We start from the raw sequence: 72089 nt of genomic DNA on the forward strand, positions 1-72089 counted from the left end.
AACCTGCTTGACACAAGCGTGACACAAACTGATTGGGAGACACCCACCAAGCCCTGGATGGAGCCAGATGCATAAAAGTTGAGGGCAACTGTGAGCTTCAGAGCCGCTGGCATGGGGTGTCCACCCACACAGTTAGCGGAGATCTCAGGCCCAATCATCTGACAGGTGCAATTGACTGTCTCCTTTGAGAGACGGAGCCTCCTTCGGCACTGCACCTCAGACATATTGAGGTAGCTGCTTCGCCACCTATATACCCTGGCAGCAGGATAGTGGCATCTTCTGCGGCCCCTTCCACCTTGGACAACCTCTTGGCCATGCACCCCTTGTGCCTGCGCCTGTACTCCCAAAGGTGGCTCCCCTGGAGGCTGATTGTTGAGTCCTGGCCTCCTCCCTATTCTAGCCCTCCCTTCCTCCTCAAAGGAGCTGCCTCCAGTGGACATGTCAGGACCCATACCCAGGCTAAAGGGAGACCTCAGGAACGCTGCAGGCCCAGTAAAGATTACTGACTGCAGACTGCTGAGCTGAAGGTTCAAAGTACACAGAAAGCTGCTGGAATTCGTTCTGAACGGCTACAGACCACAGAGGCACGTTTAAAAACTTTTTGCAATAAATACTCACAGACCAAATTGACGACCCCACTGAGCCCTCTTATGCCGCCCATGGATGCGTTTTATTAAGTAGTCTCTTACCTGCCTGCCCGTTGCTCCCGTGCGCCGACCCGAAGATTGCACAAGAGCCTGAAAATTGCCATCGATTGATGATTTAAGGGCTTTAACTAGCCCGTTAATTAATGGCAGGTGCGCGCCCGCCCAGTGAAATATCGCGATGGCGCGCGGTGACGTCGGGACGCTCGTCCGACATCACCGCGCGTCATTTTATGCACTAATGTGCGGGGCCCACCCTCCCGGGCCCACCCTCCCGGGCCCACCCTCCCGGGCCCACCCTCCCCATGTCAAGCAGAAAATTCTGCCCATGGACTGCAGTAGTTCAAGAAGGTGGCTCATCATTGTCTTCTCAAGGTCAATGAGGGATGGGTAATAAATGCTGGCCTTGCCAGCAACAATCACATCCCATGAGCAAACGGAAAAGAAGAGCTGGGTAGCATGTTATTATAAAGCTGAGGTCGGGGTTAATCTTTACTGGAACTAAAATCAAATGTTGTAGCAAGATTGTCCCTGGGTTAAATTAACCAGCACATCAGATCTATACACAATAGTATTCAGAGCACCTCTGAGAAAATCCAATTATCATATGTTTATTGAATTTGGAGAAAAAGCTACTTCAACACTTGCTTGTCCAAAGTCAGAATTTTTACAATAATTTCCAAAAAAAGCCAATTGAAACTATTCATTTTACAGGGAATGTACTGTTCCCTCAGCACAACTCGCTTAGATTTTTTTTTTGTCTGTTTGCTGTTTTCAGCATCTCTTGATAAATTTGATTTGCGCTTTGTTGCTCTTTTTCAATTTGTTTATTTTCTACTTGTCCAGGAACCTAGCAGAATTCTATTGATGGGATTGTAAGGATATGTAAAGTTCCTGTGATTTTTTTTTCATAACTTATTCTGTGATCAATTGTGATATGAAGTTACAAAGTGAGGAAACCAGTACTTCGGCCTCTAACCAAAACTTTTTGAATTAACTTAACCTTTTCTGGAACTTGTTTTGGGCATTTACATTGTGTACTATTTTTAAAGTTTAATAAATTCTGCCCAAGTAGCTATGGGGAAAAACCATAATTGCATGAATGAAAATTTATAATACACTTTCACACTATTCCAATCAAAATATAGAAGATGCCAGAAAAAATGTTAGGGGCTAGGCAAATCTGCTAATTGTATCATTAATATAAATTATTTGATTGTATGCCTTATGCCATAGGCTTTTCTTGGCCAATATTCTCCCCTCCTAGAAATATTGGCTTTTTACTGGGATTCTGTTTGACTTGTGAGAATCATTCTTTAGTACTTTGCCTGAATGACTATTAGTCACATGTGAACATTTTCAGTGAGCGTTGAGCGCAGCCAAGCTTTCACCTTGTGTCTTCAGCAGAAATAATTGAACAATGACTGAGAGCAGGAATCTCAGTTGATTTGCTCCTGACTAATACACAGGCATTAAAGCCAATTGAAATATCGTTAACTGCTGCCAATAGTGAGATCAGGTACTTAACACAGATCAAAAATGGTCACTTTTCTGGTCCGTATGGATCAGATGTTTACTAGTTAAACTTATCTGAATCATCGGAGAGTTATTCTATTAAAATATTATATATAATTTCATCAAAAAATTTCAAACCTGGTTACACATCAAGAGGTCTATTCTTGATCAACAAAGAACAAGTATCATATAGGCAAATGTTGATAAAGTCCTCTCCTCGTATTATATGAATGACAAAGATAAATACATTACCAGGAATTATATAGGTACCGAGTTAGTCAAGTTGCCATTGTATTCAAGATGGTAATGAATGGTTTCATGATGCAGTTAGAAAACAGATACAGAATGAACACTAGCAGAGAGAGATTAATAGTTTGTTAATTCATTCCTTATTGTGTTAGATTCTCACAACACTCATTACACCTTATACTGAGCATAATGCCATGAGGGTCTCTGAACAATGATGAAAAATTATGGTCAATTGTTTTTACTTTCATGTCTCCACTGCAATAAAACTGACCATATTTGAAGTAACTTTGTTTCGTACTAGTTAGAAAACAATACAACAAATTTCTTTTTCATAGTTCACAATTTAATTGAGAATTAAGTTGTTTCTGCAGAAAATTAAATATTTCAGACCCAGACTTGGTGCTGCGTGACCAAAACATACCCGGAGAGGCCCAAATATCAGTGGAAATTGTTCATCAGGCCTTATCACCGTACTCGGCATGATTTGCCAGCATTGGTCGTGCCTCCACAGGCAACTCAGCCATATGAAGGCTTCAACATCGGGCTTCCTGATTTGCCAGCTTAGCTGTCAGGTAAGTCCTTGGAGGGGAGCTTTAGACTGGGCTAAGGAATGGGGTGTGGCCATGATGCTGATTCCTGTGGTGTCAGGGAGCACTCCTGCAAGTTCTGATTCCACAGGATTTTTTAAAAATAGAAGCATCTTTCCTAAACTTAGCTGAAGTTCACAGCAGCAAGAACCACTGCAGAAAGCTGAGTGGGGAAGGCCTGAGGTCTGCCCTATTCAGCACTTCATTTTTCAATGGGATTTTAACAGTCATTGTGCTCCTAATTGACATATTTAAGAGGCGGCACCTTCTTTGAGCATCCTTTCGGTATTCCTAAAAAATGGCCTCACCAATATAGCAGAGCAGGGACGTCTGCGCAAATTGCAGGCTGTGCCACTATCTAGATCGGTAAAAATTACACCTTTTCACAGGAGTAATACATACCAATTTCTACACTTCTGAAGCTCAATGGAAACTTGAGGTCCAGTACCTCATCTTCGATTATAAGTGTTGAGTCCAATCATTTCCGATCATAACAACTGCTCCCATTTGTTTTAGACAGTAATTGTTGCTAAGGCTTCTACTTTAGTAATTTACAGTTTCTCTGGACCCACCTTTTGTTTCTTTTATTGCTCATTACCATCCTATTTTTGCCATGCACCATTATCCCATTTGCCATTTCATCTCTCCTTCCTTCTACCATCATGGATCTTTCCTTTTGTTCTATTCTCCCTCACCCGCTTCCTTTCCCCTGCACTTGGTTAAAACCTGTTGCGTCTCTAGCTTTTTCTATTTCTGACGAAAGGTCACTGGACTGAAAACTCTGTTTTTCTCTTCACAGATGCTGCCAGACCTGCTGAGCATTTCCAGCATTTTTTTGTTTTTATTTTCAATTTCTACACTATAATGTTTGAATTAATATATGTTCTTTTACACCAGGGCCAGGATTTTATGGCCCTTCCACCCGGTGGGATATGAATGGAGATTTAAATGGCTCACTGCATCCGTCGGGGGGAGACACACCGCAGTGGGGCCATAAAATCCTGGCATAGGCATACATCCGAAGGAATGTTATTGGCAGGTATTATGTTTAAACAGTAAATAGTGAATGTTGACATCAGACTCAGGTCTACGCTAAGTTATGTAAATACTGTTTCCTCTACTGGAGCACAACACAAACTGTCCTATTTTCCCTTAACTAAAGTACAGTATTAAATTATTATTAAATATGTTTTAGATTATTAAAATTCATGTTCTAAATACATTTCTCACATTGCTGTCAGACATCTCCATGCATTGCAAGCACCTTATTTTAGAACATAGTTTTAACCTGTTTGTATCATTACAACTATTTTCAAATCAATAGCCGTCATTGATTTTCAGATTTTAAAAAAATCTATGCTGTTGCAAACAGATTAAGCTTGCTGTTGGTTTCTACTAAACCCTGCCGTATTCCTTCAGGTTCCTAGATTTTTTGCAATCCTTGGTGGTCAGCTGTGTCAAGTTCATTTCCTCATCTAATTCTCTTTAAATTTGGAGAACATCCTGCTTGTCTGCCCACAAGTGTCATTCAACTCTAATAGAGTTTTACAAATACTTTGCTCCTTTAGCCACTGATCAACCGCAGACATCACTCTCCCTGTAATACCACCACAAATATTACTCTCCCTGTAATACCACCACAAATGTTACTCTCCCTGTAATACCACCACAGACATTACTCTCCCTGTAATACCACCACAGACATTACTCTCCCTGTAATACCACCACAGGCATTACTTTCCCTGCAATACCACCACAAATATTACTCTCCCTGTAATACCACCACAGGCATTACTCTCCCTCCCGCCTACATCTGCAGGAAATTCTACTTTAGTATATGAGGTACATTTTAATTTTGTGCAATACTGTAAAACAGGTGATAATAGGTCGGCTATAAATGACTTCAATGGAAATAAAAATCTGGAGAGATATAAAACAGTCTGCCCATTCGCTATCATTTGGGAGTCTCATTTGTTAATCAAACAATGCTTCTGACACATTTTCATGCTACCTCGGTTATTGCCCCTAGAGAAATAGACCTGGGGCTTAAATGTAGCGCCAGTAATCTGAAGTTGCTAGATTGCACATGACTAAAAGTGAACTATCCTCTGAAATATATTTTTAATATAATGTTTAATTGAATATATCAGCAGCCTCCCTCTGCAGCCAAGCATGATTATATAAAAGAAAGGCCGGTGATAGTGAATCTGAAGCCCATTCTACGTTGTGACTCAATTTATTTTCCATTAACTTCCATAGAAAAGAAAATTGGATGAGGTATAAAACAATCATCATCACATGATTCTCTGGCCAATGATAAACATTTAAATTATCCCATTTTGTTTCGCTTTGATTGTAATATTAAGGTTTACTCAAATAGTCACCAGCTAGTAAATGATGAATAGTACAAAATAAAGTAGGATTATATCAAATTGAAAACCCAGAACTTCACATATATAACCTTTATATAAAATCAATTGGTGTTTACTGTTCTTTCAAAATAACTTTTGCCATTTTAATGTTCAGCAATTCCCAGAACTTAACTGCTATTTATCTTTGAGAAACAATTTTGACACTAAAATCATTCCTTTTTAAGAAGTAAGAGTCCCTCAAGAAAAAAAAATCTCTTACCAATTAATTGGAAACAAATCTGTCAGTTGCACTAACTTTGAATGAAAGGTCAGATAATTTAATAAATACTAGCAATTCTCCTATTGTATTCCTTGTGTAAATTGTTGCACTGTTTTATAATGAGAGGAGCATTACACCATATAACAGACAATCTTTTCTGCTTCTGAGGCGCATCTCTTAAAATGGCTTATATACTTAGGCTCACTAGGCCAATACACAGAGGACAGAATCTTAGGAAGGTGACAGTGGTCTAGGCCACCCGCTACAGAGCCAGTAAGAGCACCGCGTCACCTCTTTTTGAGAGGGCCCGCTGCATCTTGTGGCATTCAGGTACTTGACGGGCTAGTGGCAGGCCTTCTCCCGAGATCAAGGACCACGGGGGAAGAAGTCTTGCCTGCCCAGAGCTGCCGACAAATCAGAGGCAGGTAGCTCTTCCGTACTCAGCAGCACTGCTGGGGAGGCGGTGGCTGCCACTGGTACTACACCCATCCAAGGCCTCAGATCGAGGAGGGTCCCAGGCATAATTGAGTGATGGTGGGAGGGGAACTCAAGGACCAGGTTCCTTTGAACAAGGGATTCCCACTGTTAAGTGCAGTTATTACTGGATCAGCTGAGACAGGCAGAAATGAGGAGCTTGTGAGCCTGAAGAATGTGGATCATTTCAGTAGCGATTTTTGCTGCTGGAATTCTTTGTTTTTTGACATTCTGCAGACACAGAGCTGGATCTGCCTCTAACTGTTCTTTAATGTGCAAGGCCACTGGCGGATGTTTAACCACCACCCTCCACCACCCCCCCCCCCCCCCCCCCCTCCACCAACTTTATCTTACTGAGGGCTACTTAGAAACAGGTATGCCATTATTATGGGGAAGTGGCAAAGAAGAGTAAGACAGCAGTGAAGATGGTCCCCACCAGATATTACCTACCTTCTTGAGAGTACAAATGCAATGCAGGCCATAGATGAACCTCAGTGAAGAAGTGTGTATAAAAAGAATGCAGTTCGACAAACAGGCAGTAAAGCAGCTCTGTTAGCTACCAGATGAGAACCTGCACCTAAGGTCATTCACTCACACTGCTCTCTCTGCTGCTATGAAGCTGTTGACTGCACCCAACTTTTATCATACAGGGAGTCATGGGAGAAGCTCTGTAGAGGCACGGATTTGACAGCTGACTGATACACTTTGTAGGATGCTTGGGGAATTCATTATCTTTGACATCACAGCAAGGCAACAAGAAGCTAAGGCCACCAGTTATATGGGTTTCCTCACTTTCTATCATTTCAGGGTGCAAGAACTATCCCCACCCCGCCATACAGCAGGTGTGACCTTTCAAACAGGTTTCTTGCCATGGACACCCAGAATTCTGTTGCTCCTCTGTTGTACTTCATCGGCAAGGTTTGAAGATTTGACAGCATAAAATTGTGGCATGCTTTCCTCTGCCTCTGTGTCATCGCCATGACCCTTCCTTTGACTGCACCTGCCAGGTTCTTCTGTATTAAACAATTTTGTGAAGTGATAAACAAACAATCATATGAGTCAAGCAATCTGACAATCAACTCACTGAGCTAAGCTCTGTTGACCAAATGCCCCAATTTTAAAACTATCAACCTCATGCTCAAATTCCTCCATTTACTCACTGCTCCCTATTTTTATAATCTCCTCTGTTACCTCCCAAGGATTTTGTATTCCTCCAATTAATCTGTTTTGATAATATAGGTTGAGGGAGAATTGTTGATTAGAATAGCTGCTCTTCTTTGACAAAGGCTGGGTCTTGGTTTAATGGTTCATCCAAAAGATGGCACCTCTGACAATGCAGTACTGCATTTAGTTAAGTCCTCAAGTGCTGCAGTGGAGTTTAATGCCATGACCCTGCAGACACAGAGATGAGAGTGTTACCATTGAACCGAATGATGCTTACTAAAGACAGATATATGCATTTTTTGAAATTATGCTCTTCGTTAAGAATTAAAAATGTCAAAGTTTGAACCATAATGCCTGTAATGTGTTTATTTTGACTCTGTTCCATTATGTGTGAGAGATGACTTTGAGCAGAGTCCCATTGCAACTCTCAAACCATTTCAGAATGACTTATGTAAATATAGATAATAAATAATAATTAAACAAAAATAAACATTACACACTTGAGTTCTGTAATACCAATTCTACTCTTTGGAATTCATACCCAGTTTAAGAACCTTGTCATCAACAAAGAGTTTTTTTAACACTTGAACCTTACATGAACTCTTTGAAATGATACACACCATTATTTCAGATGTGCATACATACATTCGGACAGCCGTTCTCAAACTTTCTTGTCCGCAGACCATTTCAGTGGGGAGAAAGACTCCGCAGACCACCTACCACTCCTACCCCACTCTTTTTCTATTTCCACTACCAAAAAACACATCAGATAAAAAGGGAAGAATGCCACTGCTTTTGGTAAGACACTAATGAGGCTCAGAGGGAAATTGAAAAAGCAAATAAGAGAAGTGAATATGGAGTATGAAAAGAGACTGGCAGTTAACATAAAATGGAACCCCAAAGTCTTCTATAGGCATATAAATAGTAAAAGTGTGGTAAGAGGCAGAATGGTGCTGATAAAAGGATCAAGAGGAGATTTACAGATGGAGGCAGGGGAATTCGCATCTGTCTTTACCAAGAAAGATGCTACCCAAGTCTTGGTGAAAGGAGAGGTAACTCAGATACTTGAATGGTTTAAAATTGATAAGGAGGAATTATTGGATAGACTTTCTGTACTTAAAGTTAACAAAGCACCAGGACCGGATGAGATCCATCCAAGGATACTGCAGGAAGTATGAATCTTTCTTAGACTCAGGGGTGGTCCCAGAAAGCTAGAAAATTGCAAATATTACACCCTTGTTCAAAAAAAGGAGTTAAGATAAGCCCAACAACTAGGGGCCAGTCAGTTTAACCTCAGAAGTGGGGAAGCTTTTAGAAACAATAATTCAGAACAAAATTAATAATCACATGGCAAATATGGGTTATTTAAGGAAAACTAGCATGGATTTCTTAAGGGCAAAAAATGTTTAGCTAACTTGTTTGAGCTTTTTGATAAGGTAACGGAAAGGTTTGATGGGGTAATGCTGTTGATCTGGTGTACGTGGGCTTCCAAAAGCTGTTCAATAAAGGGCTGCACAACAGACCTCTAAGCAAATTTAGGGCTCATGGAATAAAAGCAACATGGATACAAAATTGGATGAGTGATAGGAAACAAAAAGTGGTATTGAAGAACGGTTGTTTCTCAAACTGGAGCAAGGTTTATAGTGGAGCTCCCCAGTGATCAATTTTTGGGCCCCTGTTCTTCCTGATACATATTGATGACATAAACTTTGGTATACGGGGCACAATTTCAAAATCTGTAAATGATAAGTGTCATGAAGAGATACTAATGTATATAATGTTATTGGAATTTTTTTTAAAATAAAGGTTTAGTCTGTGCCTGTGTCTGTGAGTGTGTGTGCGTTAATTGGATTAAAGCCAACTAGCCTGGGTGCTTTGATGTATAGTAGTTTTGAGATGTAAACAGTAAGGTAAAGAGTACATTTGCATTTTGTTGAATAATCCATTCAAAGACTGGGGGTGAAATCTTGCACCCAGCTAGGAGACACCAAGCAATGTTTATATTATTAATAAAATTGGTACTATGAAAGGTGTTCAAAGAGCCTGGTGGTACAATGAGAATTTACATTCAAAGGGGAAGGCTGGGTATAACAGAAAGGAGTTTGTTTGAGCAGGTCAGAGGCATGTAAGATCAAAACCTGTAAGCCTACAACTGCCTGCAAAGGAATTAAATTGAAAGGAACCTCATTTTGAATTCATAAGGTGAAAATGTTTTGCCTGATGCTTGCTTAAGCCTATTGGTTATTGTTGCCTTAGTGGAGATTAATTAGGGAGTTTGTTGAAAGGTTATGATAGCAGTAATTTGTAGACATGTATGTATGTTTAATACCTTGTAAATTAATAAATGTTTCATTTAGTTTGATATAAACCTCTGGAGGCTTGGTGGGTTCATTTATGAATTCAGAGCTGCATCTCAAACATACCAATTGAAAATATAGATTATGACAGTTGTTTAAAGTTTCCTTCTGGGATTTTTAATAACAGCCTTTACCAACTGCTGTGTCATAACATAAGAAACTTAGAAATATTGTGAACAATGAATTGGATAGTGTAGAACTTCAAAAGGACGTAGGCAGGTTGATGGAATGGGCAGAAAAGTGGCAATTGAAATTATTGCACAGAAAGTGTGAAGTGATTTATTTTGGCAGGAAGAATGCAGAGAGACAATATAAAATACAGGGTACAATTCTAAAGGGGGCTCATAAACAGAGGGACCTGGGTGTATGTGTGAAAAGAACATTGAAGATGGCTGGTCAGGTTGAGAAAGTGGTTAATAAAGCATATAGCATCCTGGGCATTATCAATAGGGGCAAAGAGTACAAAAGCAAGGAAGTTAAATTAAACCTGTATAAAACACTGGTTTGGCCTCAACTGGAGCATTGCATCCAGTTCTGGGCACCACACTTTAGGAAGGATTGTGAAGGCATTAGAAAGGGTACAGAAAAGATTTACGAGAATGGTTCCAAGAATTAGGAACTTCGGTTACATAGAAAGATTGGAGAAATTGGGGCTGTTCTTCTTGGAGAAGAGAAGGCTGAGAAGAGATTTGATAGAGGTATTCACTATCATGAGGGGTCTGGACAGAGTATATAGGAAGAAACTGCTCCCATTGGTGAATGGATTGAGAACCAAAGGGTACAGATTCGGTAACTGGCAAAAGAGGCAATGATAACATGAGGAGAAGTATTTTCATGCAGTGAGTGATTAGGAACTGGAATGCACTGCCTCAGAGTGTGGTGGAACTGAGGTCAAATGAGGCTTCCAAAAAGGATCATTATCTGAAAAAGAAAGATTTGCAAGGCCACGAGGAAAAGGCAGTGGAGTGGCACTAGGTCAATTGCTCCTTCACACATTTAGCACAGGCATGATGGGACAAATGGCCTACATCTGTGCTGTAATTCTGTGATGTCTGGCTCCAGGCTGGAGAGCTTCAGTCTCATGTTAGGTTCCATGTTTAGCCAGTTCCTCCTCTTTGTTTTCTGCCTCGCAAGTGTTGAGAATCCAATCTCTCAGTTGTATAATATAACAGGAACATAAGTCTTGCTTATAAAACTACATTGTTGTTATTCGTGCTTATGACGACTCATGCTGTGCATACGGGAGCTGGTCTGGTTATGTGATGTCACGCATGTGGTGGAGATGAGGCTTCAAGCCTGTTCTCTCATATGGCCTCGACTGTGGTGTTGCATGTCAGTGGCTTGCATTTTGGGCCAGCCTGCAGACTATCTGGGGAACCCCCGCGGGCCACCAGTGGTCCATGCATCACACTTTGAGAGCCACTACATTAAGAGAGCAAAGTATTTGAAAGTAGTTGTGCTGAGAAATTGCTGTTATTTGACTAATCAGGATAAATTGAACATCATTTCAAGTTTCTGGGAGAATCTACTGCTGCTCATTAATCCTTAATATTGCTTTTTTAGCTGGAGGAGTAAATGTAGAACAGATGCACATATATCTAACCAGTGGGGTATTATAACTCATCAGTAGACACAGCAGATCCTAAATGGCTTAAGGAGACAATTAGCCTGGTCCAGGGCCTGGTAAGCAATATAACTGGTGTCAAAGGTTTACATTATCTGTTTTACTGACCAACAACTAGAATCAATCTTTGGTGAAGTAAGTAACAGCAATGCTGTATTGTGTAGTGTAGAAGGGTGTTTTCCCTAGAAGCAGCTACTATAGCACACCTGAGAACAAATTCAGGGAAAATAAACACGGCCTCCATAACCAAAGGGTCCTAGGCCCAGCAGGTCCAGAGAAACGTGGCTATAAAGAAAGCTACTAGGATAATCTTAACAGGCAGATTCAAATGTCAAGTACCTGCCCCATGCAGGCATGCCAGAAAATTTGTTATCACAAGCTATGAATCCTGTGCTGAACAAGCCTTTAATGTTCATCTGTACAGTTCTGCATGAAACAAGAGCACTACTGAGTGCATTCCATGCACGGATACGCTGTAAACAGAGAGTTGTAACTCAAAACTATGGGTATCCTGAAACCTTAGGGGCTACACAGGAAGTTATTGTAAGCCAACCTAGCAACATGAAGAAAATTCAGTGATTCCACAGTGATGTAGCCTTAACTCGAATTTGTGCTGTCTTAAGAATTCAGTTTTCTACTGATGTTGTGTGATTTCTGAATTTGGTGTCAGTCAGAATGAGCAGCTTACCTGATTGGAGGACAAAATGGAAGTAGAACAGAATCGAATATGATCCCAGGCATAATGGGCTTCTGATTCCATGGGCAGAAATTTTCTGTTGGCGTGTGGGGGGGTAGGGCCTGCACACCGACACGTAAAATGACGTGGGGTGATGTCGGGTGGGACTCCTAACGTCACCCCGCATCATTTACATTTTCAGGCCAGCAGGCACACAGCCGACTCAGCTGCGCGTCTGCCGACCTGTCAATGGCCTATTAAGGCCAGTAAGAAACTAATTCAGCTCATTAATGGACCTGCCCATCCAACCTTAAGGTTGGCGGGCACGCCGGGAGCCCAGGCAGGCTTGTGAGAAAACACAAAACCTCATCCACTGGAGGGATGAAGCTTCATGAGGGTTTTTAAATTTTAATGAAAGGTTGGGACATGTCCATAACTTTTAAGTTATGGACATGTCTCAACTCATGTGACAGTGTCACATGAGGGCACATGGCAGAGAAAATTTTTAAACTCCTTTATTAAAAGTTTCAAAATGGAGCCGATCTCCCTGAGGCAGCACTTAGGCTCAGGGAGATCTGTGTGCTCTTTCATGCACCCGCCCAGGTAAAATGACAGCATGCCCCCAACTGGGGACGCCGATCGGGAGCCCACCTGCTCCCTCTCTTCCCTCCCGACGGGGGAAAATTTTTCCCCATGAGCAGCTTTTAATGTAGGTGACAGGGCCTTGCCTACATTTCCTACTTTCAGGAAGCCCACCGTATCATGTGGCAATCAGACACTCAACTGGACAGCAGTGGGCCTTCCCCAGGACCAAATACCCCAGGGTTGAAAATCCCAACATCCGAGAGCTGCAGGCCAATCAGAAGTCAGCAGCTGACAATGCAGGCAATGCAACTGGAAAGGATGTGGCTGCTGCTGGTACTGCACCCAAGACACAGGACCACCAAGAGACCCAGGTGAGTGATGGCAGGAAAGGGGTCACAGGATTGGGGTCTTAAGGGAGGGGCTGTTGACAGCAAGGAAAATGGGTTTGGCTTTCAGTGGTCCCCCACTTACCTGACGCCAGGTCTCTTGATCAGGCCTTCAGTGCTTGACAAGGAAGGATGCCCCCACCCCTACCTCCCACCCCCCACCCCCCACCGAAGGTGGGTATTAAATTCAGGCCAATCGAGGCAACATTGGAATCATAAGATCTCACAGAATTAAAGAAGTATGGGAAGTTGAAATGCAGGGCTCATACTTTCATGTTCTTGTTACATCTTGCCCCCTGCTTAGTCACTAACCATGCAGACATACTCTCAAAAGATCTCACACACACACAAACTGCTGTGCTACAAGGATTAATTGAAGATGCTTCTTTGAAAAAGCATTAGAATATGCTCCTTTTCTGTTTTCTTTAGGCAAAGAAGAATTTTTAAAAATAGTCAGATTCTCCAAACTGACATCTCACTGTACCCTGTATCACTCTCACCACCTTTGTCAGCAGCATCACAGCTTCACACCCTCTGGACATTATGAATAGTGATCCTGAGAAGGTGTGATTGATAGGGCATAGGTGAAGAGGAACTAGTGCAGATGACAAATAGGTGCCAGTTGGTGACTTGTGCCCAGAGGGCCAACATGGTTCCTGCTTTGCTGTAAGGCTAAGGATTCTGATATCACTGGGCAAGGGAGAGACTGTTTATATGAGTCATTGGTATTCATGCAAATATCCTTCACTATTTGGCGAAGAATATGGAGAAGTCATCAAGGCAAATGTATACGATCATGGATGAACAGTTGTTTGCACTACAATTTGCCATGGGGCCCATGGTGCCTTCAGTGATGCTGGCCTAAAGCACAGTGTAAGTATCTCCCTGGAATGCTCATGCTGCAGTGGCATTGCTGTTGTAGATTTTTGAGAAACAGAGAGGAATTTCAAATACCAACTTGTTTTTTGTTAAATCTGAAGTTTGCATTCAACATCCGTTTTATGGTGCAGGCAGTGGCTTGTAAAGAATGAAAAGCTTGTATTTGTATGATGACTTTCATGACCTCAAGACAAAACGTTTTACAGTCAATTAAGTCATCTTTGAAGTGAAGTCACTTTTTTAATGTAACATGGCATATAGTCAGGTCCCACAAACAGCAATGGTGTGATGACCAGATAGTCTGGTTCCGGTGTTCACTAAGGGATAAAGATTGGCCAGGACAGCAGGGCGAGCTCTGCTGCTCTCCTTTGAATAGTATCATGGGAATCCTTACATCCACCTGATTGGCTAGATGGGAACTTGGTTTAACGTCTCATCCAAAAGACCACACCTCCGGCAATGCAGTACTCCCTCAAAACTGCACTGAAGTGTGAGTGAGCCTCGATTGTGTGCTCACTCTCTAGAGTAGGGCTTAAACTTTTAATCGTCTAATTTAGAGATGGGAATCTGACCACTAAAACAAAGCTGAGGTATAGCATTTGAATTAAAGCAGGAAATCTAGCTCACCTCAGTTGTGAGGGTTGAGACATCTGAATAAATACACTTAGAACAAATTCAGAAGCAACTGAACAGCTCAGAATGGACACTAAATTGAAATGCCAGTAATATGCAGCCCATCCAAATTGTTAATTTATTTCTCTCTTTCAGGTGCCCTATTGTGTATTTCTTGCGTTTGACCTTTTATCTTAACACTATACTTAGTCGGAAACAACTTCAGAACCAGGTTGTTCTATCTATACGTTAATATTTGTGGGTGTTCTTGGGACTGAAACTTGCTTTCATGGCAGAAAATGTTGGTAAAACTGAGACTTAAGTAATTACAAGGATTTTGTAATTCAGTCCAGCTAGGTCAATTTGAGATCAAACAAATATTCGGGAAGTAAAAACAGAAAATGCTGGAAAAACTCAGCAGGTCTGGCAGCATCTATGGAGAGATAAACAGAGTTAATGTTTCTTGTCCGTATGCCTCTTTTTCACAGCTGGGAAGATTTTATACTGACCTATAGCTCGGGTCAAAAGCAACATGGGGGTAATTTTCACATTTAACATGACTGAGTGGATCTCCCCTCACCACTTCCCTCCCACTCCACCGCTTCCTCATTATGGAACTTGATTGATTTTTATCCTGCATTAACATCTGAGTGGTGAAGATAGAAATTCCCCCCATTATATGCCACGGAGTACTGGGATACAAGTTTAACTATGGGACAAAATTCTCTTAAAGATGTACACATGACTGAAATAATAAAAGAGCAGATTAATTAGTTAGATCAAGAGGTCCCGTGATGAATACATAAGGGAAGCATTTCTAACAAATAGTGGGAGAGAGAAGCAGCCATCAATGCAGCATGCAAGGAGTGACCCTGCACTGGCAGTGTGCATGACCCATAGAATCAGGTGGGTGGACAACAACATACTCATACTGAACTACTGATTCCTCGGGAGCAAAGGTTTATCAAGTTTCTAGCGTGGGCTGGCCTGAGTACTACATACAAATTCTGTAAATATATTATAATCGCTCCTTTGATGAATTTACCAGGCTGCTCTGCATTTTAATCCCTGACATAAACATTCATATATATAATTTGTACCAAAGGTCATCAAACATTTTAAAGAAGGTTTTAATTTCTTGTTCAAATGCAAGAAAACTGATTCTGGGAAGCCTAAAAGGGTTGCCTTTTCATCCCTATTTTTTATTTATTAAACAGAACTTTGATCATTAAAATAAGACTACTGATAAATATCTTGCTGCTTGCTGTTAATTTTCTGCATTTCAGCAGTTTAATGCTGACATCTTTCACAGCTGCCATCAATTTGATGCTGCAAATATAAATCTCCTCTCCTCAGTAACAAGAATGTCTTATCTTCCTTCAAATCCAGGAAAACCACTGACAAGACAGCTTGATAAGATATTCCTGTTAGAGCAAGGAGAGATTTATTGGTACCTCAGGTGCCTGGCACTCACCTACTAGGAGCCTGCTAGGAAATTATATCATATGACCCAGATACACTAACTGGACATATTGGAAGAGATCTATGGCTTGATTAAAACCCTGTTGTGAAAACCCTGCCCACAGCTGTCAAAGTCATCTCTGAATTGGCCTTCTATGCTTTTGGCTCATTTCAAACCACTAATTCTGACATTCACTAAACCATTCAATCATCCATACACTAATGCACCAATACATCAAGAAGCTCATTGCAGCCTTGTCTGACAGGAATAATATATTTGTGCCTTTCCAAATAGAAACAACTAACAAAAAAAAACAGTGATAGATGTGAATCACAAAGAACTTCATTAAAGCAACTTAGAGATAGTCCTGAACCATTGGTGTGTGCAAACTGCTTACTGTACTTCACTACATAACAGCAGCGACCCCACTTCGAAAATACTTCATTAATTGTGGGTACCTTGGGTACTCCCGAATATGTAATAAGATACTATATAAGATACTATAATATGTTCTTTCTTGTCTTCCCACATTTCCTGTCTTACAAATTTCTGCGTTTAGATTCTGGATTTGTGGGCAATTTATATCCTGCTTATGGTGGGCTAAACATTAAACGGTTTTCAACCAATACTATACTTCAATTATGTTGTTGACTTAATCAGCATGGCTTAATTAATACGTAGAACAATTGAAGAACCAAATTAGACACTAAGATATTTATCTTACAAATAGGAATATCGACACATCTTTTCGTAATCTGGGTTACGACCCCCGCGGAGACTAATAACGTAATGGAACCAAACTTCCCAAATGACTCCAATGAAAGAAACCAATGGGCAAGATTTTACTTTTTAAAACTTTTATTGTAACAAAATCTACATAAATTCAACATGAATTGATCGGCAAATTGTATTCAGTAGAGACTATGGCTCAATTGAATGCGATTTTTCGTGGCCCGTCCAACCTTACAGTTGGCAGACAGGCCAGTTGGCCAGGCAGCCTTTACATTTTTCATGAAACCTCATCCAAGAGCGGGATGAAATCTCAGTTAGGAGGTAAAATACAAAGAAATATCTGGGGAAAGCATTTTAATGAGGTATGCTTTCAGGTGCTTGATTCTGCTGCATGGACATTTTTCACAGCTTTTTTATGCTATATTTGATGATTTGCAGATCTGCAGCTCCCTGATACAGCTGTCTGCCTTCAGGGAGCTCTCTTGAAGCACTCACCCGCACCTGCGGGGACATTGTCACCCGCTCCCACCCTAGCAGAGCTGAGCTTCTCAGTGCGCATTTCACGCTGGATCGCTGTTAATTGGCCAGCCAGCGTGAATCACCAGGGGCCTGTTTCCTGACCGCTCCTGGGCCCACCGATCGCACGTACCCGACGAGGGAAAAATTCAGGCCTATAAATTACACTTTAAATAGCTGTCACAATAAAGGTAGATTATGAAGATTTACTGGCAGCTTCTGTGGCATATACAGGATTAATTGCAGCCAGAGTCCCTCAAAATTTGATCTCTCCCAGCTAGAGGTTCAGTTCCTTTATTCATGCAGGAGTTAGGCATGAAATCTCGGCCAACAGCAGCTTCATTACACCCGAGTTCCACCAAATGGCACACTTTTCCAAACCTTTCTCATCTCTGTTCACAGAACCAGCATTTATGGCCTTATTTGCCAGCTGTGCCACGACTTTCTACCTCAGCTTTCTTACACACATAGCTTCACTACAGCCACTGTACTGTTTTCCTCTCACTGGAAAACTGAACTCTAAGTTCTAATCACTGGCTGAAATTTGACCCCTCAACTTGGTACTTTTTTTCTTCCCAATAAGCTCCCATTCCCCAAGCAACCTAAACCAGAGGTTGATTTTTCAGAAGTCTGATGTCACAGCCAAGAATTCCAATTTACAAACCCCCACCCAGAAACCTAAGGTGGAATTTTCCATGCCCGCTGGTGATGGGCCTGTTCAGCGGCATGAGCAGACAATATGTTGGGAAAGCCAGAAATCGGCCCCTTGCAATGTCATCATTCCGGTTTGGACCAGTCTCCCCCAAGGTTCAAGCTAACAGTGTAGCCTTGCAGCGTGGGTTAGGAGAATGCCTGAGCTGAGAGCACAGTATGCAGTCCAATGGACAAAGCTGTCGCCAATCGATCAGGTGGAGTAGGGCAGAGGAGGATGTGATTTTGGGCAGCCATGCAGCGCACTAATCTCTGGCCATCCAAGTGGTGGCCAGCACTCTCCAGGATGCGTTAGGGGCCCTCAGGCTTAACCAAGTGATGTTCTTAGTACACCCATGCTAACCCACGCATCTCTCCCTTTTATCCTGCAGGAGGCGTACATCAGGAGCATGGAGCCCAGTGAACTAGTTGTATGCTTTGTGGCATACAGAGAGCGAAAACAACAGAAGTGCCTGTCTGCGCAGAGGGAGGAGCAGCACCCTCAGGAAGAAGGGACGGCTGGGGCTCCCGCACACACCACTGAAGAGCCACAGTGAGCTGTTGATGGTCATCGCCTAGGTAGACCCAGGGTCTATAGACGCTGCCTTTCATTCCTGCAGATGAACAACCAGAGTCACTGAAGGCTGCGCATGTCTGGGGAACTGATTGGTTACCTTTGCCAGCTACTGCAGGATTTGACACCACGGGGACATGGAGGGCACACACTGCCAGTGGCCATGACAGTGACTGTGGCACTCAATTTTTACATCTGTGGCACCTTTCAGGGCTCCACAGGTGACCTCTCTGGGATAGCACAAGCCGTCACCCACAAATGCATCCATGGGGTCACGAATGCCATCTTCATAGGGGCACACAACTTTGTGCATTTCGCCCAGGACCAGAAGAGCCAGGATGCAAGAGCGATTGGACTTGACCAGATCTCAGGTTTCCCGCAGGTGCAGGGTGCGATTGGCTGCACTCATGTGACGCTCAGGTCTCCATCTCAACAAGAGGTCAACTTTTTCAACCGCAAGGGCTTCCATTCATTAAATGTGCAACTGGTGTGCCATCACCACTAATGCATCCTGCAGGTCTGTGCACGGTTTCCAGGGATTGTCCACGACTCCTACATTTTCAGTCAGTCAGAGATCCCTGATGTCTTCCAGGGCCTACAGAAGTTGTAGGGTGGCTCCTAGGGAATAAGGGCTACCCACAAAGGACCTGACTGATGACGCCCGTGCAGCGGTCTCAGACTGAGAGCTGCAGAGTGAAGGTATAATGATGTTCATTCTGCAACTCACAACTTGGTAGAACAAACCTTCGGATGCTGAAAATGAGGTTCTGGTGCCTGGACCAGTCTGGTGAATCCCTGCAATATAATCCTCAGAGGGTGCCACACATCGTCATCGCCTGCTGCGCCCCTTACAATTTGGCGCTGCAATTGGGAGAGGTGCTGGCCGAGGAGGAGATGCAAGAGCTGGAGGTCTCCTCCGATGAGGAGGTTGTCGATGGTGATGAGGGTGAGGAGGTCCTCAAAGGCGACAGCTTGGAAACTATAGATTTCATCACAACTGTGAAGTGGAAAGAGATTCACTGAATTCACTTCATACTAAAATAGGAGCATCACATTTTCTACTCATTGAGTTGTCAAATAGCTGGGATTTGAATTTAATAATCCTACTTCTTACGTACAATATTTTTGAGATATCCAAATTAGATAAACAGACAGTAATGCTCATTAACGCCTTCAATAGCAAAGTTTTTATTAGCTGCAGAAGCTGACTAAGGTGACATATATGGTGCTCAATCAACTGGGCCATGCATTTTTAATTATCGTAAAAAAAAACAGCAGGGTAAATTTAGAAGAAAACCTGCCCATTTACTGTCTGTTTGTATGTTGCAGTCATTAGCGAATTGCAGGACAAACATTTTTCATGAAGGATTAATAGCAGACAAATGATTGTGCAGAGGAATGGCTCATATCCAGGCCAAAATCTTGACTGCCTAAGAAATTGTACAAAAACGATTTATAGAAAATACACGTCAAGAACAGAAGTCAATGAACAGAAGCCCAAAAGTCTTGCATTTATGTCATAGGGCTAGATTGGACAACATTGTAGAATAGGTGACTGAAAAACTCTTGGAAAGAAATCCAACTTATAATTACTCATCAACAGACATGGCTATAGTTTCTGTGTCAACATCACATGCTTGTTGTGTAGGATTGACATATGGAACAGTGTATAAATCTAGTCTGAAATACTGATCTGAGTATAAATCAGAATGTTGGTAAGTTGTATGGGACAACAGTCACTGTAAACCATCTTCAACATTTGTCAGCGTTTAATGAACAAAAAGAAGAGTTATGTGCACTTGTATAGGGATGGAATTCTAAAGTTGTGCAACCCTGTGACATGACAGTACATAGAGACAAGCTTGCACAGTTCTCAAAGTCTTACCCCTGATCAGACAAGATCTCTCCTGAAAATCCAGTTGGCCATCAGCCACAATGTTCATGTCAATGGGTTAATTTTTACCATTTTCCTACAGACTCATACGAAGCATGAGACCTAATAATAGGGCATACTAGCCAGAGACATCCACATCCCATGAATGAATAAAAATTAACTCTGGTGTCCTACAAAATGATATCATGGGTTACCTTATAGTAGCACTACTGATTTGGAGGGAAAAGAAACTTGCCTAAGCTTGACAATGCCCTCTGCCTTTGCCAGCTTTGTCAAGGATATTTCACTGTGTTTCTTGTATACAGTATCTATGGATTTCTCTCAGGCCATTCCATTATATTTGCAGTTTGCTAAGAAGAGGATCAGCCAGGCAGGTGTAATGTCTTCTTTGGAGAAGCCACCTTACTTGTACACATGTTGCTAGATAGTTTCAGATTAAAAATTGTCTGACCCCTAAGATAGCATGAGCTGTTGCTTTAAGGAACAATTGCGATCTCTTTGTGAGCTCAGAGTGTGGAAGTGTTTATACAATAAGGGTTGGGTGCTTTTTTTTATGGGATGTGGACCTCGTTGGCTAAGCCAGCATTTATTGCCCATCCCAAATTACCCTTGAGAAAGCTGTGATGAGTTGCTTTTGTGACCCAATGCAGGAAGGGAGATCCAGGATTTCAACCCTACAACAATGAAGGAACAGTGATTATAGTTCCAAGTCAGGATGGTGAGTGGCTTGGAGGGGAACTTGCAGGTGGTGGTGTTCCATGCATCTGCTGCCCTTGCATTTCTTGGTGCTAGAGGTCGTGGTTTTGGAAGGTGCTGTTGAAGGAGCCTTGGCGAGTTGCTGCAGTGCATCCTGTAGATGGTATACACTGCTGCTACTGTGCGTTGGTGTTGGAGGGAGTGAATGTTGAAGATGGTGGGTGGGTGCCAATCATGTGGGCTGCTTAAACCTGGATGGTATTGAGCTTTCTGAGTGTTGTTGGAACTACACTCATCCAGGCAAGTGGAGAGTATTCCATCACACTCCTGACTTGTGCCTTGAAGATGGTGGACAGGCTTTAGGGAGTCAGGTGGTGAGTTACTCACTGCAGAATTCCCAGCCTCTGACCTATACTTCTCTTAAATCAAAACTATTTAATTTATATTACCTGATAATTTAAAAGTTTTGGTGGTAAATTCCCATGTTGCTGTGTCATTTACATCGCTTAATTTAATTTAATTAGAAAATTCACCATTTTCAGCACAATAAAGGTTCGAATTATCATTCGATTGCAATTACAGCATTATGCATGCAATGGGTAAAATTTTAGCATGCTAGATACTTCTGGGTAAAACTTCATCAATCTTGTTCAATCAAAGAACAGGAATTTCCATGCGTGGTGTCAGAAGAATGATTTTTGAAAAAGTCGGAAGAATTTTCAATGCAAAACTTTTAAGGCTGAAAATCAGAAAATGTTCATAGGGAAGGAAATTTAACTTGAGGAAGTAGTTTAAGGTTAAGGGGTGGCCAGCTGGTTAAAAGAATGAAATTGAAAGTGCTTCAGAAAGCCAGCAGCAACTTGCTGACTTAATAATTAACTTCAGCATGATAATAATTGCAACTTCTTCTACATCTGGCCACATCCAAGAATTCAGCTAACCTAAATTGGTCACAGCATTTAAAATCTACTCCTCAAGGACAATCAAAGGACACTGAATCATCTATTCTTTTACCTTTTTTTATTCGACTCTAGCTCCCCTTATTTTTGATATGCACGCGTGTGTGTGTGTGTGTCTGAATCACTGCATGAGGGCCAAATGCTTGATGCCGTGTTTTTATTATTTTCCTCTAGTTTAGTTGTTGATAACTTTGACTCAAGAAAGCCTTGTTTGACTGGCTCCTTATTGCTCACAGCTTAATTAGTTAAATACATTCTGCTTTGGTAAAGGTATATCCTCATAAAAAAGAAACTTAAACCTTCGTTGTGACCAGCCTAGAAGGTTGAATAGAGGGTAGCTAATTTATCCCTTCTCACCTGGTTATAACACAGCTCACATATTTGGAGAGATCCTGATTCATTAGTATAAGGCGTTAATTCTAACTGTGCAATATGCTAATCAGATACAGTATACACCATCACAGCGATGCAACATCAGATGGTTTGCTCTCTCTCATGCAGCCTTGTGTAAGGTGTAGCAAGCACATTAAGATGTGTCTCAATAAAGTTCCTGCTTTATATACCTCTGTAGACTCAGTAAATATTCTGTATTAGTCTAACAATGCCAAGAATATTATATAGTAGCAGCGAGTGTAAAAATGATTATGGAAAAGTTTTTCTTTACCAGGGATCTTCAAGAAAGAAATCACAGAAACATTGTATGTGATTCAGAATTAGTGTTGCTCACTCTTGAGCATGAAGGCCTGTACCATCTTGCCATCCAATTTACAGAGTAGAGGAACTGGAAAGTCAAGAAGATCAGCCCAAATACTTCAGAGCTGACTTTCCTCAGCTGCTCACAGGACTAGGAAAGCTGAAGACAGCATACCACTTGACACTATATCCAGAAAAAAAGCCAGTGTGCCTGTTTACATGTAGAAAATTCTTCTGAACACATTCAGAAACTCTCTGCCTTTTACACTATTACTATCCCAGTCTATATGAGGATAACTAAAGACCCCATTTATAATTACTCTATAATGCTTGTACACCTCTGCAATTTCATTGCAAATATGCTCCTCGAGATCTTTCCCACTAGTTGTTGGCCTATAGAATACACTGGACAATGCAATGGTTTTTCTATTGTTTCTTCACTTGAACCAAATAGATTTTTGACAGAATAATATGCTCCCAAATTGGGAGTGTTCCCTGCATTCGGTGATGAATTATTGGGCATGATGATGTCAGGTGGCATTCCTGATGTTATCATGCCAGTTTTGTATAATGCAGCAGGTGGGCGGGCTTAAGAGTTGTGTAAATGTAAATTAATAGTGTTTTTAAGGTCAGTAGTGGCCAATTGACTGCCATAATATGGTGTGAACGCTATAATATGACTTTAGAGTCAGATTCATGCCATGCCTTTTTTTTAAGGAGCAGCTTGTTAGGCCAGGTTTAAAGGCTATAGCTGAGCCCTGAGTCTCAGATTAGTAGGTAATAGATCTGTGGAGAGTGCTTATTTCAATGAACAGACTATCCAGTTTAAAATCATATGAGTTAGAGGCCTTTTCTCAGCTGCTGAGTGTTCTGCTGAGTGCTATATTTTGTCCCTGGTCATCTCCTACAGCTATAAAGTACCTAGGAGAGATTGGCATTGTGTTCTCATTTCTCCTGAAAAGATATGTAAGAGTGCACTCATGAACAATTTGAGGTTAGGCATGCTGCCTGCCCATTATTAATCGTGTGCCAGCTTGGATGCTGTGCTCATCCGCCATATGCTCATTCTGCCAACCACCCACCCTACAACTGGACCAAATGCACAATGACATCATCAGAGACAGCTATGTACTTGTTGAATCATGCTGCCTTTGAGGTCCAGCCAAACTGATTTTCCTCCTGCATTTGCGAGTGTGCCTTGTAGCACACTGACACAAGATTGCACATACTGAGGTCTTACTCACCCTGCTTGCCCTCATTAGCTCACTGGGACCATTTCCTTTTGACCAGCCCAGCACTACTAAGTTTCTTGGCCACTTCCTCCCAGGCTTTTTGTGTTTGGCTTGGCTTCCTCCTCTTACCAGGGGTTGGCATCAGCTGCTCATGTTGGTCAGAGACTACAGGCTATAGGGCTCTGAGGGAGTCCTCATTGAATCTAAAGGCTGGTTTGGCCCTTCTCCACTGCCTCAACACACAGTCCAATGGTGCAGATGTCTCTGGAGAGGAAAATGCAACAACTAGACAACTCATCCATATAAAAAGGTTGTTAACTTAATCAGGTTAAAAAATAATGCCACTTCTGATCAGTGCCAAGGTTTGGAGACAGCAGAACTCAAAATAAAATTTGCTCCCCTTAGAAGCCTGCAAACTGCTCAATGGTAAATTATCCTGTAGAGTTTGAAGCACATTATTAATTCCCATTATTAATTCCCCAGTCTCATCCTGTAAGGGACCAATTCTAATTTTAGTAATTCTTTTCATTCTGATATATTAGTAGATGCTTTTATTGCTTGTTTGTATATTTATTGCTAGTTTACTTTAATACTCTAATTTCTCCCTCTTTATTTTTTTAGTCAGCCTTTGTCATTTTATAAATTGTTCCCAATCTTCTATCCTACCATTAATCTTCACACCATTCTATGCCTTTTCTTTCAATTTGATACCATCCTTAACTTTTTTAGTTAGCTGCATCCTTCTCATAGAAGCTTTCTTTCTCAATGAAATATATTTTTGTTGAGAGTTATGGAATATCTCCCTAAATGTCTGCCATAGATTTTCTACAGTCTTAACTTTAATCCTATCCTTTACCCAAGTACTTTTACCAACTCCGTCATCATACACTCATAATTGCCTTTATTTAAGTTTAGGACACTAGTTTCAGACCCACATTTCTCACACTCAAACTAAATATGAAATTTTACCATGTTAAAACACTTCTGCCTAGAAGATCCTTCACTATGAGGTCATTATTTACTCCTGTCTCATTATTCTTTACCAGGTCTAAAACAGCCTGCTCTCTGGTGGCTCCAGAACGTATCGTTTTAAGAAACTGCCCTAAATAGAGCCCAGGAGGTCATTCTGCAGGCTACCTTTATCAATTTGGTTTACCTAATCTATATGAAGATTCAAATTGCCCACAATTATTGCAGTGTCTGTTTTATGAGCCCTCATCTTTTCTTGATTTATAATACTTCCTACAGTGTAGTTACTGTTGGGGGGGGGCTATAAACAACTCCTATCAGTAACTTATTTCCCTTGCTTTTTTCTTATCTCCACCAAAACTGATTCTACATCTTGATCTTCCAAACCTAGCTCAAGCTTTACTGATCTCAGCTTTTATTAACAGAGCTACCTCACCTCCCTTTCCTTTTTTCTTATTCTTTCAAAATGTCAAAGACCCTTGAATATTCAGTTCCCAGCCTTGGTCACCTTGCAACCACATCTCTGTAATGCATTTCCTCATCCTCTTGGAAGAGATGGTGATCAGCATTATTGGCATGACCATCACTGGGGGCCATGCCAAGTAGCATTGCTGAAGCCATCCAGGATGAAGGTATGTTCCTGCCTTATGCACCTTCTCAAATCTCGCTTCACCCTCATCCCACAATCCAGTATGATGTGCAAGCTGGAGACAGTGTGACCTAGCACTTCTTGCTTTCCACCCAAACCTCGTCCCTTACTCCAACCCTCCACTTGTGTATTTATACTTTCAGAGGTCACCTGATCAGCTAGTGGTACCTCAGTATGAAAGCCCAGAAGAAGAACAGACCTCTGTGGAAGAAACGCATCACTTGGTCTGACGTTCACAGCCACCAACTCAGCTAATACCACTGCACATACTCAGAGGGTAGTATAGAGTTGGGATTGGCATGTGATGAGCCATTGGCCAAAATTGGTCTGCAGTCACGCCAAAGGGTGAGGATAACATAGCTGTCAGCTCACCAGAGAGCGATGTCACGGACGTGTTCTGCTCTAAAGGACTCAGAAGAGGACTTTGAAGGAACGAGATACAGGGAAAGCTTATTGAGCATCCAAATCAAAATGCTTGTTGCATTGAAATGCCCGCCAGAGAGCCTATTGTCACTGTTAAGCAGTTCAGTTCCAACTTGGCACAGGGCTTTATGCAGTCCTTGGAGCCCATTATTTCCAACATTTTAACAAGCATTTTAAAAGATCCCACATAGCAGACTGGTCAGAAAAGTAAAAGTTCATGGGACCCAATGGAAAGTAGCAAATTTGGATACAAAATTGGCTCAGTGACAGGAAGCAATGGATTATGGCCGACAGGTGTTTCTGTGACTACAATGTTGTGTTCAGTGGGCTTCCAATGGTATTAGATCCTTCGCTGGTTTTGGTATCAATCAAAGGTTTAAATGTAGGGGGCATGATTAAGCAGCTTGCAGATGATACAACAATTGGCCATGTTGTTGATAGTGAAGAAAGCTGTAGACTGCAGGAAAATATCAATGGACTCGAAAGGTTAGCAGAAGAATGGCAAATTTTTTCAATCTGGAGAACTGTGTCGAAAAGCATTTGAGGAAGCAAGCAAGTCAAGGGAATACACAATAAGTAGCAGGATTTTGAGATGCCTAGAGGAGCAGAGGAAATTTGGAGGGCATGCCCACAGATTCCTGAAGGTAACAGGACAGGTGGATAAAGGTGGCCAGGAAGGCATATAGGTACATTCCACTTTGGCCAAGGTCTAAAGTATAAGAGCAGCAAGGATATACTAAAATTTTATAAAACACTGGTTAGACCGTGGCTAGAGGGCTCTGTACAGTTCTGTTCTCTGCATTACAGGAAGGGTGTGATCACACTGGAGAGCATCAAAGGAGTTTCACAAGGATGTTGTCAGGCATGGAGAATTTTAGCTTTCTGGAAAGATTGGATAGACTAGAGGTTTTTTTTGGAACAGAGGACGCTGAGGGAAGATTTAATTGAAGTGTATAAACTCAAGACAGGCCTAAGATAGAGTGGATAGGAAGGACCTATTCCATCAGCAGAGGTTAATAACCAGGGGGTATAGATTTAAAGAATTAGTAGAAGGATTAGACGGGAGTTGAGGAGTGATGTTTTCACCCAGTGGGTGGTGAGGATCTGGAAATCACTGCCTGTGAGAGTGAAAGAGGCAGAAACACATTATATTTATAAAGTACTTGGATATGAACTTGAGGTGCCGTAACCTCCAGAGCTACAGACCAAGAGTTGAAAGGAGGGATCAAGTTGGGTAGTTCTTTTTTGGCCTGCACTGAAACGATGGTCCAAATGGCCTCCTTCTCTGCTGTAAATCTTTCTACATTTCTTGGTTTCTATTTAATGTTTATACCTTTTCAAACAAGACAGGATTAGCTGAGTTGCAGGTATAACCTTCACTTATCTGATTGTAGCTGGGATAACTCCAGCAATGATTTCTTTTCACACTTTTCACAATTACTCTTGGAGTCCTCGGAGAAATTAACCTGTCCCCTTCCTTTTCTACAGCTACATATTCCCCTTGGCAAATTCATCCACAGACATGAAGCAGGATTTTTAAATTAGTGCAATTGGGTGCTGCCAGCCTCCATGCTAGTTGGCCATGATCCTGACCCTAAGCGATTTTCACTTAGAGCAGCTTGGGGTTGGCTTGGTTGCAGACACCTTCCTGGCGGGCAGCCAATTGAGGCCAATTATTGATAATTATGGACTATTAAGGCCCTGTTCCCACATCAGATTTATTTTCATTTAGCAATGTGGGTGATGCACCCCAGCCTTGTACCATGTCCAAGCCAACATGGTGGGCTCAGGGCAGGAAGTGAGGAGGGTTGGGCAATGGATCACGTGAGGGACACCCCTGATCCATAGCTGCTAGAGTGCAGCTGCTGACTCTCCCCTAGAGGGGTTGTCCCTTTAGGACCGTAGCCAGGCAGCTGTGGTTTTTTTAAATAGTGGAAAAGACTTACCCGGCCTCCTCCTTCTGCCTCTCTAGCTTCAGAGTGGCAGCTCCCATTTTGGCTGGTGCGGCAGCCAATCTCTGAGTACTGGAGGGCTTTTCATTGCCCCTTAGGTGTCAGGAGCTGCTCGCTGTCCCTGATTGGATGGCGAGCCCGCTCTCAGGTTTTTAATTGGCTGCAGGTTTGAAAATCACAGTGGGCCTGTCTAAAGCATACTGTGTGGGGGTCAGGATCCGGAACTAGCTCCTATTTCCAGTTCCCAATCCCTGATTTAACATGTAGCCCATGGAGTCAGCTTTCATAGGTATGCTAATGACAAACAGGACTTTCAGCCTCTCCACTATATTTTCACTATGTTTGGTCTTAGACCAGCTGCAATTTGCCCCACCTAAACACTGGCAAGACCAAAGGCATCATCTCTGACCCCTTCTACAAAGCTGTTCCCTTATCACCAAATCTATTCTCCTCCTCAGCCACCTCCTTTGGTTCAGCCAGACTGTTCAGAAATTGTTATCCTATTGACCCAAGAGCTAAGCTTCCAAAACCATGATCCCCCCTTCATAAAGATTGCCTACCCCTGCCTTTCCCTTAGCCCACCTCTTATTGAAGCCCTCACCCATGCTTTTATCACCTCCAATCTTTACTCTTCAGTGCTCTCCAAGGCATTCTCCCATTCTTCATAAGCTTCCACTCATCCAAAACTCCTCTGCCTGTATCCTCTCCTACAGTAAGTTCCATCACTTACTACCCCTGTCCTCATTGACCAATATTGACTACCAGACCTCCAATACTTCCAAATTAAAATTCTCAACCTTGTGTTCAAATCTCTTTGTGGCCTCACCCCTCCCTAGTACTACAACCTCCAGCCTTATAATCCCTCCCCCTAAACTATCCATTTCCCAAAACTCATGTGCATCATCCCTCCCTCCCTTCACCTCACCATTGGTGGTTATACCTTTATCTGCTAAGGCCCCATGTTCTCAAATTCCCACCCTAAGCTCCTGCATCTCTCCACCTGCATCTCAGCTTTTAAGACACTCCTTAAAACCCACATCTGGAAAGGATTTCCATCACTCCTATTACATCCTCTGGCTCAGCATCCATTTGTTGATTATGCCTTGTGAAATGTTGCTTTAGGATATTTTTCTCTGTTAAAGGCACTATATAAATGCAAGTTGTAGAAAATCTCTACATTGTAATGAAGTCATTTGGGGATTTGGCTACTAGATTTAAGTTTGTATTTGGTATGTTGAAGATCTAATCAAATTATGACATTCACAAGAATGGTTAAAAACAAAATTATTGGAGGAAAGTCTTTCTATATTTTTAATACAGTAGAACCACTGAGTCATTCACGTGTTTCATTTTCTTTAATCCTGGATCAGTACACAAGGTATCACTGACTTATTTCAAATTGATAGATCTTAAAGAGGGACAAAGATAAGCCTGAGTATATTGGAAAACATGTGAAAGTATTGTGTATCACTGCTTTTCACAGTATTGAAAATTCATCTTTGCCTTTCCTTATGACTGATAACATTTAATTAGAAAACACTTCTAATATCCACTCTGCTGTGCTTATCATGTAAAGAATTAGATGTTGGTTACAGGTAGGTTACTCAGTTAACCCTTTGCATACTACAATAATACAGAATTTAATTAAAACAACAGAAAACATGAAATTGTGGCATTTCACACTTGAATTAAACAAACACTTTATCAAGGACAGTATAACCACTCAGTGCTTTTATATGGATGCAAAAGAATTTGAGGGCAACAATGACTTATTTCTGTGGTTTAAAAATGCAACCAAATCTTGAAGTGCTTTTAGATCTTAAAAAGTGATCCCACCTGTTTAAGTTCAATCATTTACATTGCATGTATTGTATGTACTTAAGATTTTGGACACAAAGCATATAGCACATTTGCCAATGTAATAGTTTAGAACTTTGATTTAATAATAGCTTGAAATATAGAATTAATTAGGCTTAGTGTAACTTTACAATTACAACTTTCCTTTCCTCTTTTCTCATCCCGCCAAGGATAAATATGCACATTAAATCCTGTTTGAGCCACTTAATGAAGATAAAAAGCTCTCAGCCCATTAGAATCACTAACTAGCAACTGTAAAATCTATCTGACAGCTTTCAAGAGTTTAATTAACAGCATTTATGAGCACCCTTAAAACTCATACTACAATTCTTTCAAATATTTTCATTGACTAGACCCGAGCACAAAGGGAGGAGGTAAACTAAAATTATATAACTGTTGGGAGGAAAATATTAACTACCGGTTTATTAATTTTGTTTCTGTTCTATTAAATAAGCTGAAATTGGAAAGTGCACTTGAGAACCAGAACTTATCTACTTTGTTTTATTTGTAGGTGTTGTTGAAACAATGGATGAGAAGCTTCTGTTGTCAATATTGCTAGTTCCACATAGAATATTTATCTAAATGTTAGAGACTTGTTAAACATTTTACTTACCTCCTTTGAGTGACTCTCAGAAGAATTATCTTCTAGTGAGGGTTTTTACATTCAACTTACAGAACCATGGACCATAACTCTTGTGACGAGCTTTTAGGAAGTTAAAGGCAACAACCCGCCAAGTGCTTGCCTTCCAGTTTTACAACAACCACCCCCAAATAATAACTCCCCGGCTGTTGGGGCATGATGAACCTCCATTTCCTCATGAAGCAAGGAAACTATGGAGTGGGGAAATAAACTTCTACCCCTCCACTTGGTTTGCTTTGTGCTGTTGCTTCAATGAAATTTGACATTGTGATTCCCCACAACAAAAGGTTCCTAAGTAAAGACATTGCGGAAGCTATGCACCGTAGTCATTAAATGTTTTGTACAATGTGACGCTGGACCACATAGAGCAAGAAAAACCTAAATTCATTGCTCATCTGGTCTGGTCTAATTTAGCTGGCCTCAGCTAGGAAGATGGTAGGGGAGTAACATTGATCTCCCTTTCCTCTCCTCCCATGTGCGAGGGGAGAAAAAACAGCCAGCGCTATTCCTGATTTGTATTGCCTACAGGAAGATTGTTGGAAGTCAATCATCTCAGTTCCAGGACATCGCTGTATGAGTTTCTCAGGGTAGTGTCCTCAGCCCAATCATCTTCAGCTGCTTCATCAATGACCTTCCTTCCATCATAAGGTCAGAATTGGGATGTTCACTGATGTTTGCACAATATTCAGCACCATTTGCGACTCTTCAGGTGTTGAAGCAGTCCGTGCCCATACCCAGCAAGTCCTGGACAACATTCAGGCTTGGGTTGATAAGTGGCATATAACATGTGTGTCACACAAGTGCCAGGCAATGACGATCTCCAACAAGAGAGAATCTAACCATCTCCCTTTGACACCCAATGGCATTACCATCCCTGAATCCCTACTAACAACATCATGGGTGCTACCATTGACCAGAAACTGAACTAGACTAACCATATAAACACTGTGACTACAAGAACAGGCCAGAGGCTGGGAATTCTGTGGTGATTAATTCACCACCTGACTCCTCAAAGCCAGTCCACCATCTACAAGTTACAAGTCAAGAGTGTGATGGAATACTCTCCACTTGCCTAGATGAGTACAGCTCCAACAATATTCAAGAACCTCGACACCATGGAGGACAAAACAGCCCGCTTGATTGGGACCCCATTCACCAGCCTAAACATTCACTTCCTCCACCACCAATGCACCATGACAGCAGCGTGTACCATCCACAAGATGCACTGCAGCAGCTCACCAAGGCTGCTTCCACAGCACTTTCCAAACCCGTGAGTGACCTCTACCATCTAGAAGGACAAGGGCAGCAGATGCATGGGAACACCACCACTGGAAGTTCCCCTCCAAGCCACACACCATCCTGACTTGGAAATATGTCGCTGTTCCTTCACTGTTGCTGGGTAAAAATCCTGTAACTCCCTTCTTAATAACACTGTGGGTGTACCTACAGCACTTGGACTGCAGTGATTCAAGAAGGCAGCTCGCCACCACCTTCTCAAGGGCAACTAGGGATGGGCAATAAATGCTGGCCTAGCCAGCGATGCCCACATCCCATGAATCAATTAAAAAAAGTATGTTTGGGCATGTCAGTTGTGGTCTGTTGCATTGACTATGATATTTCCAATAATTAAATATCTCGCTGAGATGGAAACCCACAAAGGTATACAAACAATATCAGGACACTTCGTTCATTTTATTCTCCTCAAGAATTGGTAGTACTCATTCCAAACTTTATTGCTTATGAATGCTGATGTTAGTTTCATTCTGTAATATCCTCTAGATGTATATCTGACAAAATGCCTGTCTATACAACTATAATAATGAACTCCCAGTTATTACCTGACACAGCATATTAAAAATGATTATTTTTTTGAATTAATTCATTTTAATACTATTGAACAATTGCTAGAAGACTAGAAAGACATTGATGTTTGCCACTGTTCAGTGAACAGCTGTTTATGCTAATGACAGAGTGACAAAAATGTGTGTGAGGTGAAGATTACATTTTCCAATTTAGGCAGTAAATTCTATTTATTCTGCATATTCTGAATAGAGATTGTAAGCAGTCTTTGTAATGTATGGAAATGGATGGCTACTGACAATTGTAATTTTCAATTCAAACCAGTGAAGGAATAAACAGAATAGCTTGTGATTGTGATAAACTCTCTCGGACACAGGGTTCTGTGACTTGCAGTTTCATAATTGGCTTTATTCTGTCAGAATGTAAGTTGTATGGTAGGCAAAGGGAAATATTTTTGTTGTGTACTCATGCTAATGATATTGTAAGTGAACTCCTTATGAACCAGTGTATGATTTTGTAATGTGCAGTGTTTTATTCATTCGTGGGATGTGAGCATCACTGGGAAGGCCAAATGTTATTGCCCCTCCTTAACTGCCTTGAGAAAGTGAGGTAAGCTGTCTCCTTGAAAAATTGCAGTCCATATGATGTAGGTATACCCATAGTGCCTTTAGAGAGGGAGTGCCTGAGATGAAACATTTAAGTTATGAAGGGAGGTTGGATAGACTTGGGTTGTTTTCGTTGGAACAGAGAAGACTGAGGGGCGACCTGATCACGGTGTACAAGATTATGAGGGGCATGGACAGGGTGGATAGGGAGCAGCTGTTCCCCTTAGTTGAAGGGTCAGTTACGAGGGGACATAGGTTCAAGGTGAGGGGCAGGAGGTTTATGGGGGATGTGAGGAAAAACTTTTTTACCCAGAGATGGTGACGGTCTGGAATGCACTGCCTGGGAGGGTGGTGGGGGCGGGTTCTCTCACGTCCTTTAAAAAGTACCTGGATGAGCACTTGGCACGTCATAACATTCAAGGCTATGGGCCAAGTGCTGGTAAATGGGATTAGGTAGGTAGGTCAGGTGTTTCTTACATGCAGAGTCGATGGGCCAAAGGGCCTCTTCTGCACTGTGTGATTCTGTGATTCTGTGATTTTGACCCAGCGACAGTGAAAGAACAGCGATATATTTCCAAGTCAGGGCGGCGAGTGACTTGGAGAGGAAGTTCCAGGTGGTGGTGTTCCCATCTATCTGCTGCCCTTGTTCTTCTAGATAGTAGTGGTCATGGGTTTGGAAGGTGCTGTCTAAGGAGCTTTGGTGAGTTCCTGCAGTTTATCTTGTAAATGGTACACACTGCTGCCACTGTGTGTCGGTGGTAGAGGGAGTGAATTTTTGTGGATGTGGCCAATAAAGCGGGCTGCTTTGTCCTGGATAATGTGAAGCTTCTTGAGTATTGCTGGATCTGCACTCAACCAGGCAAGTGCAGAATGTTCCATCACACTCCTGACTTGTGCCTTGTAGATGGTGGACAGCTTTGGGCAGTCAGGAGGTGAGTTACTCGTCACAGGATTCCTAACCTCTTACCTGCTCTTGCAGCCACAGTCTTTATATGGTGAGTCCAATTCATTTTATGGTCAATGGTAACCCCCAGAATGGTGATAGTGGGGGATTCAGCAGTGGTAATGCCCTTGAATGCCAAGGGGCGATGGTTTGATTCCTTCTTGTTGGAGATGGCCATTGCCTGGCACTTGTGTAGCACAAACATTTCTTGCCATTTGTCAGCCCTAGCCTGGATATTGTCTGGGTCTTGCTGCATTTGGACATGGACTACTTCAGTATCTGAGGAGTTGTGAATGGTGCTGAACATTGTGTATTCATCAGTTAACATCCCTAATTCTGACCTTATGATGGAAGGAAGGTCATTGACAAAGCAGCTGAAGATATTTGGGCTTAGGACACTACCCTGAGGAAGTCCTGCAGTGATGTCCTGGAACTGAGATGATTAACTCCCAACAACCACAATCACCTTCCTTTGTGCTAGGTCTGACTCCAACCATGGTGAGTTTTTCCCTGGTTCCCTCTGACACCATTTTTGCTAGGGTGCCTCGATGCCACGCTCGATGTCATCAGATGAGGCCATGATGTCAAGGGCGGTCACTCTGACCTCACCCTTGGATGGAGCGCCAATCAAGCGGGCTACTTTGTCCTAGATGGTGTTGAGCTTCTTGAGTATTGTGGGAGCTGCACTTCCAGGCAAGTGGAGAGTATTCCATCATACACCTGACTTGTGCCTAGCAGGTGCTGGACAGGCTTTGGGGAGTCAGGAGGTGAGTTACTCGCTGCAGAACTCCCAGCCTCTGACCTGCTCATGTAGCCGCCATATTTATAGGGCTAGTCCGGTTAAGTTTCAGGTCAATGGTAACCCCATGATTTTCATTGTGGGGTATCAGCGATGGGACTGCCATTGATAATCAAGGGGAGGTGGTCAGATTGTGTTTTGTTTGATATGGTCTTTGTTTGGGCTGAATGATACTTGCCAATTATCAGCCCAAACCAGAATGTTCTCCAGGTCATGCTGTATGCAGGCACTGACTGCTGCAGGCTCTAAAGTATTCCGAATGCTACTGAACACTGTGTATTCATCAGTGAACATCCCCACTTCTGACCTTATGATGGAGGGAAGGTCATTGATGAAGATAGTTGGGCCGAGGACACTACCCCAAGGAACTCCTGCAGGAATGTCCTGGGACAGTGATGAATGATCCCCAACAACCATGACCATCTTGCTTTGTGATCAGTATGACTCCAACCAATGGGAGAGCTTTCCTCGATTTCAATTGATTTCAATTTTGCCAGGGCTCCTTGATGACACACTCAGTCAAATGCTGCCTTGATATCAAGGGCAGTCACTTTCGCCTAACCTTTGGAATTTAGCTCCTTTGTCCATGTTTGTGCCAAAGCTGTAATGAATTCATTTGAAATATCTTCTATAGTCTTGGTCATAACCGAGCAGATACTCGTACTTGCGTGGGTCCATCTCTTTATGTCAAACGTAATGTTCATTTCCACAACTGATCAGAATTTAAAATGTTCACAACAATTAGAATAAACCGCAGGATCATTAGGCACTAACGCAATTTCTGGTGTTTGACAGCAAGCTATTGTTTAATAATAATCCCTCTTCATGTCATTTATAGCTGTACTGAAGCACCTTGTTGAAACTGTCTCACAAATACAGAGTGAGAATAACCCTTACTCTTCATACCTTCCAACTGCTGTCAAGTTACTGCATTTAAAAATAAGACAAATATAGTCTATGATGTAATGTTATTGCTCAAAGCTGATTTCATAACAAAACATATCAACTATATCAAATGTGCAAAGTAAAACTTAAAAATTATCAGCAATGCTTGAATTTCCAGCATTCATTTAAAAAAGATTTTACCTATGATTTTAACTCATTGAGTAAACAGAAATCATAAATTGTGAATTTTACACTTTTATCACTTTTCCAAAATATTATCACAACTCTACTGTAGGTAGACCATCAGCCATTCATAGTCAAGAAAGAATGACTGTTGACAAGCATTACACAGCTAAGCTTTACTCTTGCTGAGGTGGCATCATCTTCCCTTGTAGTACTGTTCCAGCAGTGATACCCAAAGTATTAACAGCACAGAAACAGGTCACTTGGCCCCAATGCCAGGTCCATGCTGGTGTTTATGCTCCACACATATCTCTTCCAACCCTTATGCACCTTACCTCACCAACATACCCTTCTACACCTTTCTCTCTTCCATGAATGTTATTAACCTCAACTGCTCTCTATGGTGGCAGGTTCCACATTCTGACCACTCAGAGTAAAGAGGTTTCATCTGATGCCAAGAAACCTCCAAATCCCAAAGGAAAAGCCTTAAGTTCATATTCTGTGTTCTGAGTGCAACTTGACCATAATCATAAGTGCTTTTTTAAATAAATGTTGAGAGCTAGGAGCTGAAAATGGGACAACATCAGGCACATGAAGGTAAACAAGCCAAGTGAAATACTAAATTCACTATGAAAATAGAGAGGCGCCTTTGCCACCTGTAACAATGACATCAAAGACGTGTGGTTATTGTAATTACAAAGATGAAGCAGAATATAATTTATTTGAAAGAATTTTACTATGAACCGAGACCATAGCATGGATTTTCCTGTCAGTGGCAAAGCATTGGTATTCACCACTGACTGTCACAAAAAAACTCTGAACTCACCTTGTCCATAGGCTACAGCGGGAACTTGCTCTTCAGGCTGCAGCAGGCCTAGCATTGGGAGAATGAGTGAGGTCTTCCACCATGGTGCATTTCCAGTGAAATCATGCCCCTACGATATTATGAGCTGAAGACACTCCACTTGTGGCCAGTCTTCAGTTTAATGGCGGATGAGCTTTTTTAATGATTTTAAATACTTTAAAAATGTCACTGAGACTTTTAAATATGCTTAACACTTTTAAAACAGCTTTTAAAAGTCTTCCAGAGCTGAAACTCAGATATCAATGCCACTCGACTCCTCTCCCCCACAACCCTTGGCTTTCCAGTTCCTATTCCCACCCAGTCCCAACTTCTCTGATTTCTTTTTCCCTGTTCCCCAGATCTTCAGCTCTTCTTCTCCTCCACTCTCATACCGTCCTCTACCCAAAGTAGAGAAGAGGGAACAAGGGGCAGGTGGGAAGAGGAGCTTGGGGAGCTGGAGAAGCAGGGGAAAAGGCCCCGGGAGTCCAGGAAGGCTGGGGGAGCAGGGGAAGAGTGTCCCGGGAATCCTGGAGAGCTGAGGGAGCAGGGGAAAGGGACACCAGGAATCCAAGGGAGCAAGGAAAGAGGCACCAGTAATCCAGGGTCGCTGGAGGAGGTGGTGAAGAGGGACCAGGAATCCTGGGGAGCTGGAGGAGGAAATGAAGAGGGACCAGGAATCCTGGGGAGTTGGGGAAGCAGGGAAAGGGGCACAGGGAATCCAGGGGAGCTGGGGAAGTAGGGAAAGGGGCACAGGGAATCCAGGGGAGCTGGGGAAGTAGGGAAAGGGGCACAGGGAATCCAAAGGAGCTGGGGAAGCAGGGAAAGGGGCACAGGGAATCCAGGGGAGCAGGGGAAGCAGGGAAAGGGGCACAGGGAATCCAAAGGAGCTGGGGAAGCAGGGAAAGGGGCACAGGGAATCCAAAGGAGCTGGGGAAGCAGGAAATTGGACACAGGGAATCCAGGAGAGCTGGAGAAGCAGGGAAATGGGCACAGGGAATCCAGGGGAGCTGTGGAAGCAGGGAAAGAGGCACAGGGAATCCAGAGGAGCTGGGGAAGCGGGGAAAGGGACACAGGGAATCCAGGGGAGGTGGGGAAGCAGGAAAAGGGACACAGGGAATCCAGGTGAGCTGGAGGAGCAGGGAAAGGGGCACAGGGAATCTAGGGGAGCTGGGGAAGCAGGGAAAGGGGCACAGGGAATCCAGGGGAGCTGGGAGGGCAGGGAAAGGGGCACAGGGAACCCATGGGAGCTGGGAAGGCAGGGAAAAGAGCACAGGGAATCCATAGGAGCTGGGGGAGGAGATGAAGAGGCCCTGGGAACCCAGGGCAGCTGGGGGAGCAGGGAAAGAGCCCCTCAGAATCCAGGGTTGCTGGGAGAGCAGGGGAAGAGGCATCATCTAGGCCTCGCCTGCCCTTACCACAATTGAGACCCTTAAGTGGGGGCCAGCCCTGCCTCCAAAAAATCCAGCCTCTGGAAAAGATTGGAAGCGCCAGTTTCACATGCATATGGAAGGTATCATTGCATAAATTTTCTTACAAAGACTTTGGGCGAATCATGCTAGATTTGCACTATGTGCGTTAGCAGACAGGAGAAAGCACGTTTTAATGGCGGATTTTTAACATCTTATCGTCCGCTTCCCACCTCATTAATTATGCAGCCGCAGGAAACACACCATCTCGCTGGTGGGCAGCCTCTGAATCACCCGCCACACCATTACCATAACTTTTCCTCACACCAGGTGCCATTTCTAAACTGCAGCCGCGCACACAGTTCTCAATTCTTACAGTCCAGGACTGCTCCAGTGAAGACATGGCCCTGAAAGGCAAGAAGAGTTCAGAGGCCCACCACTGGAATGCCTTTCAGAGGCCCGCTGTGATGTCCTCCACCCCACTCTGGCTGCAGTAGGTCCAGCAATCTCACCACTCCGGCTTGGGAGGCGGTGGCAGTGGTGGTCAGTGCCAATGCTGCACAGAAGAGGTTGACCAACCAGTGCAGAAAGAGGATGAATGATCTCATCCATGCCACCAGGGTAAGGCAACCATCTCATCACTCTAAACTCACACTCACACATTCACTGGCATCTCACTCACTGCTGGTTGAAGGGACTTCACCATCCATTCTCACACACACACCTTCACATGTCCATCTGGCCTCATCTCCTCTGGAGACTGCCCCTCAGCCCTCACCATCTTGAGGCCACATATACAGATCAACGAATGCCTCCACATATACACCCTGGGATACCCTTCTACCCCAGTCCAGCCCTCGTCCTGCAGCCTCTTCCCTTGCATGAGTCCACTTCCCCCCCTTCACCAAGCAGGACCTAGCCCTACAGTCATTGAAAAGCCACCTCTGCCTTACAGCTGGTCTGGTAGATAGAGACCTGCTCGTGAGCCCTGCAAAAAGTGATGTGGCGCTGCCTGTGAATCCTGGCGCTGATGACTGCGAACACTGCCCAAAGCAAGGTAGGCAAACAAAGCTCAAAGTCCTGAGCAAAGTGCAAGCTGGCCAGGTGCACGTCACTTATGTACAGTTGTGAAACAGGTCGGTGGGCAATCACACCGACATGCCCGGATGATCCAGCGTGAGGGATGATTCCAGCGGGCAGGGATTATAATTGCATGTAGCTGTATTAAAATGACATTCCCAACGCCTGGCAACAGGAAACAAGGCCAACCATTGACCGGTGGAGCGGATAATTGCAAACTGGTTTCACGACATCGTGAAACCAATTTTTGGCCTTCCTGCCATATTGTCTGCTCATACCCGCCATGATGCCCGATGCCAATGGGGATGGAAAGTTTCAGCCATTAGAATAATGTTGTGTCAAGACTTAAATGCTGATTCATTGGGCAGAATTTTTCCGTCGGCAAGTTGGGGGCAAGGCCCCCTCGCCGACGCAAAATTGATGCGGAATGATGTCAGGAGGAACCCCCGACGTCATCCCACCCCATTTAAATATTCAGGAAGGCCAGTGGACAGCGAAATCAGCTGTCCGCCCGCTGACCTGTCAATGGCCAATTGAGGCCATTGACAGGGTAGTTAAACCAATTAAATGCCCTGCCCGTCCAACCTTAAGGCTGGCGGACTGGCCAGGAGCCCCAGCGGGGTTCTGAAAAAACATGAAACCTCATCCACTGGTGGGATGAGGTTTCATGTCTGTTTTTAAAAAGTTTAATAAAGTTTTTGTGATATTTATTAACATGTCCCATCTCGTGTGACATTGTCACATGAGGGGGACATGTTAATAATTTTTTTATTTTTCTATTTTTCAAGTTTCAAACACTTTCAGTGCTCTCCCTGTGGCAGCACTTAGTCTCAGGGAGATGTGCGCTCTTTCGTGCACATGCGTAAAAGAACGCACTCCGACAGTTGGGGAATCCCACCCCCCCACCCCCGCACAGGAAGTGCATAGTACTTCCCGTCGGGCAGGCCGCTGGGCGGGCCTTAATTGGCCTGCCCACTTAAAATGGCGGCGGGTCCCTTTTCGGCAGCAGCGATCGGCTGCCTGCCCGCTGCCGAGCCGGTGGGGCCCACCCGCCCATCAAGGGCAAAATCCTGCCCATTATTTCTATGTATGTGGAGGATTTTCAAGTGTAGCCATATAAAGAATATTACACTGAGGTATTGATGTCTTCAGGATTGAACGGTAACAGATGTTCTCCACAGTATCATCTATCTTGGAGCAGTCCTCTCTCCTAATGCTTCCCATGTTTGCTGCTTCCACCCCCCCATCAAACCCCCAACATCACCCCAACTTCATGCTGTTGCTGCCTGAAGAAGGCTGGACATCCCAGCTTTTCCCCTAACTATCTCCTGCTTGTGATCAGCAGCCTTTTCACAACCATTTCAAATGGTGAATCCTGGCACCAGCCCTAGTCCCAAAATTCCTTCAGAATGATTTCAATGCTTTCAAATAAAGGTGCTTAAAAAGTACTTAATGAACAATTAAGCTGCTTCCTGGCAATGGAGGTGGAGGTCTCAGTGCTCCAGAGGGGTCTGAATGCTTTTCACTTGGTGATGTCTGGTTTGCAGCCTGATTATGGTAGAGGGATTTATTGGAAGCACTGTTCCCAATGTTCTGGGGAAACCTGCATTTATAGAATAAATCTATTTTAAACACTACATGTTTTCTTAGATTACTTATATAGTAATTATAGTTTTGGGCAATGTAGGACTGTAGCTTTAAGAGTAATCTTGTGTTGTAAGATCACATGATCTATGTAAACCAATGGTTATCAGCGGAGGAAACCGCTAAGGGAGAGTTCTTCTTTAGTTATAGAGTTTGATGCACACATGTAGCTTCTGCTGCTCTCTTGTAAATAAAGTTAAATGTGTTCACTAAGAGAAGTTGCCTGGAAAATCAACTCTTTAACAAACTGGCAACAAGGATAAATCAAATCCGGTGCTGTACTTCACCCAGCATATCTCAGTATCTGAGTGTCTAAGATAATTAAAAAGAAAGGAAGATATACTCGTCCAAGATGCCAAAGTTTAGCAGAATCGATCCCTTTGAACCAGCCACAGATGACTGGTCTCAACATATGAAAAGTCTTGTGTTCTCCTTTCAAGCCAACAAAATCACAGGGGGAGAAAAGAGGAGAGCGATTCTCCTGAGTATTTATGGGAGCAAGATCTACAGTTTAATTCAAAGCTTGACAATCCCCAATGCCCCGGATTCGAAGACCTTCAGTGAATTAGTAGACCTCATTAAGGGACATTTTCAACCCAAGCCCTCAGTCACAATACAGAAGTTCAGGTTCAATTCACAGAATAGACCCCTGAAAGAGACCAATGCTGCCTACGTGGCAAAATTAATACAACCAACGGAATATTGTGATTTCAACCCCACACTCCTGACGACCCTTGATAACCTTTCACTCCCTTGTTAATCAAGTATCTATCTAGCTTTGCCTTAAAAATATTCAAAGACTCTTCTTCCACTGCCTTTTGAGGAAGAGAGTTCCAAAGACTCACAACCCTTTGATGGGAAAAATTTATCCTCATCTCTGCCTTAAATGAGCAACACCTTATTTTTAAACAATGACCCCTAGTTTTAGATTCTCCTACAAGAGGAAACATCCACTCCACATCCACTCTTAAAGGTTTCAATTAAGTCACCTCTTACTCTTCTAAATTCTAGTGGATACAAGCCTTTCCTTTTTCCTTACTTCTGAAGAGTCATGCGGACTCGAAACATTAACTCTGTTTCTCTCTCCACAGATGCTGCCAGACCTGCTGAGTTTTACCAGCATTTTATGTTTTTGCTTCCAATGGAGGATCCTGCAGAGAATTCAGTCAGTGCAGGAAACCTCAGCAACATCACCAAAGAGAATCTGTGCGGAAGCCATGCCCCCTTTTCCATTAAGTGTTCACTAACATACTGAAAGACTTTGGGACATTTAAACAGCTTATTACTGTGTTAATGAATGAGTGTTGTAGGTGAGGTGAGTGAGGTAAATGGGTAAGGGGGTTAGGTGGCAGTTGGGTAGAGCGGCAGCTGAGTATGGTTGTGAGGTTGGGTTAGTGGGCAGTCAGGGGTCAGGGTGTCAGGGAGTCGACGGTCAAGGAGAGTCAGGGGGTCAGGGGGTAATGGGGGTCGGGGGTCAGGTGGAGTTTGGGGGGTCGGAGGGCCAGGGTGATTCAGTGGGGTCGTGGAGCGTTGTAGGGGGTCAGGGGGTAGTCAGGGATGTCGAGGGGAGAGTCGGGGTGTCTGTTGTATAGTCAGCCAGGAGTTAGATTAGGATCTTTCCATCCAAAATTCCTGGGTAAATACCCAGGTAAGTAAGTTGGAACCATTTGAAGGCTCCGACTCTAACTCAGCGTTGGAGACTTTCATGTCGGGTCATGGGGAGCAGTGGAATCGCCAATAGAAAGTTCAAGCTTCCCGGGCACTTCCCACAGAATCAGTGCTTTAGGACTTCCGAGGGATCCCATAAAACATTTTGGGGGAGTATGTCCGGTCTCCGACAATCCGGAGTCAGTAAAATCTGGGCCATTTCCATAAGTTCCAAGCTCCAGGGTGTCGTATTTTGGGAGTACCTTAAAGATGTTCTGGCGAATCCCTCCCAGAAGTTCCCAGGTGAGGGTTGCAATTGCCAGGAAGTGCAAACTTCCCGTGGGCAATTGCCCTGCACTGGGAATTATCCAAAAAAGTAATTTAAATCACAAACTTTGGATGGTCCCCACTGGGTTACACCAATAGTTACCCAGAAAAAGTTATAAGAATTAAAACCTCTTCTAATTTCTTGGTAATTATTGTACAGACCCAGACTGATCCCCCACAGGACTTCTCCCACACCCCGAATATATCCCCACATGGGACCCCCCCACCCCCCCAGGGGTCTCCCCCCCACAGCCCAACCCCCTCCCCCCCCTCCATGGCTATAACCCCATGGGACACTCCCATCCCCAAGGGACTACATCCCCAGACAGGAACTCCACAACCCACTGGGTCTCTTTACCCTACCCCCCCACCAGGCCTGGCTCTCACCCTCACTTCCCCCCCCCCCCTCCACCCGCTACAACCCTCCACCCGGCCCGACTGGACACCCTGCACCCCCGAGGCTTGACCTGACAAGCCCCTACCGACCCCACACAACAAACCCCCCATGCCCCATGACAACCCACTTCAACCCCCACGACAACCCTCCACAACCTCCCTTGATGAGCCCCCACCCACCCTCATGAAGAATCCCCCCACACCTCCCTATGACGACCCATCTCAACCCCCCAATGATGACCCCCCCCATCCCTCCTCCCACAACACCCTGAAGTTTTATAAGAATGAGTATCATCAATAAGGCGCACTTCCACAAACCCTCTCTCCCTCGAATCATGACAGTTCTGATGTTGTAGCTTTCCAGAGTTCCTTTTCAACCGACCACCCAATAACATCCCAGTTCACAATTTGGCCATTTCTGGGAAAACACCCAGCTCTTTAGTGTTTTCAAGAAATTCACACAGCTTTCCAGGTTTTAGACCATTTTAGCCAGCTCACACATTGCCTCCAAGGGCTCCTGTCTCCTTTTTTGCCAAACAAAAAAACAATTGTTCATGGGAGTGACTTGCTTCTTTTCCTTACAAGAATTTTCTAAATCCATCTTTCTGTCTCTGTCTGCTTTCCTTTGTGCCTGCATCTGTACCTTTACCCTCCAGCTCCTCTGCTTGTCACTCTCCTTTGTGTCTGCAGCTCTACTTTATGTCTGGCCCCAAGGCTTCTTGGCACTGCTTCTAGGTCAAGGGTCATCAGGTCTCATGGACCGATATTTCTTGTTGTCGAAGAAAATTACAGTTGATCCATTTACAATTGAAGCAAACTCTTAAAAGTCCTTTTCAAACATTCTTAAAAACAATTAAAGATTCCACAAGCCTTTTATAGAAATTACAAAATGTCCTTACTGTACTGCTCCTGAACAAAAGGTAGTATAAAGCCATTTAAGAGGAGGACATATAAGTATATGGGTGTGAAGGGAATAGAGGACTATGCTTATAGAGTTAAATGAAGAAGGACGGGTGGGGGTTCTAGTGGAGCAAAAGTGTTGGAATAATCTATTGGACCAAATGGCCTGATTGTTTGCTGCATAGTCTATGTAATACTGATACTGTCCAGTTTTAACTCTCTGCCACTTCTTGTAGTGTTTTGACGGCTTCCATGTTGGGAGACAAATATTTGTCTGAGATTAAGCCTGAATGTCATAACTTTCTCCACCCAAAAGCATTGTCCTTGGCTAACACAACAAACTCTACTCCCTTGCCTTTGATTCCCCTGCCTACCACTTCCCCCCAACCTCCGTTCCCCCACTAATACTCTTCAAGGATAAACTAGATGATTTGCAATGTGTTCTATATGTTTCTGTGATACAATGATCCAACATTGTTTGTCTCGAATCTTAGAAATTTAGGGCATAGAATGAGGTGATCATTCGGCCATCATGCCTGAGCAGGCTGCAAACATGATCATCTGATTTAAATGAGCAAGAAGCAGATACTACACTTTACAATGATACATTTGACAGATAAAATGCAAATCTACACAGTGACAGCAGAGACGCAAAGAAGAAAAAGTAGACAGAGGGGTGGAGATTTACAAAATACACAGCTAGCACAATGAGAAAGTGTAACATGGCCAAAGTGAAGTGTGGAACACAAACAAAAACAACAAACAACATCTTGTATTTATATAGCATCTTTAATGTAGAAAATGTTCCAACATTGAAGACAGAGGAAACAAAAAGAAATAAAATATATAAAGGAACGAATGCCAAATTAGGAGAGGTGATTAAGGTCTTAGTTGAAGAGGTGGATTTTGATGGTTGGAAGGGAACTGGAGGAGATTAGTTATTTAGAGAGGGAATTCTAAGGCCTACTTTTAATGTGACTGAGAACTCTGCCACCTGTGGTGGGTCAAGGGGAGAACAAGATGCACAAAGTGCCAGAGGCAGAGAAGCGAGTGTGGGATGGACTGGACGAGGTTCCAGTGATAGGGCAACAGTGAAAGCCTGGGCTTTCAGAACAAACAAGTTAACAATGTAGGTTTTCTTTCAGAACTGTTTGACTCAGGTCTCTTTGGTGAATGAACCATCAAGTTTGGAAAAATTAAAAAGGAGCTGTACAACTACTGGAGGGAACTGAGACAAAAACACCTGTGACACAGCACCAAGGCAGCATAGACACCATTCATAAGTTGATCTCTGCTGGACAATAATCAAAGCTCCTCTCCGCAGTCTCTCCCAATTAAGTCACAAACCAACTAATTCTAAATGGCAGACCAGCTCATGAAGCCCAGTGTAAAATGGAACCCATCAAGCAGGAAATCCATTCACTCCTTGTGAGCACAATGAGCAGCTCCACATTGAGAAGCTGTGAAAACACCCAAATATGGAAAGACAACGGGACTCACTGGTACAACTAGTGAATTATGTTTTGGCTTTAACCAAAAAGACAAGTAGATAAATTCAAATACAAGAGAGCTACCTTTTGGCGTCAATCAAGAATCATTGAGTGGTTTAGCAGCAGAGTCCCTGAAACAGAGTCCCAGGGGATTACGTGGGATTAGGGACCTGGCAGTGAAAACAGCATTTGGACGAAGGTCTGGTCACCAGGATGGAAGATGAGTTACGTGACCTGGGGCAGTTAGCTTTAACTTGTACATTAAGTAGAAGAGGAGCCCATGGCAATGCTGTAGAGTTTGAGAGTCTGAATTGCATGAGAGTCCTGATGATCAAATGGAACAAGAGTTTCACAGTGGAAGCAGCCACCAGAAGGATAGAGGGAAGAAAACAAAAAGGATTAAAGAGAGACCAAAACAGAGAAACAATGACAGGAAAATAAACACTTTTTGTTGTTTAGAAACTATAGCTATGTTATGGGACAATAATATGGTCCCCATCTAGCATCACCGTTGCTGTTGAATCATGCGGTGTACCTGAGCCCAAATCAGGTCTCCTTGACCAATAATGTAAAGCTCATATGATTCTTTTTCTGGTCCTTCTTGTGCATCATTCATAATATACTGAATGGGTCAAGGGCAGGGCACAGCTATCACAATTTTATAGTGGTGTAGGGAAATGCTGGTGAAGGGAGCTTAAGAGCAGGCAGGAAGATGGGACAAAAATAGGAGAAAAGGAGAAAGAAAGGGAAAGAAGAATGAATGTTTGTCATCATATGATTAGACCTTCTCTGTTACATAATACAATGCTTTTGTCATTATTAATCAGTATATCCATGAATCACTGTGAGGAATGCTACTAAAGATCTGTCAGTGAATTATATAAGGAAGGAAATGTTTTTCAATGGGCTGAAAACCCTAACTACCTACCTGCACATCATACCCCTCAACCCCTTCTCTTTCCAGAAACCACTTTAAGATAACGAGCATGACAAAGCCGGTTGACATTTCTCTGATATCTAATTAGATTTAGATGCACAAATCCATCAGAGTTTCCCTTTATATTAAAGAAATAATTCATTATGGGCATTACCAAATGTAATTCTTCCAAAGTGTTGAATGGCTTTGAGATCTTAATTCAGACATGATAAGTTGTAGCTTTCCAAATAGCAGGAGGGAAAATGAGCCATCACAATGGTTCCCCTGATTAGTTAGCTGTCTTACTTCTGGGCATTAATTTAATCCTCATTTGGTGAATCCACTTCTTAACGATAAAAATAAACAAAGCCAAAATATCACATTTGCCATTCATAGTTTCATGTAATGATGTATGTGCAATGATTTCATAGGAGTGGAGCAGTGAGATAGAAAATATTTAGAGGTTAATTTTCCATTTCTCAATTTATCAAGTTTTCTTGTATTTCCGTGGCACAAGTAATGTTGAAAATTGTTATTATTATGAGTAGCGGCAAAATTGGTACACGTTGAGAATATTCAGGCCTAAGGCTCTTCAAGTTCATACAAACATTAATTGTATGTACAGCAGTTAAAACAAGGTATTAATGTTTTCACTTTGAAATAGTTTTTATAGCATATTTGTGCATTTTTTTTGGTCACTTTTAATTCTGTTGCAGTTTCACATAGGAATCAACACAGTTACGTGCAGTATTAACAAATGCAACCTCTTAATTAACATGTTACATGTATGTGCACACAAAATAATAGCACTAAAGAATACATAAAGGCTTTGAAAATTTAGCGGCATGACTACCACTGCAAAATGTGAAATTGTGATCGGAAGTAAATACATATTTGAACATAGGTTCCCTAGTCATTTCATTCACAGTTGTTTGATTAAGTTGATTGCAAACTTCTTTTTAATCGTTGATGCTAAAAGTAAACAATTTACCATAATTACTTTTGCTAAAGCGCTTGTATAGAACTTCATGCTATAATAGAAGTATTGTATCAAGCGCACATCTGTCACTCCCCAAATTGTCACACTTGAAAGCATCGCAAATGAAAATTGTACTTCACACTTGCATTTGACTGATTTTAAATTATTCATTAAAAAGTCAAGAAATTACAATTGAACAAGTCAGAAACCTACCAGTCAGCAGGTAGCAAAATGACATCAATCAGCAAACAACTACTAATAAAATAAATAGTTTGGAAAAGAAGAGAACCACCAAAATCTCTTGCTATCTGTGTATAATATAATTACAATGAAACAATAATTTAACTATCTGCATCAGACTTCAGTATTATAACTTCTGATTCAGTCGTACTTCAGGTGCACACTTTTTGATTCATTCAATTTTTTTCATGGCCCACAAACACAACTAAGATCCTATGAGTAAAGCAAATCAGAACCAGAATCATAGCCTATCAAATCACTTGAGTTTTTCAGGCTGTATCAAAACAAGCAATCAGAATTTAGTAAGCGTAAGACTGAGCACCATTTACCAATAAAAAGTAGAAGTTGAAACAAGCAAATTGTTCAAAATATGCTTTGAAATTCATTTTATGGTTATCATTTCTTTCAGTTAGCATCCGAATTATTCCCTCGTAAAATTCTCTCGGATCTCTTGTTCCGCAGGCCAACTGCCTCACCTGCATTAATGCTGTGGATTTATCTTTAATAGTTTCCTCACTCCCTGGGCTTTGCTCCAACCATTCTTCACTCCTCTTGGTTCTGCTGGTTTGTCACTAATCCATTCCACTGGAGCCCCAAATGAATCTGCCCTGGCTCATGGTCAACTGTGGCAAAGTCTGCAGAGAGGCCAAGAAAGACATGGAGGGACAGGCATCATGAATGTAGCCACAGAGAAATTCAAAGACACGTGGGTGAGATTTTAACTCATTCAAAAACCATTTTTTTACATAGAGTTAAGATCAGGCCATCATGTCAATACAATTATTCACAATGAGGTCATGAGTGGCAAGGGCCTTTCTTGCAAGCGGCCAGAAATTCTAGAGGGAAATGTCGAGGGGGCAATATGATGATCAATCCAATGACAGGATCCAAGAAGAGAGCAGTGACTGGGGTACGGGAAACCTTTCTGTATAAACTGGAGTGTGTTTGCGAGTTTGTGGTGGTCTGCTATGCCCTCCATGACATTGCTAGCATTGACCCTTTGGGAGGAGGAGGAGGAGGAGGCAGGGAGGATGGAAGCAGCCACCTCATTCTGGAGGGGCTATCTGAGAATGAATGCTCAGACTCCGCTTCCCTTAAAGGAACATCCCGCTACCAACATGGCTCCACTCTCCACTTGCTTGGATGATTACTCCTTCACACTCCTGACTTGTACCTTTTAGATGGTGGACGGGCTTTAGGGAGTCAGGAGGTGAGTTACATGCTGCAGAATTCTCAGCCTCTGACCTTCTCTTGTAGCCACAGTATTTATACAGCTGATTCAGTTCAGTTTCTGGTCAATGGTAACCCCCAGGATGTTGATAGTGGGGGATTCAGTGAATTGTGATTGGTGTATAATTTTGCTTTATACCACTCTTATGAATGCCTTGTGATATTTTATTGTGTTAAAGGCACTATATAAATATAGGTTGTTATTGTTATTACTGATCTTGGTCAAGGCGACACAGTGAAGGGTTGTCCCATGTTGACTGTAAGGTGAGGGGTAGTGGAGCCATGTTGGTAGCGGGATGTTCCTTTAAGGGAAGCGGAGTCTGAGCATTCATTCTCAGATAGCCCCTCCAGAATGAGGTGGCTGCTTCCATCCTCCCTGCCTCCTCCTCCTCCTCCTCCCAAAGGGTCAATGCTAGCAATGTCGTGGAGGGCATAGCAGACCACCACAAACTCGCAAACACACTCCAGTTTATACAGAAAGGTTTCCCGTACCCCAGTCACTGCTCTCTTCTTGGATCCTGTCATTGGATCGATCATCATATTGCCCCCTCGACATTTCCCTCTAGAATTTCTGGCCGCTTGCAAGAAAGGCCCTTGCCACTCATGACCTCATTGTGAATAATTGTATTGACATGATGGCCTGATCTTAACTCTATGTAAAAAAATGGTTTTTGAATGAGTTAAAATCTCACCCACGTGCCTTTGAATTTTTCTGTGGCTACATTCATGATGCCTGTCCCTCCATGTCTTTCTTGGCCTTTCTGCAGACTTTGCCACAGTTGACCATGAGCCAGGGCAGATTCATTTGGGGCTCCAGTGGAATGGATTAGTGACAAACCAGCAGATCCAAGAGGAGTGAAGAATGGTTGGAGCAAAGCCCAGGGAGTGAGGAAACTATTAAAGATAAATCCACAGCATTAATGCAGGTGAGGCAGTTGGCCTGCGGAACAAGAGACCCACAGGTTATCTATGAAAAAGTTACAATACTATGTTGCATTATTTTACATTGGATTTAATACACTTTTACGAGGGAATAATTCGGATGCTAACTGAAAGAAATGATAACCATAAAAAGAATTTAATCTCCAACAACACTCGCCATCCAGGGCAAAGCAGCCCACTTGATTGGCACCCCATCCACAAACATTCATTCCTTCCACCACCAATGCAGAGTGGCAGCAGTGTTTATCATCTACAAGATGAGCTGCAGGAACTCACCAAGGCTTCTTATGCAGCACCTTCCAAACCCATGACCACTACCATCTAGAAAGACACGGGTAGCAGATACATGGGAACACCACCACCTGGAAGTTCCCCTCCAAGCCACACACCATCCGGATTTGGGAATATATTACCGTTCTTTCACTGTTGCTGGGTCAAAATCCCAGAACACTCTCCCTAACAGCACTGTGGGTGTACCTACACCACATGGGCTGTAGAGGTTCAAGAAGGCAGCTCACCACCACCTTCTCAAGGACATTTAGGGATGGGCAGTAAATGCTGGCCTAGCCAACGTTGCCCACATCCCATGAATGAATAAATAGAAATGGAAGAAAGAGAGGTAGAGAGGCAGAGAAGTTCAGGGACGGGATTGCAAGGTTTAGGGCCTAGACAGCTGAAGACACCACCACCAATGGTGGAGTAATTACAATTGGGGAGGCTCAAGATGCCAGAATTAGTTGAGCACAGATATCTTGGATGGTTGTAGGACTGGAGGAGATTAAAGGGATGGGGAGGATTAAGGACATGGAGAGATTTGAAAACAAGGGTAAGAATTTTAAAATTAAGGTGTTTCTTGACTATGAGACAATCTTCGTCAGTAAGTGCAGGGGTGATAAGTGAATGAAACTAGCAGTAAGTTAAGACAAGGACAATAGAGTTTTGGATGACCTTGAGTTGACAGATTTGGGAGAAATTGGGAGGCCAGTCAGAGTGCACTGGAACAGTCATGTCAAGAGGGAAAAGAAGCTGAAATGAGGGTTTCAGGGCAGTGATATTACAGAGGTGGAAATAGGTAGTCTTAGAAATTACATGAATATGTGGTCAAAAGCTCATCTTGGGGTCAAATATGACACCAAGATTGCGAACAAAATGGCTTAGTCTCAGACAATCGCCAGTGATTGGGATGGAGTCAATTGCTATGGTGAGTGGTCCCATGGACGGGATGAGGACAATGAAGGCGTGCGTGAGAGAGTGAATGGTGATGTCCGTTAAACTGACAGTGAGTGAGGGTCCTGTGGATGTGTGATGGGTTTGTGATTGTCTGAGTTGAGGGTGATGAGAAGAGTGCCTTACCCTGATGAGATCATTCATCCTCTTGCGGCACTGTTCGGCTGTCCTCTTTCATAGGGCATTGGCACTGATCACCTCCCATGCTGGATTGGTGGTGTTGCTGCTCATCCTACGGCCAGAGCGGGGCTAGAGGATGCCAGGGCATATCAGAGGACCACTCCATAACAAAATCTAGTCCCAGAACCTAACCGAATTTAGCATGGGAAGCAAGTCCAGACTGTGCCAACCTTTTATTATTCATTCATGGGCCTCCACTGCATCCAAAAGGTACTCGAGGGACACATCACTAAACTGGAGGCCTGCAATTTTCTTGCCTCTCAGGGTCATGGCTTCTTTGCAGCAGTTCTGGGCTGGAAGCACTGAGAGGTTTGTGCATGGCTGCACTTTAAATATGGTGCCCGACGTGAGGAAGCAGTGAGGTGATGGCATGGCGGGTGAATGAGAGCCTGCCTGCCATTGAAACAGCATGTTTCCTGGGAATGCATGATTAATGAAGCGGGATTGGGACGATATGGCGTGAAAAGCCGCCATTGCGGCCGGTGGGAAAAACGTTCTTTCTTCTGCCCTCTACTGCACTTAATGCAAATCTGGGACAATTTTGCCCAAAGACTTTTATAAGGTGACCTCCCTGGATGATTAGAAGCTTCCTCACAGCGATTAAGTATTGTTTAGGATGGTTGAATATTAGCTTCTCTGCTTGTCCTTGCCAAAATCTATCCCAGGGGAGAATAAGATTGTACCTTTACTCCCTCCCCCCCTCTCTGTGTTAACATGGCATCTGCTAAATGGTTAATATTTTATTTTTATTTAATATGACAAAGGGAATGCCTCTATCCTGTTCTGCCATTAACACTCAGTGTTTCTGGTTCTAATTTGAAAATCCAGGACTCTGTGGCGCCCTGAGCCGTTTACTCAATTGTGTGAGTTTTTTTTTAACCAATTCAAGGCTACACACTGCCTAATGGGGGTATCCCGTGATATTCTCGCTGTTATGAGTGCAGGGCACTCATTTTTTTACCATTTCTGTTGGTGTTTAACGCTGACCCAGTTCTGCTCTTTCAAAGCCACCCTGTCCATTTCTCTTTGCTGCCACACTCCTGTAACACCGTGAGCATTGGCCTCAGGATCATACTTTCCCTGGAGGATGAGAAAGTGAGGATGCCAGGGCATATCAGAGCACCACCCCATAACAAAATCTAGTCCCAGAACCTAACCGAATTTAGCATGGAAAGCGAGTCCAGACTGTGCCATCCTTTTATTATTCATTCATGGGATGTGTGCGTCACTGGTTAGGACAGCATTTATTGCCCATCGCTAATTGCCCTTGAGAAGGTGGTGGTGAGCCAAACTCCACCATTTAAAGATCACCACCAGCAGCAGTCACAGCCCACAGTGTTCATGCCTTTGGTGAACATGGCAGTGATGGGCAGGAGGTTTTGGAAATGGCAGTAATGCGGACCAATGTCATTGTGAACGGCATAGAATCTACAATAACAAGGCTTATTAAGGGAAGGCAAACTCAACCACCGCAATAAAGCAGTGGTTGAGTTGAGCATTTCTGTATCCTCTAAAAAAAATTAAGTTGGTTTTTATGTGTGTATGGCCGCGACTGATTTTGTCTACGTGTGAGTGGCCCGTGATAAGAAAATGGTTCCCCACTCTACCTTACTGCCTGTTTTTTGGTGTCTTTGCTTGCCCTCAAGCGCCTTTGCATGTTACCCCTTGGCTGCAGCATGACTAGTGGGAGGCAATTCTAGTAATCTGTTGAAGGACAGATTGTCGGACTGCTACCAAGAGTCAGCATACACAATTGAGAACTGATATCTGACACCTTAGAGATCTGTAGCCATGATGACAGCATTCTGTGTCTGAATGGCAACAATCATGGATCTCATTACATGACTGGTTTCCAATTGTGTTACAGTGGATACTAAGACAGCAGCCACCAGATGCTGTATCATGGCTGTACCTGCAAGTGATGTCAAGGTGCTGGCCATCTTTCAACACTGGAAACAATGGTCTCCAAGCTCTGTGCAAAGCCCCTGCTCTATTTTGGAGTTGGTTTCCCCCATGCTCCTTGACAGTGATGAATGACTATCAGCTAAGCCTGAAGTTCTCCTCTGTGTCGCCTGTAGCAAAACTCATCTGTGACCTACTCGTCTGTGACCTCGCTGTCTGGGGAGTTGGCATGTGCCATATCCTTTTCCTGGGCTTGCTGAAACCCACTCATGCCCAGTGACTCACCATGGGTAATTCCCAACTCTATGCAACTCTAAAGTACATGCAGCACCTGTACCTGAGTTGGTGGCCGTGTGTCAATTCAAGTGATGGTGCTTCTTCATTAGTGGAGTGCTATGGCTGGGCAGGTGGCAGATCCTGGGTACTTGAAAAGTAGAATATCTAAAGAGGAGGGTTGAGGTGAGAGAAGGAGAGTGGGATGGAAAGCAAGAGGTCCAAAGTCACACCATCTGCTGTTTGCAGTTCTTACCAGCTTGCAAGTTGAGTGTGAGCTGAGAGTTGAGGAGAAGCTTAAGGCAGTAACATGCCATCATCCTCGATGGCCTTGGTGATGCCAGATGAACCTGGCTCTGCCGCACCCAATTGGACGATGCAGAGAGCCATCTTCTTAACAGGGCTCAGTTGATGCAGGTGGTCCTGCCCCCTGCCACTTCTCCTGTACTCCCTTCCATTTTATGCCCCAGGTCCTGCAAGAGAGAGGGCAGAATGTCAGTGCTTGTCTTGCACTGTGTTTGGGTGATTTGCCTGCCATGGCTGAATGGCTGAAAGTATGTGGAGGCAGCAAGAGGTGGGTGTGAGGCTGACAGCATTGGAAGGTGTGTGAGGGTAAGGCAGAGTATCTGAATGTAATGGTTGTGTGCTGTGTGCCAGGGATTCTCGCTGAGTGAGTGATGGGGGTGTGGTGCTTGTGCAGTGTTTGAGATTGGTGATGTGGTGGTAGGAGGTGTCATGAAACCATTGAACCTTTATCTGGCTCTGCTTCCTGGTCCTCAGTGCCAGACTCCTTGCATTTACCACCCTGACTACCTTCTCCCGTTCCCTTTGGGGGGTGTTCCTTGATGGCCCCCTGGCTCCCTGCAAAAACATGGTTTCTTTCCTCCTGTTGACTTCCACCACTTAAACCTCCACTGCTGCATCCTTGAATCTAGGAGCCCTCTCTCTCCCTTGGTGTTCATTTGCTTTGTTTCGAATTGCAGCCAATTGCAATACAGTACTCAAGCTCAGCTGCAGCCCCCGTTCATTAGTATAGCTCCCCTTTAAAAGGGGAGATTGTATGTTCCAGCTAGCCTGTATCTCCCATGACAAGGCTTCCGATTTTCCCGAGACTCAACACCCCTGAGGCTTTCAACTTCAACCCCCACTGCACCTCCGGTATCATCAGCCCTCATGATTGACGCCTGCCACTCCATTTCCCTGCCAATTTAATCATCTTCTGCACTTAGAAATATATGGCCAGGATTTTCCCCTCGGCAATTTGGGGGCGGGGCCCGCTCGCTGAGGGGAAAATGACGCGGGATGACGTTGGGAGAAATCCACGAGGTCATCCCGGGTCATTTAAATCTTAAGGAAGGCGGGCGGACAGCAAAATCAGCTATCCGCCCGCCGACCTGTCAATGGCCAATTAAGGTCATTGACAGGCTCATTAAGATAGTTAAAGACCTGCCTGTCCAACCTTAAGGCTGGTGGACAGGCCAGGAGCCCCAGCGGCCTGTAGATTATTAATGAAACTTCATCCACTGGCGGGATGAAGTTTCATTACCATTTTGTAAAAATTTGATAAATTTTATGAGTTTGTTATCATCATGTCCCATCTCGTATGACATTGGCACATGAGAGGGACATGTTAATAATTTTAAAATGTCTCTATTTTCTGACTTTACTTACCTTTCACTAAACTCCCTGAGACAGTACTTTGCCTCAGGGAGCAGTGTGCTCTTTCACACACTTTGACAGTTGGGGAATCCCCCCCCGCCACACCCTGCACAGGGATGCCGCCAGGCGGGCCTTAATTGGCCCGCCCACTCAAAATGGCGGCGGGCGGGGTTCAGCTGCCCGCCCGCCGCTGAGCCAGTGGGGCCCACCCGCCAGCCAAGGGCTAAATGCTGCCCTATATTTTTAATATTATAAATAAAATTGAACCTTTTAAAAGTTGCACAAATATTAGTGATTAATATTTATTTTAAGGAAACATTTGAACTTCTAACTTTTCATATCACAACAACATTATCCCAGTAGTTAGAGAAATAGGTAACTAAACCTTAGCTGTTGCACTAACATTGTGGCACTTTTGCAAATTCGAATGTGAGGAAAATCAATAAGGTTTTACTGATATCTCCATCAGGATAAATTTATTGTCCCGCCTCTAATTCCTGGATGAAAACCTGTTTTAACATTAAACAGTCCAGACTCATTAACAGCATACTACTGCGGTGCAATCTCTACCCAACGAGATCCACCTTAAACCGAGGCAGACAACACCAAAACAAATCCTGCAGACGATGTGAGGCCCCGTTCAAATCACTGGCTCACATCTCTGGCAACTGTCCGTTTGTGCAAAATGTACGAATCAAAAGACATAACAAAATTCTGGACCGCTTGCAACAATTTATCGCCAGGTACAGCTGGACATCTCACCTGGAACCGAGGCTTTTCGGGAAGGACGGGTCCCTTTGGAAGCCAGACCTGGTCCTCGTCAAGGATGGAGAAGTAGCGGTGGTAGATGTCACAGTACGTTTCGAAGATAATAACAAATCGTTGAGAAAGCTTGGGCTGAAAAAGAACACAAATATCAACATCTGAAGGACGAGATACTGGAACTGACAGGTGCCACGTCAGTAAAATTCTTCGGATTCGTCATGGGAGCAAGAGGGAAGTGGCTCGACATGAATAACAGCCTCATGCGATTCCTGAAGATTCACAAATACAAATCCTTCGCCTAGCTTACTTCGAGACTGACGATCTCCCTGACATTGGAACTTTTACAAATCTTTGGAGACCAGTAGTCAGAGAATCGTTTCACAGAGACCATCTGATGAGATGTCACAAGACCCAAGATGAAGGACGGAGAGGTTCCAGGAGACGGGTATTGTATATTTCCAGGGTGGGAAGTCTAACGCCTGATCCCCGGTGGGCGGGTAAGGTGGATAATTTGTACATAATGGTTAAATGAACTTGTATAGTCTGGCATAACGGTTTTGGCTTTTACTTTGTTTAGTTGTTTGGGAAGTGGTTGCACGGTGTTAATTATAATTATGTTAACTATTACGGCTTTTTCCTGGGTTAATGTAAATAATTAATAAAAAGAACGCACTTTCAGATGATGTTATTCAGGGTAGGTCTTCGGACCACTAACCATATAATCGGCTACCTAGTTTCATCAGTACCAAATGTCCTTGGCTTGCTGCATTGTTCCAGTGAAGCTCAACGCAAACTGGAGGAACAGCACCTCATCTTCCGACTAGGCACTTTACAGCCTTGCGGACTGAATATTGAATTCAACAACTTTAGATCTTGAACTCCCTCCTCCATCCCCACCCCTTTCCGTTTCTTCCCCCTCCCTTATGTTTTTTCCAATAATTTATATAGATTTTTCTTTTCCCACCTATTTCCATTATTTTTAAATGTATTCCACCCATGGTTTATTTCACCCAACCTCCACTAGAGCTACCTTGCTTGTCCTGCTCTCCACTCTTAATTAGCACATTCTTTTAGATAATATCACCACCTTCAACACCTCTTTGTTCTTTTGTCTGTGACATATTTTGGTTATCTCCTCCTATCACTGCTTGCTTGTCCCAACAACCCCACCCCCCCTCCTTCTTCCCCACCCCCCCCCCCTTAAACCAGCTTATATTTCACCCCTTTCCTATTTCTACTTAGTTCTGTTGAAGGGCATGAAGACTTGAAACGTCAACTTTGCTCTTCTCCGCCGATGCTGCCAGACCTGCTGAGTTTTTCCAGGTGTTTCTGTTTTTGTTTTAAATTTATTGCCATGTGGACTAGAATTAACTTATTTTAACCTCTATTTCTTGTTCACATCGTATTAATTTAATAAAATGGTAGCAACAGTTTTTTTAAATTTTCAATCTCAGTGAAACATACTTCTTAACACTTCTATTTTATTAATCTATTTTATTAATAAGTATAATTGATAAGGCAAATGCATTACTGAAAACACAGTGAGTGTAGAGTTGCAATACACAGTGAATAAAGGCTGGCAGTTCATTCTGAATTCATTCACGTTGGCTACTTCATAGCTAATACTTGACTTGTGTTTGAATATGCAAAAGCTTACTGTAAACACTCAAAGATGTCTGCCTAAGGCAAAACTTGAGAGCATGATGATCAATGTTGATAATGCAGAAGCCAGGATACTTTGGTAAAGATACAGCATCTTTATAAATGATGCATGGCTTCTGTACAAACAATGTTCATATAACAATTTAGACTATACGCTAGTCCTTATAGCTCCAGAAGCCAGTATTGTGTTAGTATGCTGTCCTACATTGGTAAGTAAATTAATGGCACCTTCTTGCTTGTGGATCCTTTCCCAACCTGACATGGATTTTCCCCTTGTTAGGCTGGCATGGCGAGCCGGCCCGGAATGGAAACGGCCACGAGATTGTCCGCTGCCCACGATCGGACTCTGACCGCGATTTCACGCTGACTGGCCAATTAATAGTCAGCCAGCATGAAACACGTGCAGAGTCTCAGCACTGCTGGGATGGGGGGCAGGAGGAACGTGAGCACTGAAGCCTGGGCAAGTGCGGGGGTGCGCGCACTGAAAGCTCCCTGAAGGCACAGTGCTGCCTCAGGGAGCTGAAGAATTTAAAAATGAAAAATAAACATTTTATAAATGATATAACCATGCTCAGTCATATGTTAAAAATTTTAAAATTTTTTTAGTTACCTTCGGAAACCTCATCCCACCCGTGGATGAGGTTTCTTAAAAAATGCAAAGGCCGCCTAGCCTTTTCACCTGCCCGCCAACCAAATGGTTGAGCGGGCAGCGAAAAGTACAAATTATTTACTTGTTTAAGGGCCTTAATAGGCCTCTTAATTGTCGGCAGGCATACTGCCACCTCCTGCGCGCGCCCGCCGACCAAAAGATCACAAAAGTGTGCGATGATGTCGGGACGCTCGCCCAATGTCATTGCATACTATTTCACTCCAGTTCGGATCAGGCGTGTGCCCGCCTGGGGGATGAAAAATTCTGCCCCATGGACTTAACTGGCCCTGCAATCTTCACTGTCTGGCCTCTCTCCCAACTGGAATCAAGCCTGTCAATCAGGTATCACATGCACTCTGTGGAGTTAAAGCTAGGGGTACCAAAATTCCAGGATTAGCCTGGACTCTCCTGGAATTGAAGGTCAATCTCCAGGACACTGCTATGTGCAATCCTGGAGAAAAATCATCAGGATATTAAAAAAATAATTTTTCCTGTCATTTTCTTTGAACATTTCTCTTATCCAGATATAAAAATATTGAACATTAGGGAAAAGAAGGCAAGCATCATCGAATATGCCAAATGAGTCTTTTTGCTTTCCAGTTGGTGTAGGAAGACAATGCGTCAAAGGTGGATGCGTTGGCTGACTAATGTCTGGAGCTTGGGGGAAAGTCATGAAATGAGACCTCCAGGAATATATTTAATCATAGTTGGCAACCCTATCTTCAGCATGTGGGGGAATCCTGACTTCTGGGCTTTCCTGTGACTTTCTCACCCACCCACTCCCAGGGGTCAGGTAAGTAAAGGTTCTCTCTGGTCAAAGTCAACAATGCTAAACAAGATGATTGGGTCCATTCTTATCTGTCCTTATGCAGCCTGTTCATTTCCTACAATGGTTTCTCCTCCTAAGTTCACTTAATCATCTCTATCCCAATCTGCCACTCTTTCTTTGTCCCCTTCCTATCTTTGTCCAGATGTTGGCCTTCAGCAAACAGGGGATCAGACACCAATTCCGATTCCCATCACCCATCACATTTGTTCTGCACAACATTCTCTAGTTACTTGTCCACCAGTGCATCATTTTTAAATTCCTCTTTTTCAAATCCCTTCATTTCTTCATTCCATCCTACCTCTGCAATCTTCTGCTACCCTACATCCAACCTTGTACCCACCTCCCATGTCCCTCCTTTCTCCAGTACACTATCAGTGCCTACCTTCAGCCCCAACACTCCTACATCCTGGAATGTTTTTCCTGAACCTAATTGCCTTGCTACTTCTTTTTCCATTTTAAAAACTCAAAACATAGCTCTTGGTTTGTTTTAACTCCTTAACTCCTTTCCTACTTGCTACTCAGGGTCCACTGCACTCACACAGTGCACCTCAGAATGTTTCACTCCCAAAAGGTGCAAAATTAATCTGCTTGTATCAACTCAGTTTGCAACAGACATGAATCTACAAACTAAAACTTGCCATAATTCAATACTAACTGACGATCTTACTTATATGAGTGTAGGAATTGGAAACGCTACACTGGTCCAGTAGAGGTTCTCTTCTGGCATTCATGTTAACTCAAGGGAGGAAGTCTTTACCGTGCATTGACCCACACTGTGGGCTGGATATTTACACAGAGGCAGGAAACAAGAGCCCAGTTTGTTTTCATGTCAGCAACTCATCTCTGGTGGGAAACTGATTAAAGTTCAGATTTGTGTTTGGGCAAGCCCTTAATTGACAAGGGTTTCCTGTCCACTTAGAGCCATTGAAGACAGGAACGGATGTGTGTCAGATGAAATGTGGGGCTTATTTTAAAACCCCACAGCAGTCATCACTGAGGCTGCTAGTTGTCCTGAGGGAGAAACCTGTTAATTTTGCCAAAGTCCTCCACAGCATCAGAGGCAAGCAAAATGCCACCTGGGAGCCAGAGGCCTGGCACTTGGGGCAGGCTGTGCCTTGTTTCATCAATGTCAACCTGGATCTGATGCTGGAGGCTGTGAGAAAGAGGAGGGTGGTCCTCTTCCTGGAGGGTGGCGGGAGAAAACCACTTTGTCATGCTGCAGTGGCACCTCTCAGTTCAGCATTATCTCCCATTGCCTTTCTCACCTCCTGCTCCTTCCAAAATGAGTTGTCTCTTTCCAGGGCCTCTCCACCGTCAAAGCCCACATCTCTCTAGGGGTCCATGTTATGAGAGTGCAGCAGACCCCTACAATGACTGAAAATCCTTGCAGGAGGATACTGGAGGGCACCACGTAACCAATCCAGGCATCGGAATCACATCTCCAGGAGTCTGGCGGTCTGCTCAATGGTTGGCCTGGTGAGCAGGTTGTATTAATTGTATCTCCATTTGCCTCTGTCTGGGGCCCCCTCAGAGGGATGAGTAACCTTTTTTGTTGATGAATCTGAGTGGACCTTGTACAACTACAGCAGATGTTATTTGCTGAGCAAGCCAGATCCCAGGGGGGAAAACCTGTCTTACTGGTCATAAACCTTTTTTTCCTATCTTGAAAATGAGGAGGAAAATCTACTGACCCCAAAAGCATAGAACTCCAGTAACACCTTTAGGATTTTAAACATTAAAAGGTTTATTGAAAAGAAAAAAAATCTTAAGCACTTAAGATTAAAGTTACACAGTTAAAACAGTCTTACAGAACAACTCCCAAAAAACCCACTTGGCCAAAACACAAGTAAACTACCCACTTGGCAACAACTCTCTTATAGATTTTAAGTATAAAACCCCAGTGATTTTACCCAAGGCAACAAATTGTTCTCACTTTAACAAAGGTATGCCACACAACTCCTCAAATACTTTCACTCAGAGGTGGAAATCCAAATGAAAGGTTCAGAAACAGACTGCTTTCTGAAAACAAACATTTTTCTGTCTTGAAACTGGATGGCTGCTTCAAATTCACAACTTGCGCACCTCCTCAGCACACAGATTTGGTCTCAGGCCATTTCTCCCATACAGCCACCCACTCAGCTAAACATCTTTCCTTAAATATCTTTGCCCCTTTCATCCTCTTCCATTAGCCTCAACACCTTTTTGAACTCAGCTTCTCCAAATATAAAAATCTGCTATGTTCTCATATTGCCTCTACTTTCGGGTCAATAAAATTTAATATAACTTCCCCTGTTTACCTATGAAACCTTTGTAAGTTGTAAAAGATCCTTGTCACTTCTAAACCTCCATTTGAAATTCAACAGCTGAAAAATGACGTCTCCACTTTTCTCATAATGCAAATTTTAAATCCAACTTGCTCACTTGTAAATCCAAACTTACCATAGCCTCCCGCTACAAATGCATGAGCCTAACACCTTTATCCTATTATCTCTCCGTTCTCACAGACAAGCTGTCATTATTAAAATCCCCCAGTTTAATTAATCGTGAACACACTCACACACAGCCTTCTTTACAGAATATCACCATATTTCCAAAAGTATTTAAAAAAATCCATCATCACAACCTTCACTGGGTGTCTTGATGGTTAAATGGGTGTAATAGATCATGCTCTGCACCTGGAATAATCCAGCAATGACAGTGAAACCCAATGCCCACCGTCCCTACAAGGCCGCCTCTGTGGTGAAATGAATGTATTGTACAGCCCTGGCAAACAGTACATCAGTAACCAGAAAAATGCAGTGGTGTGCAACCACTTGCGAGATGCCACCAATTCCTGGAAGGAACCAGAAGTGAAGAAGCTCAAAGTCACAGTGACATTGATGACTACTGACAGGTAGTGAGCTCCAGTGGGAGGAGAGTGGGATGGTGAACATCACTGGGCACCTGGAACAGCGGCATCCGGCAACTGACACATCAGCCAGCGTTGATGTTTTCAGGGTACCCACTGCCTCTGTTCCCCACTTCAGGGGGGGCCAGAAAATTCATCCCTATGTTGACCACGTGAGTGTTTTTATGCCGATGCTGGATATAAGTAAATGGAAGATTGTGGATTTCCCAGGCACCAAATCAAAGATTAAAGAATGTAAGATGCTATTAAGGTACACGTGACTTAACTTCTGTAATAAAAGAACATTTAAGAAAGTATTTCTACAAATCAGGAGCTCAGTCAGCCATCATGGTTTTTAATCACATTTGATTCCACCACAAGCTAGATCAGAAGTGAGATTTAGGTTTGCCTTTTTAACCCTTCCCTACACCAAATAACATCCAAGTACAAGGATGTTTGAATCATCCTTTGAAAGCTGTGAAAGAATTTGAAATTTGAAATTTCCCTGTACTGTGTAAATATGCTGAGGAAATTAATATATTCTTTAGCAAGATACAGCTTGTGTGAGGGAATATTATTTTTTAAGAAGGAGAAAAATAAATTGCAAGCTAACACATCTCTTGAACTATGCTAGAGTTAAATGATAGGAGCAGAGATTTTGAAAGCTTTAGAAGCCTTTGGCTATATAAGGTTTTACAGGAAGCCTCTGTTTATATGTGAAATAAACTGTCACCTATCATGAAATTCTTTCGCATAGAAACTGGACAGGCTTCTATTGTGTGATATCAGTTTAAATGATGGAATGATGCTAACTTAAACGATTATAATTGTATTTGTTAGATAACAAAATCTGATGAGGGTTCATTGAAGCAGAAATCCAAATGGAATGACCTTTACAATTTTCAGGATTTTTTTTATATGTCAGAGTATGGTGCCAGATAAGGTTGCATCTTGATTCAATCGGCACAAGATTTCACTTGTGACATTTAAACAAAAATCTGCGGACAGAGAGGATGGAAAGTTTGGTTTTAACCTATGGAATTTAGGACAGAACCCAGTTACACTGGGATTTCACCCTGCTTTCTCTGATTCATTAATTTATGGTGGGGCAAAGTGGGCAGACCTTCTCTCCACCTACATCAATTCCCCACCCCACCCACCCTCTGCCACTTCCAGATGGCATGTCTGGGAGAGTTTGTGGGCTATGCCAGGAGTTCCACTCTTCGGCCCATATTTGCAGTCCTGGGTCGGGCACGCGGAGGCAGGAGGTTTCCCGATTCTGTGAACATGCCTTTTAAAAATAGCTGTCCAGATGTAGGGTTTTCGGTCCAGGGGGTCGGACTCGATTAGAACTCATGGCGGGCGACCTGGAAATAGCTGAGGAGGATGCTGGGTGCAAAAGCAAACTAAGCGGAAGGCCTGTGTGGGGCTCTGGCAAAACGAATAAAACACGAAACGTCCCTCTAGCCCTCACCACTCACCCCAACACACTCCCCATGCCCAATCCATGCCACCCATGTCACCTCAAGCTCCCCCCACTTCCTCTGGCCCCTCATGCACCCCATGTCAAGGTATGCTCCCACCCATCACCTTTTTCCCTTACACCTACCATATTAATTCACCTAGTATCCACCATAGGCAGACCTCAGGGCCCATGCAGAGATGAGATAAAAGAAAGTTCTACACTATAAAGTTTTAAGTGTTTATTGCAGACTTCACTACATTGGAAAAAAAAACATACTCTCAACCATAAAAACCCATTTGCTACATTTGCATTCCTTCATCTAAATAGAGCCTTATAAGAGATATTCAATTCATGTGGACAATCCCTTATAACAACAAGCATTGGAATTCATAGTCTCATATCAAAGTATCTATAACCACTTGCAGCTGTCAATCAAACTGTTGTGAAAGATGGATTTTTAAAATATATTTTCAGGGAATATTGTGTTATTCAGTGAAGAAGGTTGTGTGTGTGTGTGTGTGTGTATGATTTAATTAAGCTGGGCAGAGATTAATAGGAGACAGATTGTGTGGGGGGTTTAAAACATGAATAGGATAGAGGCATTAGGTTTGAGGTACAATAGCTTGGATCTAGCATTTGTATTTTTAGATATGTTGAGAGTTTGTTTGAAAATTAAAGAGAAGTCAGAGGTAACAAGAAACATGTTTGCATCTTGCGGGAGTTCCATAGGTAAACCGAAGTTGGGATATTATATTTTACTGACCCAAAAGCAAAGACAAAATAGAGACATGAAAGATTTTATATTTGCGAGGATGTGAGTTTCAAAGAGGTGTGAGAACAATGGACCTGAGATGAAAGAGAAAAAATGTATTTTGGAGTTACTGTAGCTGGGAGCTATAGATGTTAAACTGTTGAACTGGGGCTGAAGTTGTGAACTGTTGTGGAGCTGGAGCTGAGCTGGGAGCTGCTGGAGTTGGTAACTCTGGACTGGGAGCCATCCAGGCGAGACAGAAAAGTCTTGGGCTGCAAAAAGGTTGGATTTCCAAAGCAGAGTAAAAGAGAGTTACAGGTCATGTGGTATGCCATTATTAAAGCTACAGCCATTTGCCTTGGATAACGTTACTGGATTTTTATAGTTAAACATCTATAAGGGAGTATTGCCTATTTACTTGGGGTCTTACCAAGTAGAAAGTCTTTTTGGGGGAATGTTTTATAAAACTAAGTTTAACCATGTAACTGTAATCTTGCATGCTTAAGCTTTTTTTAATTCTTGTTAATAAAACTTTACTTGTAATTTTTTTTTTAAACCCCAGAAGTTTTACTGGAGTCCTTGCTGCTGAGATCAGCACGTCATCTTCTCGTTTTCAGAATACAAAAATATGGTATTGGCCCGTAAGCCAAATCTCGCTCTAGGATTTGGTGTGTGCAGCAATTAACACCGGCTATGGTCATAACACTGTGAAATGTCAGGCAATGGTTGGTAATGAAATCAGTCATGCAGAACTAATCCAGTAACTAAAACCCTCTGTCAACAGACAAGAGTAAAATAGCAAACAATGGATTTTTTTAAAAAAAAGAGGCCAGGCATTTATTTCAGTGATTTAAAGGGCAGGGCTGTTAAAAGCCTTGACACTTTTGACAGCTCCCTTTTACAGGTATCTCTGACAGTTTAGACTGTTAATTTTAACAGTTCTGTTGACAGTTCTAATGAGCTTGACAGTAATGATTTTATACAATATCTTACATGCATTTATGTCTATTTATAATATTTCCAAAGTGTACCTGACCTCCACCAAAGGGCACCATAGCTCCCCCAAAAATGTCCAGAGACCAGATCCAAAAGGGTGCCTTACCCCTGCAAAGGGGTACCCTAGCTATCCAAACAAATCCACAAGGTTCAGACCTGCTCTTATCCTAATCTGCACATATTGTGTTTCACACTCCTGGCCTACCAAAATTCCACTTCAGTGGAGGCAGCTGATGATTTAAATGGCCTCCAGTCCTGCCCCTGCAAAAATAGGAAGTACCTTATTTGGGGCAGGTATTCGGGCTTTTCCACTATTTCCACCATGACAGAGAACCTCTTTGTTGTGGGGAAAATCTGGGCCTTCATCCCCAAGGTAGGCCTCAGGAGAACAGGATGTGAAAAGGAGGACTCTTATTAGGCACGTTATCTGCTTTGGAGGTGACACCATTCTAACATTACAACAAACAATTAGGAACATGTACAAGTGAAGCACCCTTGCAGGTTTAATACACCCTCCCCATCTCTGCAACTTGGGATGGTGCAGCTAACAGCATGAGGTTCTGCCCTCCTATACTAATGCTGGAAGAGCACACTCAGAAATTGTGGTGTCAGAAGGTCTGATTTTTGCTGATTCCCAGTGCTTACACACTAAAATGGTGGAACGCAGTAGAAGTCCAGTCTGCTAGTGAAAGATGTTGATCACTTGCTTTTCCTTTCAATTCTACTTGGATATAGATAGACAGATTTTTAATCAGTAAGGGAATCAAGGGTTATGGGGAAAAGGCAGGAAAGTGGAGTCGAGGATTATCAGATCAGCCATGATCTCATTGAATAGCGGAGCAAACTCGATGGGCTGAATGGCCTCTTCTACTCATACATCATATGGTCTCATGGTCTTAAAGCCAGCCTGTATCTCTTAAAGCCCAGATGCATTCTCACTTCAGCAAGTACTGGAAATGGTGTAAGAGGAGTTAATAAGCAGGAAGAGCCTTGGTGCCACAGGCCAGAGAATGTGGCCTAAGGTTCTCAGATGTGATGCTGGTGGCCTTTGTGAAGGAGGTGCACAGGAGTTGGGAGGTCCTCTTTCCTCAAGGGGCACAATGATCCGAGCTCTGGTACATTCTTCATGAACACCTGACGCCACGTGGAGTTGGACGATATTACCTGCTGGTGGCTTTGAAGGTGACCGCAGCGCTAAATTTATTTGCCTCTGGTTCTTTCCAGGGGTCAACAGGGGACCTGTGCAGCATCGTTCAGTCAACAACACACTGATGCATAAAGGAGGTCACAGATGCCCTTTACAGGAAGGCTCATCATTATGTGAGGTTTGCTCTGGATGAAGATAGCCAGGCTGTGAGATTCACCGGCTTCACCGCCATCTCAGGCTTTCCAAGAGTGCAGGGAGCAATAGACTGCACCCATGTGGCTATACGGGCTCCATGGCAGCAGCTCCTAATATTTATAAACCACAAGGGCTATCATTCCATCAATGTGCACCTGATGTGTGATCACTGGGAGCACATACTGCACTGATGTGCATGGTGCCCTGGGAGTTGCCATGGCTCCTACATCCTGGGTCGTTCCCAGGTGCTTGAGGTTTTCAAGGGGCCATTACGTCTGCAGGGATGGCTGCTTGGGGATAAGGGGTACCCACTGATATATTGGCTGATAATACCAGTGCATAGCCCTCAGATTCAAACCAAGGAGAGGTACAACGCAGCTCACGGCTCTACACTAGGTCTCTCCTCCTGTTCATGCTCTGGATTCCTCATAAAGCAGACCAGAGGGCTTCTGAAGAAGTGTTTCAGATGCTTGGACCGCTCAGATGGCTCACTCCAATACACTCCCGATAGGGTTTCCTGCATCATTGCAGTGTGTGTGGCACCCTTCACAATCTGGCAATGTGTAGAGGTGACTCCCTGCCAGAATGAACTGGAGGAGGATGAGAGCTCATTGGAGAATGAAGGCCTAGAGGCCCAGGAGCCTCAGGAGGCTGTTGAGGGTCAGTGTGAGCGTGATCACACCATGGAGGACGACATGGGAGACCTGCCCATGATACGTTAATCACTGACAGGTTCCAGGAAGAGTAAAGTTAAGTGAGGGCATAAGACCACATCTCTCCTAGTCCTCAATGTCATTTACTTTCATCCCAGGGAATGTACAACCACCTGAAGCAAAAAGAGCCCTGCATTCACACTTGTGTGTTCTTGCCTCATGATTCCCAAGGCCATGATCTTTGCTTTGGTCTGTGGGGCCCTGTGAGTGAGCTCACTCTGGGATCTGAGAGTCCACTTAGGAACAAGAGCGATGCGAGAGAAGACTTGACATCGTCACCGCCATCTAATGATGCAAACACTGCTGCGGCTGGGATGTCGATGTGCCTGGGGATCTCCTCCTCCCGTGCCTGTCTTTTCTTCTGCCACTACCACTGAGGAGACACAAATACCACTAGAATATCAATGCTGATGAGCTGCCCTCACTCAATGGTGTTCCTTGAGGAAGAAGGGTGAGAACCCACACACTTCAAATGAAGATTTAAATACATATCCCTGACATCACACAAGGGTGATGAGATGAGTTTAACTGAGGTTGACATGACAGGAATGTGAATCTCACAGCAATCCTATCTCTGAGTGGGAGGATGGCTAAACCTCAAAATAAGAGGGTTCTAAAGTATAAAATTACAATGCCTTCAGTTACCCAAAATATTCACATAACCATCAAATGTGTTCACAAAAGCGCAACTTCTTTACATGTATAGCGCACACATGACCCAAAAGCGACAACAATTTTTCTTAACTTTCCTAACTCTACTGCTACGCCTGGGTTCAGCCCTGACATCCGCAGCAGAGGTGGAGGCAGCTGCTGACTGCTACGCCCTGATGTCTGTGATGACCTTGGTGGATGTCCTCTTGTGGCCTGAAGCCTGTCCTGATATGGGTCACCTGCTCAGAAGCGCCCTCGGCAGCCTGAGCAGCTGGAATGGGTGGGGTCACAGGCAGGGGGAGCTGTGAGCAGCTGCACACCCTTGGAGTGTCCTGAGAGGGGGCCCCCAGGTGTACGGCTGAACGTCATTCTCCCTGTGGGTGCCTGAGGGCCCCGCCCTGACTCCTGCAGGAGATGATGCACCTGGAGGGAGGTTAAGGTGCCTCGTCCCCATGTCACTTACATCTTGATGGAGGCCACCAGAGTGTGTGGCAATGGAGTGCAGAGCCGAGTGCAAATCCGGCAAGACCTGCTGGACCAAGGTCTCCATGATGCTCACCAGCCTTTCCCATGGTGACCTCGAGGCGCTCACATGTCGGAGCCATGACATCAGACAGAACACGGACTGACTCCTCCATCGTTCACTCTAGTCTGCTGAGTGACGGTTAAATCACTGATGTTCTGCCACCTGTTGCTGCATCTCCAGCATTGAGTTGGCGGCCACTTCCAGAGGCTCATCATCTGACTCAGACTGAGCAGCTGACTGGTCTCCAGCAGCCCTCTGAGCGCCGGAGACCTGGGCTGACCCTGCCTCTGACTGCTGCGGGGACGTGTCAGTGAGGTGTTCCCCAGAAAGTGAGCCCGAACCTAATCTACATCTGTGCCCCACTGACGTGTGTGTCTCTGAGCTGGTGGAGGGTGTGTGTGAGCGCCGTGATGGTTCTCCTCTTCCTCCTCAGACGTGGTCTAGGGGCTCACGCTGGTGGTGCTGGACTGCCTTGGGGGCCTCAATCTGCTGGTGCCTAGGAAATAGAAAATTTAGTTTCAGTTAATGAGCATGAGCTGTATAAGTCTGCATGTGACTCACTGTGATTGTCAGGATTTAAAGAAGTGATGGAGCTGTGATCTGTACTAAGTTGCTGGGAAAGGCTGATCTCCCCTTCCCCACAGGAGTGATCCCTGCCCTCCCCAGCCAGATCGGCTGCAGCCTCCTCAAACTCACTGAGGGTGATGATGTTGGCCGCCCCTCCCCCGGTCTGTGATCTCTCGTGCCTGTTGGGCGCCTGCTTGGCCTGTATGAAGAGAAAGAAAGACATGTGATGAGAAAGGATGGATCAGAGGTTGGGTGAGGTGCATGTCCCCTGTGTGTGGTGAGCCCTCCCCAGAAGGGCCAGAGGATGGAGTGTGAGCAACATGATAGATGGGATGGTGGTGATGTGAAGGTCTCGGTGAGAGAATGAGTGTTGATATGTGACCCCCACTAATGGTTGTGTGAGATCCCTGAAAAGAATAGCCATTGAGGGCATGATGCCATGATGAGAGTTTGATATTGGAGGGAGTTGAAGGATGATTTACCCTGGCAGAGCGGATGAGATCATTCATCCCCTTCCTGCACTGGGTGGCATTTTGGGTGAAGTTGCCAGCTGTGCTGACCTGCTCTGCGATGGCCTCCCAGGGCAGAGAGGTGAGGCTGCTGCACTTCCTGCAGCCATCCCTGGGATGCAGGACTTGGCTCTGCACCTGCACCCTTCTGATCAAGGCCTGGTAGGTGAAGCGGGTGCTGCTTTCTTCCTGAGGCTCTCGACCTTCCTGTTCTGGCTGCCAGACATCTTTGCGCATGTCCACAAGACAGCTGGGTTGGAGAGAGCAAGATTAATATGTTGGACTGGCCTTTAAATATGGACCCAGACCATCGACCCAGCCAGCTGATGGCAGGCAGACGAATCAGCTCCTGACCCGCCAGATGATTGGCCCCATACTCGCCTATGCATAATTAATAACCTTACAAGTGTGGAATTGGGTGTGAGTTCCTGCCACTCCAGCCAGCGGGATGGGTGATGCCAAAACCGCCTGCCACCGCATTTAGTCTGGCTTCAAGGTAGGGACGCTACCATCGTGCCAAAGCTACTGCCGATCCAACAGCTTTAGTAAGTTCCTCTACTGCAAATACATTCTTTTCAGGAATTAGTGGCACAGAAATGCCTTTCTCTTCTGTTGTTGCTTTACCTTCTTGACCAAAATGGCCTCCAACACAATCACCTCCTCTTCCTCTAGATGCCACTCATAAAGATCAGCCACAATAATGCACTCTGACTGCCAATCTCTGCAAGGATTTAAAAGACCTAGAACATAAATTCATGAGAAAAGGGCAAGTTTTACGAAGATATTTCAAAGTGCAAAAAAACACTCCCAACAAATAGTAAGCTCAGTGTCAATAATGAAACACCCCTTCAACCCATTTCCTAAACCATTTTAAAGGGGTCAAGCAACACATGACCCACAACTGGTGGAAATGCAGGATAAGGGTCACAGACAAGGATAACATCGCTGGGGAGCTAATAGTATTAAATTTGAATGTGAATGCCGACCTGAGGAGTAAGTTTTATCTCCACCCAAATTACAGTTGGAAAAATGAAGGCAATACTACGGAGGTACAAACTGGACAGAATGAAGCAGCTCTGATTTTCCCAATATGACCTTGAAATGAATGCTGCTGAAGGGAAAGAGCCAGGAGAATTGGCCCATAAAATATGACCCAAAATGGCATTGGATCAATCTTCCTTTGTTAAAATATTGTTCCATACTTCATAACTAGAAACCAGTATAAAATCTCTGAGACAGTTTATTAGCAATTAAATATTAGAAAACAATCAGAATTGACAAAACTTTGTGACATGCGATGCAAAAGAAATAATTCATATTTAACATTTAACTCAGCCTTTTATTCTTGTCATGAAATGTCCACATGTGTAATTTCCTCCTACACAATATCCAAGCTTAATTATATGTGGGGGGTTGGAGGTTGCCAACAGCTATAAATAAGAATATATGGATGATGTAGTTACATGACTCACTGAATCCTGTGCACATTTATTAATCTTCGGTTTATATTCTCAGAAGTAAAGTTCCATCTAAGGACTTTCTGATACAACAATAACACACTTCAATGTAATTTAATTTGAACAAGGTAAAACTTCTTTTGACCTTTGGAATTGAATTGTTTGAGATTTGTAAGTAGTGTGGAAGATTTAAGGCACTTCAAACAAAAACATTTTTGGAGGAAATGAGAAGGTGGAGAATGCAGGGAAATTGGGTGGCCCAGTGATTTGTGTCCCTGCCTCTGAACTTGAAGCCTTGGGTTCAAGTCCAATTCCAGGGGCTGACTTTATAGTTCTGCGGGCAAGCGCACGACCAATCCAGCCGAGCATAAAATGATACGCAATGATGTCGAGCGAGCGTCCCGATGTCATTGCGCACTCGCGCGATATTTCGGTCGGCGGGCACACACTGGAGTCGGCGGCGTGTCCGCTGACAATTAGAAGGCCTATTAAGGCCATTGAAGAGGTAAGTAGAAGAAATTTTTTACTGCCCGTCCAAACTTACGGTTGGCGGGATGGGGTTTCCAACATCAAATAAAGATAAAATTAAAATGTTAAAATTTATTTAATAACATGTCCCTGCTCATGTGACAGAGTGACATGAGGTGGGATGTTTCATAACATTTTTAACATCTTAATTTTTCATTTTGAAAACTGCTCATCTCCCTGAGGCAGCTCTGTGTCTCAGGAAGGTTTTCAAGCGCGCTCTCGCGTGCATGCGCGAACATCCATGCTCGCCTTCCTCACCACCTCCCCACCCCACCACACGCAGGCAGAACTGCAGCTGGTGTTTCACACTGGGCGGGCCTTAATCGGCCTGCCAGCATGAAATCACAGTCCGGCCGTGATCACGGGCAGCAGTCAGCTTCCCAACAGCTACCGCCCGCCCGTCAAGGGCAAAAAATTCTGCCCCAGGGCTTGTTGAATCATTCATGATGCTGCCAAGCAGGTTGATTATCAATCTATTAATCCTTCCAATATTCCCATGGAGAGCAGGAGAGCTTCCTGCTCAGCAATTATGTGCATTTTGCCGGGTGGCAGTATACGTCAGAAAGCTCTTATGAGAAAGGCAAGGACAGAATTTTACTGCGTGCTTTAGAACCCCGACATCAGGACCAAATAGGGATCCCGAGCCAGCACCTGCTGGCAGCAGGACCTGCTTCATGGTCTAATTAAGGACAGTGGGCACAATCCTGATGCTGCTAGCTCAATCACAGAGCCACTAGTTCCAAAGTCTCAGCAACCCCAGGCGGGCATTTCTGAGGGGGAACTATGAGACCTTGGTGTATCTCAAAATGTTACTGTCCTCGGACGGGTAAAGAAATCAGGATTATTGAATGTGAAAAGACTCTACTGATGGAAGCGGAAACCTGCAGAGGAATCTTTGGGACTTCAGGGGCTGCAAATCCTGACATGGCCCTCTCTTTGGGCCATGGGGCCTCTGGCTCTGATGGACCTCCAGG

Source organism: Cetorhinus maximus, chromosome 11 (assembly GCF_964194155.1).
Source record: "Cetorhinus maximus chromosome 11, sCetMax3.hap1.1, whole genome shotgun sequence".
Lineage (NCBI taxonomy): Eukaryota > Metazoa > Chordata > Chondrichthyes > Lamniformes > Cetorhinidae > Cetorhinus > Cetorhinus maximus.